This window comes from Chlorocebus sabaeus, chromosome 11 (assembly GCF_047675955.1).
Source record: "Chlorocebus sabaeus isolate Y175 chromosome 11, mChlSab1.0.hap1, whole genome shotgun sequence".
Taxonomy (NCBI): Eukaryota; Metazoa; Chordata; class Mammalia; order Primates; family Cercopithecidae; genus Chlorocebus; species Chlorocebus sabaeus.
This window is the reverse complement of record NC_132914.1, coordinates 88,292,246-88,364,334: the sequence shown is the minus strand read 5'-3', so window position 1 is coordinate 88,364,334 and position 72,089 is coordinate 88,292,246. Positions and strand designations below refer to the sequence as shown.

Sequence of the window (72,089 nt, the reverse complement as noted above, 5' to 3'; positions counted from 1 at the left end):
GATATATTCTCTCTTCTGCCTTCTTCCAACCTCTCCAGTTCTGAACTTTTATATTTTCTTATTCATTTTAGATTTCATAATACTGATCAATTACTTATATGTCAACATTCAATAACACTTCTTAAAGGAATAAAGGAAAGGCTATTATAAAAATGATAAATGGGAGAAAAGTTAGGAAAACTAAAAGCATTTCTCACTGAGTGGCTAGAATGGTACGTCATAAAAACAAGCATTCAGTAAGTGGTACCAGCTCAAGTGTTCACAAGATGACAAGAAATGTATCAAATAGTCACCAGTACCAAGTACTGTTTCTAGCCATAGAAGCTGTGAATGTTGGAGGAAACAGGTGATTTGGATGGTCTTTACTTGGATCTGATGTACTTCTGCACTAATTCCACTAAATGAAATTGAGTTGAAGCTGATCAGTCTTCTTTCAACAAACACTGATTGGAGCCTTTCCTTGCTCCAGAGACAGAGATGGGAAAGTAAAAATGATTGTTGTCACCATAGAATTCCACTTTGGGAAAATTAAATTAGACAATAAATACCAAATATTCAACAAGTAGTATGCAAAATAAAACGGGATACTACGGAGGAAAAAACAACAGGAAACATATTTGAGTGGGGAGCAGCTATGAAGGCCTCTCTGAGACATAAATGATCAGTGGTGGTATTTTGAAAGGTGGAAAAGCACATAGAAAACAAAGGGAATAACCTAGACAGGGAAACGGTAGTGAGAAATAATTTGGCTTATTGGACGAAGTGAAAGACTAGTGTGACTCCATACATGGAAAGTGAGGCAAGTGGCAGGGTAGCATGACGTTGGAAAGGCAGGAGGCCATGTGGCAAAATATTTTTTAGGCTACATAAAGGATTCATTATTTAATTCTAAGCACAAGCAAGAGTTATTGCTGTGTCATAATTGACCAACAATATCAATAGGGAACTTTTAAAAAATAACGGCAGTATAAAATGATGCACTGTAGACAGTTTAAAGAAGCTCAGACTAGACCTAATGCATTAAGGAGAAATAAAATTCTGTAGTCTTTACTTGGAAAAATTCCCTGGTCGTCACAAACAAAACATCTAAAATTTCTTTTGCAAAAGAAAAGCATTCTGATTTTTTTGATGTGTTTATTTGGTATCTAAGTTACTTGAGCCATGACATAGTCACTTTTTCAAATATTTAGATAACTATTAATAAACCCACTAAAATCCTACTTTTAATTCTTAGGTATATGTATTTATATTACCTAAGTATTCCTTTTGGTAACAACAATGTCAATAACATTTTTTAAAAAGCTAAAGCTTGAGAGAGGAAAAACTTAGTAGCAGCTTGTAAAAACTGTACTGAATTCTATCTCAAGCGCAAACGCCAGAGCAAAATCCACAGTTGAGGTGTAGAAAGAGTGAAAGCTGGATGATGTTTTGGAATCAGAATCAAGCTTAAAGCAAAAACCCTATTCACCTCCACCAGCTGTGAAAACCAAGATGAAAAACATATCATTTTGTAAACAAGTACATGAATTAGCCTATTTAATTTAGAACGAGTGATTTAACTATGTTAGACAACACAAAGAAACTTCAGCCCAAGAAAGACTAGATACTAATCATAACAGAGCCAACAAATGTCAGAGTTAGAAAACTTGAGAGAAAAGTGTTAAGACTGCTGACATTTATATGCATGTGTAGACCTCAAAAGTTGGAAGCCGGGGAATATGCTGTAGTAAGAACACCATTAATGCAGTGTGTGATACAGTTTCCTGCTCTGGTAAAAGCCTCTTTTGATTTCAAATGTTTTCCTTAACAAAAAAATATTTGCTAAAGGAGACAAAATTTATTGAGTCTATGTAAAATGTACATAGTGTGTGGTTACCCTTGCAGATGAATGTGGCAACCCATCTATAACTAGATGTAGTTAACAGTGGGACTGATAGTACACCTAAGAATAATCACTTCATGTTAAGATGTGGTCTATCTTTAATTCAGTATGATATTATATTAGTCTGTGCTTTCATGACACTATTTCATAAGGGCTTGTGCCCCAAGTACAGTGTCTGAGATATAGCAGGTACTTAACGATTAAGGCAAATTACTGAGTAAATGAATATATTAATCTTTGTTATTGATATAAAATACAAATAGAGAAGTGTTTCGGAAGAATTTTATAATTGTAGAAAAATAGAAATGGAAGTACAGAGATTCTCAAAATACCCTCCCCGTTCCTACATAGGCTTCCCTTTTTGTTAGTATTTTGCATTAGTTTGAGACATTGGTTACAACTAATGAACCAATATTAGTACATTACTATTAATGAAAGTCCATAGTTTATGTTAAAGTTCACTACTTTTGTTGTACACTTATATGAGCTTTGGCAAATGCATTATGTCATGCGTTCTCCACTGCAGTATCAAACACAACAGTTTCATGGTCCTAAAAATGCACAGTGCTTCGCTATTCATCCCTACCCACCCCTTCCCAACCACTGGCAACCAGTGATCTCTTTACTGTCTCTAGATTTTTGACTTTTTCAGAATGTCATATGTTTGAAATCATACCACATGTAGGCTTTTCAGATGACTTTCTTTCATTTAGCAATAGGCATTAAATTTTCCTTTGTCTTTTCATGATTTGATAGCTCAGTTATCTTAAATTTCTGAAAAATACTATATTGTATCGATATACTACTACGTGTTTATCCTTCATCCATTGAAGAATATGTTTATTGTTTCCAGTTTTGGACAATAATGAATAAAGCTGCTATAAACAAAGTATTGCTGATTCCTCTCCCCCATTCTTTATAGCATTGCCATTTATTTCATTCGTCTATATACAATAATCTCCCAATACATTGTGACTATTACTATTTTGAAAAACTATTATTAGATGAATTAAGAATAAGAGAAATAAGACATTTTATTTTCTCTCAATTTATTGCTTCTCCTCTGCTCTTCCATTTTTTATGTGATTCCACATTTCTGACTTATATCATTCTCCTTCCCTCAAAAGAACTTTTAGCATTTCTTGCAAGCAGACCTGATGGTGACAAATTTCCTCCATTTATGTTTGACTGAATGAGTCTTTATTTCTCCTTCATTTTTGAAAGCTAATCTCAATGAACACATAATTCTAGAATTTGGGTTTCTTTTTTCCAAAACTCAATATTTCACTTTACTGTCTTCTCGCTTGCGTGGTTTCTGATGAGAAATTCAGTGCAATTCTTACATCTATTCCTCTAAAGATAAGGCTCCCATCCATTGGCCTGGATTATTTCAGACTTTTCTCTTTGTCTTTGGTTTCCTGAAGTTTGCATACAATATTCACAGGTATATGTTTTTGGTATTTATTCTACTTAGTGTTCTGCGTTTCCTGAATATGTAGTTTGGTATCTGTTATTAATTTTGAAAAATACTGTATTATTATTTCAAATATTTCTTCTCTTCCTATCTTTCTTATATTTCTGGTATTTCCACTATGCATATTTTACATCTTTTGTAATTGTCTTACACTTCTTATTCTGTTCCTTTAAAAAAAAGTTTTCTGTTTATATCTCACTTTTGGAAGTTTCCATTGACATATCCTCAAGCTCACTGGTTCTTCCCTTGGCCATGTTCTATTTACAACAGAGCCCAACAAAAGCATTTTTTATTTATATTATACTGTCTTTGATTTCTAGAATTTCCTATTGATTCTGTCTTAGAATTTCCATCTTTATGCTTAAATTACTTATCTGTTTTTGCATTTTGTCTACATTTCATTAATTACTAGCAAATTAGTTGTAATTATTTTAAATTCTCTATCTGATAATTCCAAAATCTGTGTCACACCTGAGTCATTCTGATGCTTGCTTTGTCTCTTCAAACTTTTTATCTTGCCTTTTAAAATGCCATATAATTTTTTTGTTGAAAACTTGACATGATGTATTTTTTAACAGGCACTAAACAGGTATTTGATGTAAAGTTTTATGCTAATCTGGCAGCGTTGGGCTGTGTTGAATGTTTGCAGTAGCTACAGGTGCCAGCACCTTCTGTTTCCAGTAATTTCTTTGTTGGACTTTTTCTTCCTCTTGTCTTTGGGTTTTTCTAAAAACTCCTTATTAAATAGAATCTGTGTCTTGAACCTCTCTTAGTTGTGAGACATTGATTTTATACAGAAGCCCTGTTGATATAGTGGTAAGGTGCCGGGAGGGTAACCATTCTATAGTCTTATGATTAAATCAATGATTTCAGTAGACTTGAGTTCCTGGGCTATGACATTCAGAAGCAACCTTATCCCCCTTTTTTCCTTTCCTTATATGAGACAGGAAGTTTAGACGGGGCTAGAGTTGGCTGATTGCCCTTAGTTCACACCAGATAGGGCCCTGTTAGAGTAAGTTTCCATGAAGGGCAGGCCTTTTTTATGCTTTCTTTGGGCATATTTCAAAATATTTGCTAAAATCAGTAGTAGAAAGGCAGGATTCAGAAAATGCTAAAACAATAAAACTGACTAGAGAGAAAAATGATAGTGATGGGAAAAAAGCAAAGTAGTTTTTTGCCATAATTGTCTTGTGAATTTCAACACAATATAATTATTATCTCAGAAAATAGATCACAGTGAATTCAGCAGAAATAAAAATTCAAAGGTAAAGTAGAAGAGGTCTGTGTTGAAATTAAACATAACAAACTGAAAACTTAAAAAAAAGAGGATATTTTTCTCCAGAAAAGATTGGAAACATAAAGTCCCAGTCATCATTTTGTGATGTTACTAAGGTTCAAGGTCTACTAAACATCTTACTAGCCTCCAGAGAGAAACAGCAAGTGACCTAAACAGTGAAAAATAATTAGGCTGGCTTCAGACTTTTCCACTGTAACTGTTAGTGCCAGAAGAAAATGAAGCAATGTCTCAGTGTCCTAAGAAAAATGTTGCCCAACAGTATTCCATTAAACAATTTGTCCCTAGAATAAAATGTTCACAGATATTTTCAAACATGCAAGGACTCAAAGAACATAGTACATATAAGACTTTTTGGAAAAAATTGTCTGGAAATGAATATAGCTGAAAAGGAAAATTGTATCAAAATCGTGCATTTCAAAAATGAGGCAGAGACAAAAAAAATATATATTATTTGTATTAAATAATCCATTTAAATAAACCATTGTTTTATTTATCTAAGGTCAAACATCAGTGTGTATGTATCAAAGGTAAAAAATACAGTGCTGTATAACTGGACAGAGAGAATAGCCTGGATCCACAATTTTGTATTATAATTTCAGCTCTAAAACATTTTAGCTGTATAATCTTGGGCAGGTTAATAGTAGAATTATTTCACAGATTTTTGTGAAGATTAAATGTGCTATAATATATAAATAAAAGTGCAGGAGACATAACTCTTCAAAATATACTAGCTGAAGCAAGCAAACAGTGTGCTTTGAGATATAGGAAAATTTTTGTCAATCTCTGTAAAGTAAAAACATAACAAAAATTGTAGAGTAAAATGTAAATGTAAATATAAATAAGTGCATTTAACTTGGAAATATTTAAAAAATAATTTTACTCTTAATATTAATCTTTGAATGGATAATTTTTCAAATTATATTTCTTGTAATGAAACATCTATATAACTCTCATCTATTCCTTCAATTACAGTATTTTTCTAATATGAAATATAAGTAGAATTAAAGATTTTAAATCAGATATCTTACATTTAAGTAATATTATTTACATGTAGCTATATATACCACCTCTGTTTATGCAGAGGCAATACTTAAGGTGGTAAATAATACTTAAGATGGATTATTTTTCCTTTTACTCAAAATAATTATAGTTCTTGAAATTTCATTTTTACTTACAACTTTTATTTTAGGATTGAGAGGACGTACATATGTAGGTTTGTTACATGAGTAAGTTGTATGTTACTGGGGTTTGGTATGCAAATTTCATCCCCCAGCTAGTGAGCAGAGTACCCAATAGGTAGTTTTTCAATCCTCACCCCCCTCCCAAGCTCCACTGTCAAGTAGGCCCCACTGTCTGTTGTTTCCTTCTTTATGTTCATGTGTACTCATTGTTTAGCTCCCATTTATGAGTGATAACATGTGGTATTTGTTTTTCTATTCCTTCATTAATTATTTAGGATAATGGCCTCTAGCACTATCCGCATTCCTGTAAAGAACGTGATCTCATTCTTCTTTACGACTGCATACTATTCCATCATTTACATGTACCACATTTTCATTATCCATTATCCAGTCCACTGTTTATGGGTTTCTAGGTGGATTCCATGTTTCTGTCTCTGTGAATATTGTTGCAATGAACATATGAGAGTATGTCAATTTATATTTAATTTGGTGTTTACCCAGTAAAGGGATTGTTAGTCAACTGATAGTTCTAAGTTCTTTGGGAGTCTCCAAACTGCTTTTCACAGAGGCTGCACTACTTAGATTCCCACCAGCATTGTATAAGCGTTCTCTTTTCTCTACAGCCTTGCTAACATCTGTTATTTTCTGACTTTAATAATACCTATTCTGACTGATATAAGATGGTATCTCATTGTGGTTTTAACTGGAATTTCTCTAATGATTAGTGTTGTGGTGCATCTTATCATAAGCTTGTTGATCATGTGTATGTCTTTCAAAAGTGTCTATTGATGTACTTTGCCCATTTAATGGGGTTGTCTCTTTTTGCTGTTTAATTTGTTTAAATTCCGTATAGATTCAGATTAGTTTTGCCAGACGCATAGTTTCCAAATATTTTCTCCCATTCTGTAGGTTGTCTGTTTACTCTGTTGATAGTTTACTTTGTTGTGCAGAAGTTCTTCAGTTTAACTAGGTCCTACTTGTCAATTTTGCTTTTGTTGCAATTGCTTTTGGAGTTTTCATCATGAAATGTTGGCTAGGGTCTGTGTCAAGAATGGTATTTTCTAGGTTTTCTTCTAGAGTTTTTGTAGTTTCAGGTTTTACATTTAAGTCTTTAATCCATCTTGAGTTGATTTTTGTATATGATGAAAGAAAGGGGTTCAATATTCTGCATATGGTTTCAGTCTTCTGCATATGGTTAGCCAGTTATCTCAGCACCACTTATTAAATATGAAGTCCTTTCTTCATTATTTGTTTTTTTCAGTTTTTTGAAGATCAGATGGTTGTAGGTGTCCATCTTTATTTCTCTGTTCTCTAACCTGTTCCATTGGTCTATGTGTCTGTTTTTGTACCAGTTTCATGCTGTTTTGATTACTGTAGCCTTTTATTATAGTTTGAAGTTGGGTGGTGTGCTATGCCCAGCTTTGTTATTTTTGCTTAGAATTGCTTTATATATTCAGGCACTTTCTTGGTTCCATATGAATTTTAGAATAGTTTTTTTTTTCTAATTTTGTGAAAAAATATTGTTGGTAGTTTGTGGAAATATAATTAAATATGTAAATTCCTCTGGGCAATATAGCCATTTAACAATATTGATTCTTCCTATCCATGAGCATGGAGTGTTTTTCCATTTGTTAATGTTATCTCTGATTTCTTTCAGCAGCGTCTTGTAATTCTGATAGTAGATATATTCTATATCACACATAAAACAATTAGAAAAATTCAAATGATCAACCTAACATCACACCTAGAGGAACTAGAAAATCAAGAGAAAACTGACACCAAAACTAGCAGGAAAAAAAATAGAGCTGAACTGAATGAAATGGAGATGTGAAAACTCATACAAAATATCAACAAAACTCAAAGCTGGATATCTGAAATAATAAATATGATGGATAGACTGCTAGCTAGACTAATAAAAAAGGGAGAAGATTCAAACAACACAATCAGAAATGGCAGAGGGTACATTATCACTGACCAAATAGAAATACAAAAAAACAAAAAAACACTCAGAGACAATTATAATCACCACTATGTACACAAACTAGAAAATTCAGAATAGATGGATAAATTCCTGAAAACAAAAAACTTCCCAGGATGGAACCAAGAAGAAATTAAAACTGTGCACAGACCAACAACAACTTCTGAAATTGAAGCAGTAATAAAAAACAACAAAACAAAACAAACAAAAACAACAACAACAACAACAATCAGAAAAAGTCTTGGACAAGATGGATTCACTGCCAAATTCCACAAGATTTATAAAGAAGAGCTGGTATAAATCCTACTGAAACTATTCCAAAAAATCAAGGAGGAGGAACTCCTTCCTAACTCATTCTATGAGGTGAGCATCATTCTGATGCCAAAACTTGCAGAGACACAACAACAACAAAAGAAAACTTCAGGCCAATATTTGGTGACCAACATAGATGCAAAAATCCTCAACAACCTACTAGCAAACCGAATGTAGCAGCACACCAAAAGTGTAAACCATCACAATCAAGAAGGCCTTATCCATGGAACGCAAGGTTGGTTCAACATATGTAAGTCAATAAATGTGATTCATCATATAAAACTAAAAAACAAAAACCACATGATCATTCCAATAGATGAAGAAAAGGCTTTTAATAAAATTCAACGTCCTTTCATATTAAAAATGCTTGATAAACTAGGCATTAAAGGAACATATCTCAAAGTAATAAGAGCCATCTATGAAAAAACCCACAGCCAACATCATACTGAACAGGTAAAAGCTGGATACATTCCCCTTAAGAACTGGAACAACACAAGGATGCCTACTTTCCCTAGTCCATTCAACATAGTTCTGGAAGTCCTAACCAGAGCAATCAGACAGGAGAAAGAAATATAAGAAAAGGCATCCAAATAGAAAGAGAGGACATTAAATTCTCTTTTCAGGTGATATAGTTCTATACCTAGAAAACCACATAGTCTCTGCACTCTTCCCAAAGGCTCCTAGATCGGATAAAAAGCTTCAGTAAAGTTTCAGGATATAAAATCGATACATAAAAATCGGTGGCACTTCTATACACCAACAACATCCAAGCTGAGAGCCAAATCAAAAATGGAATCCTATTCAAAATAGCCATAAAAACATATCTAGTTATTATTCTTTTTATAATGATAAAAGATGTGATGTATACCAAAACAATAAGCTTTTTTTAAAAAAATGCAATATAAAAAAGGCAAGTAAAAGAGAAGAATCTGATGTCCAAGTTATAATGATAAAACAAGTATTCATAGTGGTTGACTATAACTATGATTTTAATTATTACTGATATAGTATGTGTATTGTGAAAAGTGATATGATATAGTGTACCACAAGCTATTCATGAAGCAGAGATTCAATAATATTACTATAACATATTATTTATCAATTGAACTATGAGTATCTTGCATTCAATTCATTTGGAATGCAGGTAAGACTGAGAAATGCAGCACAAGACGCTTTAGCTTAGCCAAAACAGGTGTCAGAAAGGCCATGTGCTTAGGTTCAAAGACTACTGCTACTCATGTTCCATTTGCTATTCTTTTACTAGTCCCTGCTGAGAACCACTCCACCCTTTCTTTAGTTCTCTGAAAACTAAGGGATGAAAGCATTTGTCCTAAGGTCTAAGTCAGTTCAAGCATTTACTTGAAAAATACTTGCTGAATGCCTGCTATGTATTATAGGCTGGGAATACAGCAGTAGATAAAATTGATAAACTGTGTTTTCATGGAGATAACATTCTGGTGGAGGATATAAATAAACTAATAATTTATGTAATAATGTCATATAGTTTTAAGTGTTATAATGAAGTTGGATCTATTTTAAATGAAGTGGTGAGGGAAGAAGCAACTGAAGAAGTAACATCTGACATTTGAGTAAAGCTTTGAATGACATTAGGATTCAGTAAATTAGGACTCTTAATTCCCCCAACGCCACCCCCCCTTTTTTTTCTTTTTTTTTTTTTTTTAGTGATGAGTGTGTAGTTTGATCAGAATCGAGGACAAAAAGAAAATATTTTGGAGGACTTTCTAGAATAAATAATTCCTCAATTCTGGGTTTCAACCTGAAAAAACTGTAAGATACAGAGCAGCTGTAGCCATATCTTCCATTTGGAAACCCATCTGAGAATGGTGCTTACCAAAGGAAGCTCTCTGGAAAAAGAGAAACTTGTACATTTCTGTTACTTGGGCAAATCAATTATCTTTTCCTAAGCCAGTTTGATTTTTGGTTTTCTTAACTTTTAGCCAGAAAGAGTCTTAAGTGCTACAGAAACTCCTTCAGATTCTCATCAAAAGTCCATGCCATGTATCTTTATAGGTGACGTAAGAAAGTCTTAGCAGCAAATAAAAGTAAAACCTCACTTCAAGAGGCCCATGGATAGCAGCTTGAAAAGTGTCACTGAACAGTTTGGTAGTTTGCCTAGAAAGAACAAAAAAAAAGTAATTAAAAAAAGCAGGAAAAGGAATTAATCTAACATGTTGGCCAAGAACCTGTTATCATTGTCATAAATACAAGCAACCTCCTATATATTAGAATAGCTCAAGCAAATCATAATGGTTATTCATTGATTATTTATTAATTCACAATTTCATTAATTGATTAATTCATTCAAAAATACCGAGCATAAACTTTGAGCCAAGGACTATTTTAGACACTGAGAATACGACTGTAAATCTGACCAGTAAAGTATGTTTATTCATAGAGTTTCTATTCACCTTGGACAGACATGTATAAGAATAGAAAAATGTAACAGAATATGGCAAGGGCTATGAAGAAACAAATGTGGAGGGCAAGTAGACTGTAATGGGAAGGAAGAGGGTCTACCCTGATGTGGAGGGGGTCAGGGAAAGCCTCTTTTGAGGGGATATTTATGCAGAAGTTTAAAAAGTGAGGCAGCCATTCTAAAGTGTGGAAACAAATATTAAATGCAGTATTTTGAGGATGCACTGATTTGGCTTCATTCCAGAATAGAAAGGTCATCCATACAACTGAAGTAGAGTGACTGAGGAACAGGTGCTTGACCTAAGCTTGGAAAAGTAGGGAGGATCTAGCTGACAGGGAGCTTTGCAGGCCATGGCTTAAGAGTTTTGATTTTACCCAAAGAGAAATGTGAAGCTATTCAAGTTTGCAAAGAAAAAAAAATGTGGGCAAACTATATGAACAGACACTTCTCAAAAGAAGACATCTATGTGGCCAATAAACCTGTGAAAAAAGCTCATCATCACTGGTCATTAGAGAAATGCAAATAGAAACCACAATGTGATACCATCTCACGCCAGTTAGAATTGCGGTCATTGAAAAGTCAGGAAACAACAGATGCTGGAGAGGATGTGAAGAAATAAGAATGCTTTCACACTGTTGGTGGGAGTGTAAATTAGTTCAACCACTGTGGAAGACAGTGTGGCAATTCCTCAAGGATCTAGAACCAGAAATACCATTCAACCCAGCAATCCCATTACTGGATATAAACCCAAAGAATTATAAATCATACTATTATAAAGACACATGAACATGTATGTTTATTGCAGCATTGTTTACAATAACAAAGACTTGGAACCCACCCAAATGCCCATCAATGATAGACTGGATAAAGAAAATGTGGTACATATACACCATGGAATATTACGCAGTCATAAAATGTTCATGTCCTTTGTAGAGACATGAATGAGGCTGGAAACCATCATTCTCAGCACACTAACACAGGAACAGAAGATCAAACATTGCATGTTCTCACTCATAAGTGGGAATTGAACAACAAGAACACATGGACACAGGGAAAGGAACATCATAAACCAGGGCCTGTCAGTGGGTCGGGGGCTAGGGGAGGGATAGCATTAGGAGGAATATCTAATGTAGATGGCAGGTTGAAGCATGCAGCAAACCACCATGGCACATGAATACCTATGTAACAAACCTGCACGTTCTGCACATGTAACCCAGAACTTAAAGTATAATGAAAAAAAATCAAATAATATAATTTAAAAATAAAATAAAGTAGATAAAACACACAGACAAAAATGTGGAGTTTTATGTATTTTTTTCATTATCTCGCTGGCTCGTGTTTGATGAGTGAATGATGGAAACAGAAAAAAAAAAAGAAGCAGGAAGCCTTGGTAATATGCTTTTCTGGTAGTAGAGGAGAGAGATGATTGTGAAATGAGACACTTCTGTAGTAGAATTAATTACTTTTGGTAGATTGGATGGAGGGGAAACATCAGGAAATATAAGAAATCAATAGCAATTTTACGGCTTTGGGCTGGAGCCAACTAGGGTAATGTGACACCACCTGATCACTGTGAAGAGGAGATGGTCAAAGCTTAGAGTGAGTCTAAAAGCTTTCATATCAGGTGTCTTGTGATCTTCTAATTAGACATCCAAGTGAAGATGTCAAGTTCTAAGTAGTCAACGGCATATATGAATCTTTGGCTCAGAATAAAACATGGAGACTGAGGATGTAAACCTGGACGATTTGCACATAAAATGTTAGTTCAGTGCTGTGGCTAAGAACTTGGGCTTTGCTGCCAGAGTGCTTCAGTTTTGATTTTGGCTCTGTTCCTTATTTGTTGAAGTCACTTAACCACCCTGGACCTTAGTTTCCTCTTCCATAAATGAGGATAATAAGCAATGTCAGGCTCATAGCATGTATTCAAAACTAGTTACTGTTAACATATTATTGTTTTTGTTGTAATTATAGCATGGAAAGAGATGAGGTCACCCACAGAGAAAAGATCACTAGAGAAAAGATGAATCATATGACTAAAACCTGAGGCACTCTGAAAGTTAGAGGCTGGGTTGAGAAAAAGAAGGCAAACAAAGAAATAGAGAAAGCATAGCTAATGTGGTCAGAGAAAAGCCACATTAAGGCCAAGGTAGGCTGCTGGGACACTAAGACAAAGCCAGAAAACTATTCATACAGAACCCAACTGCAGTGGAATGATGAGTGAATGGGAACAGAGCAAGCAGAAACAGTCAATGCATACTGTTTATTTGGGAATTTATTTTTCTGAAAAAGGGCACATAATAAAAAGGACTGTAGCAGATGAAAATGTAGACTTCAAGGGCCATTATTTTGTTTAAAAAAAAAAAAGAAAAAAAGAAAGAATAATTGCAGAAACCAAATTTGAAGGATTTATAGACTGAATTAAATCTGCGGATACATTTTTTGATTCTATAGTAATTTTAAATCATTTGATTTTGAATTCCTTTAGACTTAGCGTGTTCTCTCTAATTTTCTGTTGCATGTACCACTTTTGATTGACTTTAATTCAGTTCATCTGGTTTATATCGAATACCTGCCTGACCCTGTGCTCAGAGAATGTGTGCATCTACATAGAACGGATCAGCAGAAGCATGGGATACTTTACTTAGAAGGAGGAGACAACTGAATAAACACAAACCTTGAGAAGAGAAAATGGAATAGGAGACTAGGAATGGGAATGTATTTTGAACTTCTTGCACTGTTGTAACAGAGAAGTCAAAGAAGATATGTGGACGTGCAGGTGAATTTGATAGTGGAAAGTTAACTATTTCTCTGATGACCTATCTTTTCAGTGCAGAGAAATGGAATATAAGATCTTTGAGGACAGAAGTTATGTTATAAAATATTCATCCTAATGTTGGAAAGGGAATCAATGTCAGAAACACACTAGATCTGCCAACCAAGGTTGAAGCTTATCTGAAAGAACTTGAAGTGAAACCAATTATCATTGTGTGTGATCTTCACTAGTAATATACAGCTTCTCAGATGCAGAATGGGAGACACTTGGAAGTTGTGCTAAACCAAAGTTGAGGTTTTCCCAGGTGAGTATAATAGAAGGGAAAAGAGAAACAGCAAAAGTGTTTGAAAGGGAGTAATTATGATAATGGCCCACGGAATCCAAGGGTAAGGAGTAAGTGAAGATAGAAGTTTTAATACATGGTAAAAAAGTGATGAAATCTACGGAATGAAAGTCTTCTGAGGCAAAAAGACAAATGATGACAATACTCTACTGGTAGGTTATATAATGCCTGGTGATAACAAGCTGATGGGTTCAACAATGAGAGGCCGGGTAGGAATGTGGTAATTTCTATACGTGAGAAGACAAAGCAACCACCAGGCCCCCATGATAGATGGATCACACACGGAGGTTCATGGAATTGTGAATGATGATGAGCATGTGTGGAGGGAATGAATGAACCAGTCACAAAAGTCATCAACCATAAAAGAGCTCGACAAGGATGTTTAGCAGTTGATGACAGGGAGGATGCTGTGGGTAACTAAGCCACATGTTATGAGTTTCAGAATGAATAATGTTTTTGAAAAAGTAAAGAGATCATTTAGGAGAGAAAATGTGGAACAAAAAAAAAAAAACCTCTCCATTCTTGAATTATGCGAGGGAGGAAGAAGAGCCAACCAACCACCACTTTGAAAAGACTGCAGAGGAAAAGCTTTGTCAGGAGACAGCCAGATTCTTTTAAGGTAATGGAAATAAAGGACCATTTTCTGAAAGAAGCTGAGACAAAGATTGCAGAGAAGGCTTGAAAGATACTGGGAGGAGAAGATTGGATAAAATCAACTGGTACATATGGGTTTATGGTGATACGAAGGCCTGGGGCTTTGGATTTCTGCTGAGTAGGAGACCTCTGAGACAACATGAGGTTTATCTTAATAGTTCTTTTTTGGAAGATAAGGTAATCATTGCAGTGAATTTTTGTGGCTGTTGTTTTTGTTTTCCCTTATAATTGGTGAGGTGGAATATCTACACCCTCTCATAGCTCTTAATAATGTCACCTTTTGAAGCCAGGGGCAAGAGGAGGCAGCAGGAGGCTGTCCTCACAGCGTCTGCTCACCTTCGCTGTAGAACAAAGAGAAAGTAATCACTGGGAAAAGACTGTGTTTGGTTTAAAATTAATTCTGTTTAAGCAAGTAGGATGATGTTAATTAATTTTGCAAAGGGTTACAGTGAAAAGGTTTTGTAAAGTGCTTTGGGGCTTAAAGGGATAAAGCCTTTGCAAAGCCTCGGTTTCTAGATAACTCCAGGAGTCATAATAACTGATCACCCGAGGGTTTCTAATAACCAAGCTTGGGCACTATTAAGAAAATTGTCATGAGACCAGAAGATATTCACCAAGGATAAGAAAGGCTAGAGCTGGTAACTTATCCTTCCCCACTGCTCCGTGTTGATTAGGTCTTTGAGTAATTTTAACCAATTTGAGTGCTCACACTTCAAAATAGATTTTGAAATATTGGAGAGGGTCCCAATAAGATAAAGAGAAATGATTTAAGAAATTAATTATTATAAGGACATGTAAAAATTATTTGGAGCAAGAAAAGGTTCAAGAATGATCATTTCTGCTTTCAATGTTATACAAAGACAAATAGTTTGGCCTTTAATTTGTCATGAAAATCAGACTTCAACTGCACAGTGTTCTGAAGCCTAAGGAAGACACAATTCAAACACCAACAGTTATACAAAGGATAGCGTCGAAACAATATTTCTGGAAATAGTTTTGTAAGTTTAACCAGAGCCCTCCAGAAAACAAGGGGCTAGGCAGCTCCCACCTCTCTGTCACCTAACAAGGTGCACAGAGTACTAGATCAAATATTGAGGGAAAAGGAAGAAAGTTAGGTATTTTCATAGATACTCAGGAATCTGTTGTTTCTTCTAAAACATTCAGCAGAGCCTGAAGCTAGTGACAGGTAAATAGGCTATGAATCAGAAATCTGTGGAACTGAGCGCTAACACTGCCTTTTTGTGTATACGCATATCCCTCAGACAGGCTCAATCATGTCCAGGGACCCGACACAGAGAAAAGCCAATTTGATTTCCTCTTTCTTTGTGTCACACATGGTGCTGTATCATTTAACATCTGAGTCTCAGTAGTCCCATCTGTGAATATGAATATGCTTAAGAATGTGTTGAGGCGATTAACAATCATATATGAAATCACCTGACACCCCACATAGACCTTGCTGCTAAAGAGGACCAGCCTAGAAACTCAGATTCAGGCATCTTTCCAGCACTGCTTCTAAAAGTGGCCTTTATAAGATAGGGTGACACTTTACAGATGCCAGAAAGGAGTCCCTGTCTCCAAGATGGCCTCTTCATTTTTTGAGAGGTCTTAGTAGACTTCATACATTATCCATTATCACTGCTTCTGTTCCAAATAAAATTGTTTTTGAGAAAAACAATGCATACTAAGAACAAATCATTTGGAAACAGGGTTGGATGATGGGGATGACAAATGACAATGCCCTGAATAGATGGGCAAAGACATTTTGAGGGCAGGGAAGGTGGGAGCAGAGGCAGGAAGGGAAGTGAGAGAATCCTAAAGACAAACCTTCTTCTCTCCCATCACTTGGCCCAGGAGTAATCCCGCTTTCAAAATTCAATACATCTCTTCACTTGCAGACATGAAGGAAAAGATTCCGTAAGTGTAAGTGAGAACCAAATTCCTAGATTTATCTAAAGCACACCAGAATACAAGAAGCAATTTTCACCTTTCTCTGGGACTTATGCAATGTAAAATTGAGGTATGGAAATTTAAAGCATATTTTTTTCTCTTCATATTTGTATTAAAGTTCAATTTTACAAACACGGATGTTAACAAGAGCTTAAAATAAAGCTTCTATTCTAAGGAAAAAATGTGAAATTTGATTTATTTGTCTATGATAGATAAAATAACTTTTTTTTTTAAAAGAGTCCCTTTTCTCCCCAAAACACTCAGATCATATTTATGCATTACTTTTGGATGTAATTTTTTTAAGTTATGCAAAAGTTTCATTGTTCCCTGCTTTGCTATCAAAGCATTCCATGCAATCAAAATAATTGCGATATCTTTTTTTACTTACCCAATATTAAACAGGTAAGGTTTCTGCAACATTTACCAAATTTCACTTAACACTAATGAAAAGTGTAGAAAGCAATTCAAGACTTCAAGTTTTGGGAAAATTATTTCTTATTAGAGTCAAAATATCCATCTATAGTATCACTGTATACATGTACTTCATTTCTTAATTGGTAACTTTGTGATAGATGAGGTATGTTAAATCCAACTTTTTCCATTTAAAAATTTTAAGGTGTTACTTTGGCAATTATAACTCCATTAACATAATTGCAAGAACTTTATATAATATGTGATTTGGATCCCACTGCTTAGTTTGGGTGACTATAAAATAATTTGGGGTTTTTTAAAGACTGAGAAGTGTTTCTCAATGTTAAGTTTTGCAAACAGAAAGTTGAGTGTTATAAATTCCACCTCCCACAGACCAGAATTCACATCCATTGGTCAGGGGCAAATACCACTAGCTCTGCATCCTCAGTCACTTTGTGCCATTTCATCACGTCAGAGCCAAAGGTAAGTTTTTATACTTGCTTTCTTCTTGGATCAGACTTTTTTCCCTACTATAACAACCTTTAAAAAATAATTCAACTTGCCTTAATATCTTCTGGTGAACTTTGATTCAATGGATTTGGTTTATTTTTGTTATGGACTTTGTATTTGTATTATTCTTGGAAAATCCAAAATTTTGAATTAGCTTAAGAATTAATAACATACAGCAAATAGTTAATCTCAATAGTCATGACAGATGCCAATAAAATTATAGTCGTTTCCAATATATGTCTTAAGTACAATGTCCTGACACATACCACATTCTTTGCCAGTATAGACAGCCACTATTGATTGATATTAATTGAAATTTTATGCAAAGGGAGGAAATGGTGAAATTTCAGGAGATTAAAAGTATTGTAATGATGACATGACATTATGCATTTAGAATGTTTTTTGAGCTATATATTGAAAGTTTTAAACACATAAATTTTAAAATATTAAGAAATGGTATAAAGTGAACACAAAGTTTCAATTAAGAAACTACATTAAATGCTATTATAATTACTTGAAGAAAAGAATATAAATTTTTAAACTAAACGTAGATAGATGCTGTTTATATTTTTACGATTCACACAGACTGCCTTATAGCTGATAGCTCTAGGAGTGATGCAAAATGCAAGTAAATTCTGAGATGTAGCCATATGTAATCAAATATAGTATGAAGTGAGAAAAAAAAAGGCCAGCAAGTGTATAATTTCTTTGAACAATGGAAGTTGCCAGAAACATATAAGGAAAATATTTTTTTAAGTTGGTAGTGGCTTCTGTTAATGTTTCCAACTTGATTATGGGAGAATGGTTCCTGGAAGATTTGCAAACCCACTGCTTTATTAAGTAGGACTTTGTTGGTAATTGCCTAAAACAGTTCCAAATCTGCAATCCTGCAAAGATTTCTGCAAAGGAAACTGAAATAGAGGCTTAGTTTATCCAATGTGAACAAGAAATTTATTTGAAGAAAGCATAGGAGAGCTAAGAAGGAGCTCCTTGTACTGCTTCTTATTCTCAGAGGAATTTCATATCCTTCTGCCTAAACCTGGTTCATAAAGACTTTCTTTCAAGTAACTGAAGGTCATTTTGTCTGCCGGTGCATTCAAGTTTAAAAGTAGTATTTATCATGAATTCCCTTTTATATGTATGCATAGGTACTAACACCACAGGTACTGTTCTTAAAGTAAACCCAAGCAGTGTGTCCAAAATATAAAAGCTTCTAAAATTAGATATGGTTGATAAAGAATTTTACAATACTTTGCCTCCTCAATAAAGAATTACCAGTTAACATTTTGATAAGACTTACTTAAATGTTTAAAATTAAACATGAAGATTTTTTTTCTAAATCAAAATGTATTCAAATGAGTATATACAGAACTAAAAAAATAATTAAAATTATAGGATCTTGATTGAATCCTCAAAAAGCATAATAAAAGTTATAATGGAAAATAAGAATTGTGCTTATTAAGGAATTAAAAAAAAAAAAGATGGCTATAATCCCATAGGCATACAAGGGAATCATGCTAAGTAGTGCCTTTTAAACACGTATTCCTATTGGTTCTGAGTTCAAATCTTAGATAGCTATTAAGAATTAAATAAAATACTGAGGACTAAAGGAAAAATTTTTTTTCTATTCTATTTCATTAGGAACATTTTGGACAATATTGCATGGAATACTGATATACATATTAAATAATGTATGTATTTATATATCCAGAGGCTACAAAAAAGTAACAGAACAAACAAAACTTTGTTACTTTGTTCTGAAAAAGGCCTTAGGCTTCAATGTACAAGAAACAGTTATGAGTCCTATTTTCTTTAAATTATTTTTAAAACCCCAATGCCTAAGCCACACCATGGATCACTAAAATTGGAATTATTTGTGGATGTCCTAGTTGTATTACCAGTCAACTCTGTCTCAGTCTCTTCACCTATAAAATGGTATGACAGTTGCAGTCATCATCACCATCATCATCATTATCCTTATCATCCTCACCTTCATATCCCAGAGTCGATGAAGGATCTTAATGTTTAATAAATGGTAAAACCATTAGATGATCAAAAAGCTTTTGTGAATAAGCTCTGTTTTTCTCTATAAAATAACATTTTACTGTAATTAAAATATCCACTGTAAAATCAGAGACAGGTTTGTCTCCAATTTTGTCTCTGACTTAATTTTGAACATCTGGCGGCAATGGTCCTAGGAAATCAGATGATTTCATGTGTTATGCTTATAAATTATCCATGGAAGGAAAGCTCCCAACTTGAGTTCTTTGATAATGACACTAATTTATCATTTCTATTTAGTGCAAACTATTCATAAACTATCAATTAAATATTTATGCATTTTAATATTTTATAATTAGGAAAACTTGAATAATGAAGACATTAGCAATACTTGTTCTGGGACTTGTCATCTTTGATGCTGCTATGACTGCCCCAACTCTAGAGTCCATCAACTATGACTCAGAAACCTATGATGCCACCTTAGAAGACCTGGATAATTTGTACAACTATGAAAACATACCTGTTGATCAAGTTGAGGTAATCGATTCTCCTACTGTTAAACCTTTTAAATGCATGGGATGAGGAATGACTGGGGTCTGTTCTCTTCAAATAGATGTTTGGTTTTTTTAATAAGTAGAAAGATTTTTTGTTAATAATTTCATATTAACCTTTTCTCCAAAACATGTTCAATCTTTTGGGGGTTAATACCAGAACAATCTTTAGCTTTTTTTTTTTTGAAACAGAGTCTCACTCTGTCTCCTAGGCTGGAGTGCAGTGGTGCAATCTCGGCTCACTGCAACCTCCGCCTCCCGGGTTCAAGCAATTCTCCTGCCTCAGCCTCCCAAGTAGCTGGGACTACAGGCGTGTGCCACCACATGCAGCTAATTTTTGTATTTTTAGTAGAGACGGGGTTTCACCATATTGGCCAAGATGGTCTTGATCTCTTGACCTCATGATCCACCCCCCTCAGCTTCCTGAAGTGCTGGAATTACAGGCGTGAGCCACTTTGCCTGGCCAATCTTTTGCTTTTTTAAAGTTCATGTTATTTCCTTCAAATTTTATTGTCAAATTGAACATAAAAATGCATTTCTGTGAAGTTAGAACAGAGAAAATTAGAAAAAGTTAATAAGCAAGGAAGAGAGTTAAAATGGTATGCATGCAATGATGAGGAAAATTTGGGGTAAAGGAGAAAGATGTGAGATTGAAATAAACTAGAAGAAAAAAAAATACAGAGAAAGAACAATAGTTTGGAACTCCATTGTAGCTCAAGAGTGAATGTGCTTCCCTAAGTAACTGATTGTCTCTCCAGCAGTAATGTAGAAATTGGCAAGGTAGTAGCCCATTCCATAAATTTGATATGACATGTTCCTAATTAAATACAAGGCTTTTAATATAACTAAAAGATACAGGTTAATTTTTATGAATCAGAAAGCAAACTGACCTTGAAATGCTGGAGTGTAACTAATGTGCAACACTGACAAAGACTAATTAGCTATAAATAAACAAAAAGAGAAATTACTTCACCTTTAAAGGATCATACCATATTTTGGGCCGTCTTTAAAGTGTAAATCTTCTTAGAATAACTACTTTTGATAACCAAAGTTAGGAAATATTTAGATGAATTCATATATTTAACTTGTCTTGAACTCAGATATATCTTTACTAAGATACTAAAATTTTCAATATTGTTTATGTTGCCTTATGAATACAACAGTCAGATTTTCACAATGTGATAGTTTTTTTAAAAATCTACTCCCCTCTTCCCCTTCTCTCTCTTTCTCTCTCTTACTTTCACTCTCACACTCTTTTCACCCTTATTTCATCTTTCCCTCCCATTTTTCCTCTCTTTAATAAAGTTTAGGCTTAATAGCAGATCATTTTTCTTCTGCAAGTTTGATTGTGACTTTATTTTCTAAGTCTTTAATAATATTCACTGTTTGCTTTATTTCACTGTATGGATTCTGTTTGTTAACAGGATTTTCTGTTGAGAATTTATGGTTGTTAACACTGATCTTGCCCTATGTGACTTCTACAGCTCCAATGTGATGCATCAACGTAGAATATAAGATGAAAGTTTTTCAGTGGTTAACTCGTCTGCCTTGCTCCTTTTTTCATCTTGCATAAAAACACATTTGTTAAAAAAAAAGAACTTTTAGTGCATTTCTGAATTTATCTATCAAGTTAAACATTTTAGTTCAAACTTATTTGTCATTTCCCCCCAAACTATTACAGAGGATCAAAGAGACTTGATGATTGCCATAGTGAATCTTCTATTTTGAGTAGGTTTTGGGAATGGTTTCAAGGGTGCTGTTTATTCCTTTCACAAGACCAAATACACAGTAGAAAAAAAAAAAAAAAAGCTGTTTGGGCTCATGGCTTCTCTAGGCAAAAATGAAAAAAAATGACTATATCTGCAGAACTCTTTTAACCCATTCCTTACCATCAGGATCATTTTCACTGCCCGTAAAGCTCTAGGCATTCTCATGAGGTTCAGACATTTTTCAGGATATCAAGAAATTTAAGCTAACAAACATATCTATATAAAGATGATTTAATATACAATATCTCCTTATTACCTGTGTTTTCTGGAATAACAACTTCCTGTGAAATGCCAAATATAATGTGAAATACCAAATATAAAGCATTGCATCTTTATAAACTTCAGCCTTTAACACATACAAACAACTCTAACTTCACACAGTCCTTTCTGAGCAATTTTACTTGTAACTAAACTTAAACTCCTCAGTGACTGAGGGACCCAGAGAGCCACTAACAATCCCTTGTGGTTGATTGAAATATATTAGTTATCCCTTACTTAACATTCCTTGGTGATGAGCTAATCATCAGAAACACCAGTTTGTAGGTAGATGGTATAGATATAAATAGGCATATACATATGCTATAATAACTATAATGCACTTCAAACCTGTAAATAGTTTTTAAAAATATTTATAGGGTAGATCTGGCAACAAGAAATCAACCATCTCAGTCATCCATTACCTAAGAAACAAAGAAATACAAAAATGAAAATATATGATAAAGTAAATAAGATGACATGAGGAACAAAATTTAGAAGAACTTTAGCTCAGATATTAACAAATTAAAATGAATTGCTTTTCAAACAAGTGAAAAAACGGTGCATAAGTTCTTATGGGGTGATGTGAAGTAAAGATGATAGATCCAGTCATGTGACTAGATTAACTAATAGAGTTACTCATGACATGAATTTCTTCAAGCAGTCCTGGAAATCCAGATTTCAGTGACTCGTGGTAAGCTTATTTATCTCATTTTTGTATATTAAGGTGAGTTGTTCCAAATGTTCTTAATTTCCTATGAATCATTCTGACTAAATACTGCTAACATAACCCATATAGGGTACAGTTAAAGAAAAAAATCCATGGTAAATAAAACAATGGAAAATGGTAGGATGAAATTCTTCATATTTTTTTTTAATCTCCAATGGCAAGGGTAGGTTTCTGCCTGTTTTAGCCTGTAATTTATCTCATCTGTAGAACAGAAAACCTTTATCCTAAAATTATAAATGTATAGGATAACTGAACAATGCCTTTAACATATATGCCAGTTTCTTACAAATTATAAGACTTGGCATTTTGTACCAGTGTAATAGACCCTTGGTTTAGGCTTTGACAGATTAATTCTTAAGGTTTGTGATGTATATTGTAGGCAGAATTCTAAGATGTTCCCTAAAAGGCCCATTCCTAGTATGCCCATGCCCTCTACAATCCTTAATATCATGGGCATTTGGGGATATCACTTCTATAATTGGGCTATGTTACATGGCACAGTTGAATTTAAGAAAGGGAGATTATCTAAAAGGGCCTGACCTAAACTGATGAGCTCTTTAAATCAGCATCTTGATGTCAGAGTCAAAATTTGAAGCATGAGAGAGATTTAAAGCAAAGTGAACTGTCTCTTGATGACTTAAAAGACAGAAAGACCAATTTGGCAAGGAATGTAGAAGGCCTGTAAATGGTGAGAGAAACTGATGGCCAGTAAGCATATGTGGTCCTCAGGCCTATAGACACAAGCAACTCTGAGCTCTGCATGAGACCACAGGCCTAGTCATCACCTTGACTTTGACCTTGTGAGACCCTTCGAAGAGAAGCCAGTCAGGTCAGGCCTGAACTTCTGACCTACAGAAACTGTAGGCTAAAAAACTGGGTATGGGTTTACTAAGTTTACAACAATTTGTTGTGCAGCAGTAAAAAAATAAAATAAAACAAGATGGAACAACTTAAAAGTTTTTTATCTGAAAATCAAATTTGAATTATTCCACTGTAAGTGTTGCATTTGTGAGTCTGGTGATTTAGGTGGTCAATAAGTCAAACTGCCCCCAAACCCAGGGGAAGAATCTCAATTGAACTTTCTTGGTTTCTACTGATGGTGGTAGATTTGTTGGCTCCTGAGTTGTTGAGAAAGGGTCATTCAATTATTTGTGTTTGAAAATTGTATTCAGTAATATAATTCCAAACTGATGATTTGTGTGATTTCTTGTGATCTAGACTATCTATGATCCACTCTTTTCTATATCAGAAGCAAGTTTTAGACCCAACAATGCCATCAGAGTGCTATGTATTACCCAGTACGTAAATGTATTGGTGTGACATAAAATGGTTGCCACTTTTACTGCACTTTCATTTCACTCTAGTGTTGTGAATAGGAATTGGTTATAGGCTATATGATCAAAAGGTAGACTTTTTGCTTTCTGATAAACTACAGCTAACCTTAAGTGAGCATTTATTATGTGCTAGGTACTGTTGTAGTCATATTACATATATTACCTCATTTATTTCTCACAACAAAACTATAAATTACTATTGTTATTCCTATTGAATCGATGAGGATTTTCAGACAAAGAGCAGTTAGTTAAGTAACTTGACTAAGATTAAACAGTTAGTAATTATATATCATAATAGTGATGCTGTCTTCTCATATCACAGAATAATTTCCAAAAGGGTAATAAAAAACTATTATTCTGCCCCCATTTTCTGTCAAGCTCTACATTGTTCTTTTAACTTGATATTTATTTTAGTTGAACTGAATGCCAAGTACTCTGCAACTCCTAAAAGGAAAAGAAAAACCTTTTTCTATGGGTAATGTGAACTAGAGGTACCCTTTATAGATAACTGACTCTGTTATCTAATTCTTGTAAGAAAGAATGGCATGAGACTACTTCTAATTATAAATATGCATTCTTCAACATATATCTAAGTTCTGGACTATAATTTTATATTTATCCCATATTTACTAGTCTAGGAAAATGTTTTTCTATTTGCCTTAAAGTGTTCATCAGAAAACTGCATTGTTCAAAAGTTGATATTATTTGAGTGGTTTAAATTGAGATAGACTTTTTGATGAAGATGGTTCTTTGATGTCTCCATTTTCATGTTATAAAGTTATTGATATTTCATTTTGCTTAGGTTGGAGGGGGCTTCAACTTGTTTTCTAAGAACAACATGAGCCCTACCTATGAGTAAGGCATTTTTCCAGCAAAGTGCTTGGTAGCAATGTTAAGATTTATAGAGGCTCTATAGAAGGATGTCAGCATCCATTCCTCCAGTAAAATTTTCTTGGCTTCATCCAGATTAATAAACTCCTCCTCACCTGTACTACATTAATTAATGTAGCCTTATATAATTACTTTTACTTTTCCTGTACTATCCCTGTGTATTCAGTAAACACCAAGAAATGTTATATTACAAAGTGCTATAGAGCTGTTAATTGTATTTGCTGTACGACGACCTGGAGGGCATTTACAATGGCACTATGCAATGGGTTTTGTTGGGATGTGTAAGAAAAATTTCTCTCAGGTCTCAGTGTCAGAATGGGTTACAACTTCTAAAAACAGTTGCTTACTTTCGGGGTTCTATATTGGTAACTGAGTGTGCTTGTCATTATGGCTTGCCTGCTCAACAACCTGGGGCCCAATTTTTGTCTCAGTCTTCCCTGGTTTCATATAACTTTGCCTACCTTTATTTTCTTGTCACCTCAACAACGTATGTAGATTTTTTAAAAGTATTACCATATGTTGTTTTAAAACTGTCTCGTATCCTTTCTGGAATGATATGGTATATGCATTCATCAGTAAATAACAGTAGCAATGAATAAAGTAATATCAGTAAAAACTGGTCATAGAAAATTTCTTGCTTGAGAGATGCTTTCCTCGATGTTACCCTCCAATGATCTTAAAATTGAGGCAAATTCTCCTCCATGAACAGATAAAGTGGCTAGATTGTTTAAAATCATTCTTGTAAAGAAAGGTGCCATAAAGTATAGTAGTTACAGATGATGAATTCTTTAAAACTCTAGAAGATTTTTCAAAGGGATGAAATTATATTTAGCAAAGTTGTAGGAATGGTAGAGAACTCAATAAAGGCCGTTGTATTAATTAAAATTTGAGGAATGCTTTCTTTTTATTTGTCTTTATTATAGTATGGTGCAATGCAAACTAACCAAGCCTCAGCACCAAGCAATATACCCCTGTGATAAACCTGCACATATATACCCTGAACTTCATAAAAATAAAATTAAAAAAATAATAATAATAACTTTAGAATATATGTTGATGCTCTGTAACACCAGAAATTGCTTAAGGAGAATCAAGCTAATTCTGGACAACTTCCAGAAATCAAAGTACATTTTAGATAATGATATATAAAAAGTATCTTAACATTAGTTTTTCTAAATATAATAAATCGGTATAGGACTGCATTAATGTTAAAGGGTAATTAGTCTAGGAAGTTGTCTCTGTATTTAGTGAACACAAAGTACTTATATTAGCAATATTTATACTATTCTGGTAGCAAAAGATATGCAATACTTGTCTTTATATTTAAAAATATATCCTACTGTGGCCAATTTATACAGTATATTTGAAAGTTTCATACATATGAAACTTTATGTTGGAAGAAGAAACTTTAACACAATCAGCCTGAATTAAATATCTTTTTCCAGAGTATGTGAAAAATAAAAGCTAATTTCTCTCTTTACTGAAGATGATTTGCAGGAAGGAAGAAAAGAATTTTGCTGATGAGATTTTAATATGGTTGTCTCATTGACTTTCCATAAGACTATTTTATTTTATTTTATTTTATTTTTTAATTTATTTATTATTATTAAACTTCAAGTTGTAGGGTACATGTGCACAACGTGCAGGTTTGCTACATATGTATACTTGTGCCATGTTGGTGTGCTGCACCCATCAACTCGTCATTTACATCAGGTATAACTCCCAATGCAAACTATTTAATTCTCATCCTAAGCTATAGTATTTAAGAACCTTAAAAACTTAAGCAACAAAAAATATACAATCATGTAGACTCACTGGGAAAACAAATACTGATAGTCTTTGCCAGTGACTTCTTTATATTTGTATTATATATTATTTATGAGACCATAAACATAAGATAACTCAAATAACTAACCCTGGAAATAAGGTATTATTGTAATCATTTAATAAGGATAACTGCGGAACAGAATTTTGTCCAGAGTTTTCATCTAGTAAGTTTCTGAGTAAAATTTAATCCAGTCTTTTAATGCCAAAGGAGAGAGACTGTGGCCCTAAAAGCCCCCATTCTTTTTCTGCTTCTTCTGTTTAATCTTTACTTCTTTGAGCTGTGCCCAATATTGAGGTTTCTTTTCTCTGAAATTAAGTGATTTGATTATTAAGAATCAGAAAAACAACCATTTTCAAGTGATTACAATTAACACAATATTCAAACATCTCTGTTAAGCTGTCAAAGTGTTTAAAGGGGCAAGAAGTAATATGATCCTTCTGAACTGAAAGATGTTTTGTCAGGAATATGAGGATTGAGCAAGCTTTGCCAAATACATTTCTTCCTCATCTATTTTCAAGATAAAATAGAAAGTAAGATACAGCTTCATTGCCAGGTATTCATGGTTACGGTCTTTTAGATAATTAATGTAGATCATGGAAACAAATGTGAGCACCAGGCTCATGTTTAAAGCAGAATTCCACTGTGCTTAATGTGTCTACATGTCAGTATGTTAAACCCATAAAAATACATCTTTAGTAACTCAGGCCAAACAGTGCAGAGCCTTTTAAAGCTTTTAGAAGTCAATGGTTGCCATAGTGGTAATACAGAGGAGTTGCTTCAAGATTAATTTATTCAACCGTGTAGAACAAATTGAGAGATAGATAAATTCAAAATTTAATTTTGTTTAATGAAAACCTTAATTCTGTGCTTGAGTAAAAGTCCAAATATTCTGGATTTCAAATGCATTTTTTTTTAAAAAAAACAAAACAAGGAAGACCAGTCATTTAAATATTATCAGCTGAATATTATCTGCTCTAGGTCTGGGCTTTCTCATTAGGAATTGACTGGTGCAATGGGTATTCTAAATTAAGTGAATAAATAGGTACAAATATTTTCTTTCCAATTTGGCTCTGCTTGAGCACATAACCATTAACACACACACTATAAAGAATAATGGGAAAAACCATTGGCATTGGGCGTTGCTCATTTCTACACCCATTTCCTCACTGGGAGGCAGCCTTGTCATAATGCTGAATAACACAGGGCTTAAAGTCAGACTTCTAAATGTAAGTGCCAGGTCTGTCACACAAACTGTATAAGCTTGGGCAAGTCATACAACCTCTCTGGGCCTGAGTTTTCTATTTAGAAGATACCTTTTGAGGATTAAGTAAGATAAACATGTTAGCTGTTTAATATAGAGGCTGGTACGTAGCAAATGTTTAATAAATGCAACTAACTTTACCATTGGATCACTCACTCAATTAAAAGCCACTGAAGCTTATGTACTGATGATCACTGACGCATTAAAGGAAGGGATGGGATTTGGGCTATGATGAAGGCTAACTCCCATTGTGCTTGGGTTCACATTAGATCCACTTACCAATCTTTTGCTGAGAGTCAAGAATTGGGGAAGGCAACTTAGACCAAATCTCTTCCTATGCCTTGACAGTCTCAGGCTAGTAGTCTTACAGTTTCAGTACAATAGAGGAAGTTTAAAAAGATACATAGAAGATATATGTATACAAGATCTATAGCTATCTATTGGAATGTAAGTTTTTATGAGTTCACTCACAAAACACATATGCTGAGAAATTATGTTATTGAATCTGTCATTAGTTTTAAACCTGGCAGCGAATCTGAGATATAAAGTATTTACTTGTTTATCCATCACCTTTTCTTAACAGTATTTAAGTTTACTTACATGAATAAATGCTATAATGTACACACAAATTAACATACAAAGATGAAAATATAAATCTTAGTACAATAACTTTATCTCAAAATATTATATATGTATTATAAGTATATAATTTTCTATTATATTACCTGCTATATCATATCTTGTATTATATATATTACTGATCATGTGTTATGAGGAGACAAATACAAACTAACAAAGTGAGACAAAGAAAAAATAATAGTTGGGAACATACTACAAAGCCAGGAGTCGGGTAGATATATCAAAATTCACACCATTTTGTATTATAACTCATAGAGATACATAAAAATAGTAAAGTTTTCCCGGGCAGTAATGCTAAGTTTTAGGGGACCTCTATACTTGCTCTCATTATGTCCTATCTAAATTCAGGATCAGGTGAGAAGGAGAAATGGGATTCACACAAAAGTAAAGCTCAAAATGTTCTATTTTATATTGATAAAGATGAGGTGTACCCCCTGAATTTAATGCATGACTTCAGTGTGAAGCAAGTGAGAGCTTCCTAATACAAAACTCCACAAATAAACTATGCCATCAGTCACAGGCAATGCTGGCCAGCCACAAGCCTCAGTACAGAATCTACCCCTGTAAATCTTTTTTCATGGAGGGGCAAAATGAAATGTATGCAATTGATAGTCAGTTCTCCCCAAAAGGGAAGGGGAACCACCTGGGGCCAGTTCCTTCTCTCAATCATCAATTAACTTAGGAATGAGAAAAGGGATCGACAGAGGATCTAAGAAGACTTTTGATTGTTCCTGGAGAGAGTCATAAGATGGAAAACATCTTGGTTTAGCCTCATCCAGATGTTGGTCAGTTTATGTCCCTTGACTGTGGTCTGTAATCTGTGTACTCAAACACAATTTGGAGAAATGCCCCACCTAGAGTTAAATTATGACACCACATTTGACTAATATTAGACCTCTTCTTCTCTAAATGTGGTCCCTGAACTGGCAGCATCAGCATACCTGGGAGCTAGTCACGAATGCAAATACTCGGGTCCCACTCCAGACCTAGGGAATCAGAAGCTATATGGAAGGAGTTCAGTGAACAAGCCAGATCATTCTGATGAGCCTATGATTTAAGAAGAATTGAACTCGGAAAATTCTCCCTAATATTATGTTCCTTCTCTCAGAGTAACATTTGAGATCTTTCTGTTTTCTGGCACAGTCTGTAAATATGCAATGGTGGCAGAATCAGTCGTCCAGTCTTACCTGAAGTTTCTCTTTCTTTCTGAAAACTTGAAGGCTTTGAGTTCCCCTTTTTGTGCTAAGACCTGTCTTTCTGGCACCTGATGCTGCATGGCATAGGTGATCTGTCCTATGACAGACTCTCTAGTGAGCAAGTATTTTCAGCCAGAGGGTTCTCCAGCCTGGATGTTATATGCCCAGTGGCTTCACCCTGTCCTCCGGCTACAGATTTCAAGAAGTCTACCTCTCAGAGAGTTTTCTCCATTCCCCATGCTTTTGTCACCTGAAACAGGAATTTCTAATCCCCCAGCTGTGCAGTTCTTAACAAGCTATGAGGCCTGTCAGGAACCAGGCCACACAGCAGGAGGTGAGCAGCAGGCCAGCCAGCATTACCGCCTGAGCTCCACCTCCTGTCAGATCAGCAGTGGCATTAGATTCTCATAGGAATGCAAATACTATTGTGAACTGCGCATTCAGGGGATCTGAGTTGCCTGTTCTTATGAAAATCTAATGTCTGATGATCTGAGGTGGAACAGTTTCATCCTGAAACCATCCCCAGTGGATAAACTGTCTTCCACAAAACCAGTCCCTGGCACCAGAAAGGTTGGGGACAGCTGATCTGAAGAATCAACCTCAGCATGTTTTTGAACTGAAGTTGCTATTGATATTTTTGAAGTCTATGCCCCCCGGGAACCTAGTAAAAAACAATCCCTTTACCACATTCTCCACAAGACTTCGTTCAATAGTTCAGTGTTCTAGAACTTAATTAGTCTTTCTGTCTCCTACATCCTAGTCTGCATCATAAGTCACTTCTCTGGTGCAGTGATTCTCAACCTTGGTCACATATTTGAATCAGCTCTAGAGCTTTTAAAAATCCCGATGCCTAAGCCATACCTAGGACAACTGAAATTGGAATGATTTGTGGATGAGACCCAGGTTTGGTGTTTGACTTTCCTCATCTATACTTTCAGTATCACATGCAGTTGTTTCAAAAAAGTTAATAGACTTCTTAATTTTATCTCTTTACTTCTCTAGTACTGTGTTCTTTGGAAAAAGAGCCTTCTTTTTTAGTTAATTTTTATTTTCTTTCTGTTCCACACCTTCGTTTTCTGGCATAGTCCTCTACATTCTGTAAATCAGTAGCTTATGAATCTGCTAAAAGTAACACTGTCCAAAACATTTTGGAAATCCTCAAATTCCTAAGTTGGATATTTTTAATTGGATATGTTGTCCCATCAGACTAATTTCTAAGCCAGAATTGGGACTTCACTTGTTATTGTCCTCCCTAGCCCTCCATTAATACGCCTAAGCTTCACTGGATTTTCCCTAATTCCACATTTCTCATTCTCCCTCTTAGGGCAAATTCTAGTAAACCTTGTCTTGAATTTTCCAGGGACAGAGAAACTTACCCTTTGTTGGTTAATGTGTACACATATAGGCATGAAAATCCCCTTGCTAATATTCAATGTGGGCTTTAAAGAGCTAAATAACATGTATGTAAATGTATATTATATGCTCCATTCCTTGACATGTTTGAGAAGAACAAAGAAACGTATCTAAAAAATATTGAGACAGGATAAAATCTTTTTGTCAGTGTGTTCTCTCTAGAGTTATAATATCAAAACTCTGATTAAAGACATAAAATTGAAAGAAATTAAATCTAGGCCATTTAAGATAAAATAATTTATTCTACTATAACTACACTAATTCTGTAATGTATAAAAGGATAGAATGAACATTGAAGAGGATCAGTAAATTTTGGAAGTAGAGAGAAAAAAAGAAGATCCCAGAGGCTAATGTTGTCAAGGCCAATAAATCACTATTCGGCAGTCGTCTTTTGGCAGGGTGTTTTTTTTATCATGCTAATGACTGCAAAAACTTATGAGAGTTAACACATTTAAAGAGTTTGATCCCTTGGAAAAGAGTTCTTCTTTTGCCTTATGTTATTATGGAGCTGATTTATCCAGAGTCCTTTGTACTGGTTCTATGGTCATCAACAATCTTTTGACTATAATTAGCTTCCCAAGTGGGACTACCTACAGAGAATGTGGTGGCACTAAGAGGATGAAGGTTAGCCTTCAGGTTTAATGTGGTCTTTGAACTTGTTTAAGATAATTTTGCCCCAAGAGATAAAGTCAGGTTTCTAAGTTTGTAAAATTTGCAAGAATTTGCCAGTGATACTGGACAGTAATAAAAAATTAACATGTAATGATTATCCCTTTCAAAGGCAGTTGGTGGTTAACTGGTCTCTCTGGGATATCCTCTGTAAATACATTTTTTTTCTTACACGAAATGTCTATAGTTACCCTGTGATAATATATGCATCATTATTATCATCATTGTCATTATGTATAAATAGTAGTTTTATTCAAAAAAGTTCTACAAATTAAAAGGCATGGATTTATGCCTCAATAAAGGCTGTGTTAGAAGAAACAATTGCTTTGTGTTACACTGAGAAAGATTGAAACTGAATAAAAAATACTAAATTACTCCATCAGAAATAAAGAGCTAGAGTTTTGAAGGTTCCAAATATCTTGGTTTTCAGTCCAACTTCTTTGTTTTCAATTACTGTGACTGACTCGCTCCCCTCCTCCCATCCTCATGAGATTACTGATTTCAGCCTACATTAAATTGTCTAAATTGTCTTTCTGGCATCCTTACATAGGGAACTAGGGCAATAAGGGGGAAGGGAATATGAACGGACTTTGCTGTTAGATAATGTGTCTAAAGTGTTTGCCAAAGTTCCCTACCAATATTATTTGGAGACATTTAATTAGAACTAGATGACACATTTTAAAAACTTATTAAGTTTCTGGAGCCTAAGGAGACGATGGTGAATGGAGTCTTGAATAAACTGGGATGAAGCTGAAGTAGAAACTCTTTCTGGTGACTAAAAATGGAATATTGCCATTTTCTGACAATAAGAAAAGGAAATAAGAAGAGAAGTATGTGAGCAAAGAAAAAAATACTAAAGTCCCCAAAGAGACAAAGACTAGAGGGTATGATTAAATGAAACTTTAAAATCAGCTCTTGTTTCTTTGGCATGGAATTTTTCACTTAAACATTGCAATGTGTACGAATAAGCATTATCTTTTAGAGATATGAATCTGTGAAAACTATACATTGGGATAGATTTTTTAAAAAAGCATGTGCATGTTCTAAACTTGATATCCTAGCAAGTCAATACCAAATATAATGATTTTATGATATTTGGTGTAACAAAAAGGCCATTAACTATTTTGATATTTGACTTGCAAATATTCATTCATTACATAACTTTATTAATTTTGACTTCAGTTAGTAAAATACTGAGATTAAACAATAAATAAATGGAAATAATGGTGAATTTACACAAATTTGGTGATATTATATGTCAGTAAGTGATACAACAAATAAGATCTAAGAACAGTTGTTTATAAAAAAGAAATCAGAGGATAAAGAGACAAAAATATGCTTTTATTTCTTCTAATGTCAATGATATGTACTAGATAAATAAACCTATAATTAGTCATCCCTTAAAATTGACAAGTATGAAAACTTCTATTTAACATCGATATAGGAGGTTTGTAAACTACAATCAGTGTTTGTTATAATTTTTCTTACTTTTATGAGAAGTAAGTATTGTGTCAGACTGAAACTTTAACCTATGTCTACATGATGGGTGAGACAATTCCATGTATTCACCTGTTTCATTTTCCTTCTGGGCATTCAGATAAAATACATTGTTTACTTTTTCTGATTCTATATTGGCTCATGTGGCTAGTTCTCTTCCCTTAATCTGTCAATGGACAGACAATACCAGTGGACCTTGAAGTCTGAACCTGAAGATGGTGAAGTCCTAGCAAGAAAGAAATTTGGATCTCTGAGTAATTATGTAGAAGAATGTCATAAACTTGTTTACCTGCATTAGACAGTCATATCAGCAAGATAAAATATTTTATTGTGCTAAACCACTGGGATTTTGGACTAGTTTGTTACAGCTACTAATGTAACTTGCCATAATATAGACATTTTCAACTTTTGCTTTATTATCCATTTCCCAGTTGTATAAAGGGAGAAATTTTTAGCATTTTTATAGATGATTTAAGCAGAAATATACGTGGCTGAGTATACAATTTATGCTAGTTATTTTCATAATTGCAGAATATTTCATCTGGCCCATGATGAGGTCCAATTAAACCTTTCTTCTCCATGTCAGATATAATCTCTTTAGTGGACTGAATTGTTTGTTTTCAACAAATTCAATATTTCCCTCCTCCAAACAGTGCTGACCATAATAACAAACCATTCTTCTCTGAACCCAGTTTTTCTAGGCTGCCTCCTTAGCTTACTTTCTTTTCTTTAGCTATATCATCATCACTAATCAGCTAGAGTCGAGAATAAAGAAGCTGCTCCTAATAGCTTCAGAAGAATCATTTCCTCTTGTTGGACATTTTTAATATCACTTTTCTATGATGAGAAAAACTGAAAGTAACTTTAATTACTTGGCATGGGGACCTTAATGTGATTATCTCTGGCCTTAGGTGTATCTACACTAAAATATGCCTTGTTTTTCCTATTCTAATAGGAACAATGGTATCCTCATAAATATCAATGAATCAATAAGGATCTCAGTGTATACATGTTTTTACTTTCTTCAGGGATTTCCTGGACTCTCTTTATTTACCATTTGCACATACAGGCAAAGGAAAGATTAATAAAACATTATCCTTCCCTGACTAAATTGGGGTTTTGAGTCAAAATTGTAAGGAGTGTGATTGAGATAAAGAGGCTACAGAAAAAGAAAAGAGAAACCTAGGTGTGAAGACTGGTTAACCGATCACTTAAGAGTTAATATGTACTCAGGTAAGGCTATTATACTGTACACATCTAGGAAGCACCATTCACATAGAACACCACATAGATAGTGCTTCTCAGAGTTGTGCAACAGAGTGGTTCTACCACTACATGTATAAGTTTTCCATCTTTCCCTCAAATACAGAGCATATATAGCTAAAATTCTTGGCTCAGCAATAGATTCAAAGCTAGTTTCATCTAAAGAAGTTGAAGCACATCTTTAGTTTCCTTTCATAATATGTTAACACATACAATGAATGTCTGTAGGCAGGCATGGAGATATCTGAGCCATAACTAATTATTTTCATACTTGCTTTCGCTATGAGATAAATAAGAAAGACACATGAAATGTGGCTTAACAATCAAAGGCAGGTTTATTTTAGAGAAATAAACCTGAGGGGGGCTTCTGACCAATTTTGGTCAAGAGTATATATTGGTTTTAGGGTGACGGGGCCCATTGCAATCTTGGAATGTTTGTGTGTAGGGGAAAAGTTTATGATGGGGTTGGAATGTCTCTCGGTGGAGGGGAGGTTATCTTGGGGCTGACATCTTTCTGGCTGGAGGGGAGGTTATCTCAGGGCTAGCTTGTCTGTGGTCGGGGAGCGGTTTGGAATGTTTCTGGCTGGAGATGTTATTTGTGGTTTATGGTTATGCTGACCTTCACCATTAGGTTGATGCCCTTTGAATTTAGGCAGTTTTTGATCAAGGTAAATTTTAAAATGGCAGTGCTTGTCCAAGGTGGTGATAATCCTGCTCTGTCACTCTCATGCAACTTTAACCATGTTATAATATTTTCTTACTCTTTTACACAAAACAATCATTTAATGTATCAAAAATTGCCATGATTTACCTGTACTGATTCAACTGTATTTTTCAGAAGGCCTAATAATTGCTAGGCATACTGGAGTAGCAGCTGGGAGTATAATGGGGAAAAAGAAGAAATATGTAGAATTTATCCTTACGGGGAGAGAGAGATTAATCAAATACCCACAGATACAATATAAAAATCTGTATCAGCTAGTTTTTCTGTGTAGCAATCAATTCCAAATTTTGGTTACTTAAAACAACTATTTATTTAGCTTACAATTCTGTAGTTCATATATATGGGCTCCAATGTGCTGCTGGTTCGCACTGGGTTGACTCTGGTATATGCTAGGTTGGTACACTGCTGGCTGGACTAGCTTGGCCTCAGTTGAAGTGGCTTTCTTCTCCACCATGTGCTCTCTCATCTTCCAACAGGCTGGCCTAAGCTTGTTTATATGGTTATTAAACAGGGTTCATAGAGGACAAATGAAAGTTTGCAATGTTTCTGGACAACTATCCTCAAAATTAAAATGAAATCAGCATATTCTGTTGACTAAACCAAATTAGGGGGCCATTCTAAATTCAGAAATCAAAGATAAGGAATTAGGCTCTAAACTGTGATTACAGGAACTGGAAAGTCATATTGCAAAGGGGCATGGATCCAAGGAAGGGAGTAACTGCAACAATTTAAAGAATTGGACACAAATACAATAGTTGATGTGCCAACAAGAAGTACACAATGCTCTGGGAACAACCAAACATATTTGTCTAAGTCAAGTAGATCACAAAAAATTTTCCTGAGGAAGTGACCCTTGATCTGACTATGAAGAATACATAAACAGTTGATTAGAAAAGCTGGAGAGAGAAGGGATTTCCAGGCAGAAGACCTAGTGCACACAAATGTTCTACAGGAGAAGGAACATTGAGAGCATAAGAAATTAAAGGTGGCCAGTGTAGCTTAATCAGATAGCAGAAGAGCTCAACTGGTGAGATGGAAGATGGTAACACTTAGAAGGGTGAAACTGTCCTATAAGTCAAAAGATTTTGAATTTACTCTAATAATGATAACAACCACTTCTGGGTCACTTACTATATACCTGTCATTATTCTAAATGTTTTATATATATTAGATTTTAATCCTAAAATCATCTGTACTATTTATCCCAGGGTTTTACAAATTAAAAAAACTGAAGGACACGGTATTGGCAACAGTCCCCCAAATCTGACCATAAACTGGCCCCAAAACTGGCCATAAACAAAATCCCTGCAGCACTGTGACATGTTTGTGATGGCCATGATGCCTATGCTGAAGGTTGTGTGTTTACTGGAATGAGGGCAAGGAACACCTGGCCCACTGAGGGTGGAAAACCATTTAAAGGCATTCCTAAACCACAAACAATGGCATGAGCAATTTGTGCCTTAAGGACATGTTCCTGCTGCAGATAACTAACCAGAGCTCATCCCTTTGTTTTGGCCCATCCCTGTGTTTCCTGTAAGGAATACTTTCAATTAATCTATAATCTATAGAAATAATGCTTGTCACTGTCTTGCTGTCAATAAATATGTGGGTAAATCTCTGTTTGAGGCTGTCAGCTCTGAAGGTTGTGAGTCCCCTGATTTCCCATTCCACATTCCATATTTCTGTGTGTGTGTGTCTTTAATTTCTCTAGCACTGCTGGGTTAGGGTCTCTATGACTGAGCTGGTCTCAGCACAAGGAGGTAAAGTAACTTGTCCAAGTCTCACAATGAGGCTAGATTCAAACTCACCTAGTCCAAATCCTTCCTTTTAACCAATTTGTAATAGTGTTTCTGCAAGGCCATTATTCTTGTGGTTATCATGAACAAAGTTTAAAAAAAAATTGAAGAATTTTAAACAACTTTCATCTTGTTAAGAGTTCATTTTCCATTAATCATCAAAACATGCAAATCAAAACCACAATGAGATATCACCTCATACCTCTTAGTGTGTCCGGAGTTAGTTCCCTCCTGTGGGTTCTTGGTCTTGCTGACTTCAAAAATGAAGCCGCAGATCTTTGCAGTGAGTGTTACAGCTCTCAAAGGTGGCATGGGTCCAAAGAGTGAGCAACAGCAAGGTTTATTGTGAAGAGCGAAAGAACAAAGCTTCCACAGGTGGAAGGGGACCCGAGTGGGCTGCCGTTCCTGGTTGGGGGTGGCCAACTTTAATTCCTTTATTTGTCCCCACTCACGTCCTGCTGATTGGTCCATTTTACAGAGTGCTGATTGGACCGTTTTACTGAGTGCTGATTGGTCCACTTTACAGAGCACTGATTGGTCCATTTTACAAACCTCTAGCTAGCCACAGAGCACTGATTGGTGCATTTTTACAGAGAACCGATTGGTGCACTTTACAATCCTCTTATAACATAAAAAAGTTCTCCAAGTCCCCACTCAACCCAGGATGTCCAGCTGGCTTCACCTCTCAATCCCCACTCTAAACAGGATACCTCAACTGCTGTTGGAAATTGGGCAATGACCACTGTAGCTACTTCCTGCTGGAAAGGGGCAAAGAAGGGGCCCTGCAGTGGCAGTGTACTCAAGAGGGGAATTATCTAGACCAGCCAAAGGGTTGGTCCAGGGGTTCTCCGTAGAAATTGTTAGTTGAGCTCATTTGGGGTTCTATTTGTAAGACTATCTGTAGCATGATGGCATTGATCCTGGAGGAAACAAATTTGACAAAGATGTTAAAAACACAAGGCCTGGAGGCAAGTAATAGCAACATGGCTGTTACGGGACCTAGAAAGGGGAGAAGCAATGTTGCCCAACTCCAGAGGTTGGTATAAGAGTTTGAAAGGCATTGTCTGATTTCAGAAGTATTTTCCTGTAAACACTGGGTGACATCTCATACTATCCCTGACTGGTTAGTGTAAAAGCAACAGTCTTCTCAAGAAGGTACAAAGTCCTCGTTTCTCAGCAGTGAGGAGGTCTAGGCCTCAGCAGTTCTGGAGAGTCACTGCTGCCAAAGAGTCTATTTGGGATTGTAGAGTAAGGATAGATTTTGTTATTTCTTGCAAACTGTATGAGAAATCCATTGAGAGTGTGTGATAGCAGGATAATATGTTTCACTGCTAACTTCTAGTAAACTTTACTTCTGTTGAAAACCTTGTAAGTTTGGGATTTCAATTATTCTTTACTATTAATAAGACCTCATTCAGTCCATATTAACTGAGAATTGGTATAGATAGCTCCTTCCTGATTCTGTAAGTACGTTAAGGTTTGGCTGAGTGCAAACAGCTCACACGTTTGAGCAGACCAATTATTAGGCAATTTTCCTAACTCTGCTTCTGCAAGAGTTTCCTTATCACTTACTGAATACCCATTGTGTCTTTTCCCCTTAATTGCCTGGGAGGAACCATTTATTGTCCTATCCTGAAGGGAGTTCCTCCTAGATCTGGTCAGACTTTTGTATGGTAATTAATTAAGATTTAGATCCACTATTAGGAAACCTGCTGGGTTAAGGTTAAGGACTTTTGATAGGAAAACTACAGGTTGTCAGTGGCCTCAGTCCTTTCGGGCTATGCCGTTGTTTACACTGACAACAAGGTGATATTGGAGTGTTATAGGATTATGGAGAAGACCTATAATTATCAATTATAGATTTTAAATTTACCCTGACTTTTAAAGGAATAGGGTACACTGTTTTTTCTTTACTATTTCTCTCTTTCTCTTTCTTTCTCTTTGACTTTCTGTTTCTTTCTCTCTTTGACTCCTTGTCTCTGTCTCTTCCTCTCTCTCTTTCCTTCTCTTTGGCTTTTTGTCCCTGTCTCTTCCCCTCTCTCTTTGACTTTCTGTCTCTCTTTCTTCTCTACTGGTCTTTCCCTGCCTCTGCCAGCCACTTACGCTGCTGTTCTTCCCTATCCTTCCTCTTTTTGATGGCTTTGGCATCCTCTTTGGGTTTTTGCACTGTGTGAAATAACTCCATGATTTCCTTGTGGTATTTAATGTGGGTTCCCCCAGAGGTTAGGAACTCCCTTTGTTTCCATATTGCAGCATGGGCATGTAGGTTTAGATAAGCATACTTGCTATCTGTATACACATGTATTCTTTTTCCCTTTCCCAGTTCTAAGGCTTGGGTAAATGCCACTAGTTCTGCTAAGTGGGCGCTGGTCCCTGGGCAAAGAGGCTTACTTTCAACTGTTACATCACTAACTATGGCATAACCTGCCCTTTGTATCCCATTAATGAACAAATGAACTTTGAAGTCCACTAATGAACTTCCATTGGTATATAGGTTAAAGACAGGATTAGCTGAGGGGACTTCTAAGAGATCCTCTAGGGCAGTGTAAGTCTGGACTATAATTTGTTTGATAATGGCAGTCATGATGGATTGGTTCCCCATCCTCTAGGAGAAAAGTGGCAGGGTTGGGGGCTGCACACATGCATATCTGAAGCACTGGTCCCTCAAGGAGTAGCACCTCATATCTAAGCAGGCAGTTGTCTGATAGCCATAAACTTCCTTTGGCACCTAGTATGCCATTTGCATCATGAGTAGTACAGACACCGAGATCATTTCCTTGTATTATTTTGATAGCCTCTGATACTAAGGCGGCCACCACCACAAACACCCATAAACAGTGAGGCCAGCCTTTGGCTACTACATCAATTTCCTTACTTAGGTATGCCACTGGTAGTGGGGTTGTCCCATTAGTCTGAGTAAGGACTCTAAGAGCTATTCCTTATCTCTCTGTGAAGCATAAAGAGAAGTTTGGTCCTGTGGGAAGGCTTAAGGCTGGAGCTTGTACTAGAGCCTGCTTTAAGGTTTTGAAGGCTGTTTCTGCCTCTGGTTCCCATTCTACTAGATAAGTATTTGCCCTCTGGGTCTCCTTGATTAGAGTAGAGAGGGGCCTGGCTATCTCGCTGTGTCCAGGGATCCACAGTCGGCAAAAGTTGGTGATTCCAAGGAACCCTCACAACCGTGTTAATGTCTTAGGGCAAGGATAAACCAGTATAAGCTGTATTAATTCCTTGCTGAGGGTCCTGGTTCCTCTGGCTAAGTTTAGGCCAAGATATTTGCCTTGTTGTAGGCAGAGTAGGGCTTTCGATTTAGATGCCTTGTACCTTTGATTACCTAGACAGTTTAAGAGATCTAGAGTAGACTGCTGGCATGAGACTTCCAAACTGGTAGCCAAAAGTAAATCATCCACATGCTGAAGGACCAGAGTGCCTGGACTTGAGAAGTGGCCTAGATCTTGGGCCAGTGCCTGACCAAACAGGTGAGGGCTATCCCTAAACCCTTGGGGCAAGACCATCCATGTAAGTTGGGATGTGTGGTCTGTGGGATCCTCAAAGGCAAAGAGAAACTGGGAGTCAGATGGCAGGGGAATGCAGAAGAAGGCATCCTTGAGGTCCAGAACAGTGAACCATTATGCTTCCTCTGGTATTTAAGAGCAGAGTATAGGGGTTGGGTATAACTGGATATAGAGGAATTACCGGCTCATTGATGAGTCTAAGATCTTGCACTAGTCTACATTGACCATTTGGTTTTTGTACTCCTAGAATTGGGGTTTTGCAGGGACTGCTGCATTTTCTTACTAAGCCTTGAGCTTTTAAATGTCTAACAATATCCTGTAATCGTTTATGAGCTTCAGGCCTTAAGGGATATTGCCTTTGATAAGAAAAGTGGTGGGGTCTTTTAGCCTGATTTGGACTGGGCAGGCATTTTTTGGCCTTCTGAATCATCCTTCCAAAGACCAGACTTCAGGGTTGATTCTCTCCTCAAGTAGGGGACAACAAATGGGTAAGTTGTTCCCCATATTCATATAGATAATAGCTTCAGCTTTGGCTAATATATCCCTCCCTAATAAGGGTGTGGGACTTTCAGGCATAACAAGAAAGGCATGTGAAAAGAGCAAAGTCTCCCAATTACAACTGAGGAGGGTAGGAGAAATACCTGGTTACAGGCTGTCCCAGGATTCCTTAGATGGTAATGGACCTTGAGGACAGCTGTCCGGGACAGGAGATTAACACTGAGAAAGCCACACTAGTGTCCAGGAGGAAGTCATTTTCCTGGCATTCAATGGTTAAACTTGCCCGGGGCTTGGTGAGTGTGATGACATGAGCTGGCGCTTGCCCCAGGGACCCTCAGTCCTGTTGTTGGATCATCTGGTTAGGGTCTTCTGGCCCAGAGAACCTTTGTCCTCTGGGGCAATGCGTCTTCCAGTGATTGCCTCGGCATAATGGACATGGGCGAGGGGGCAGCTTGTTTCTCATTGGACAATGTTTTTTAAAGTGTCCTTGCAAATCACAGAGATAACAAGCCCTACCTGGTGATTGGCCTGCTCCATTTTCTGTCCTCTGAACCACCAAGGTTTATTTGTCTGAGGGCCATGACTAAGGCTGCAACCATTCTCTGATCTTGCTTTTCCTTTTCAGTCTGTTCCTCTTGGTCCCTATTATAGAACACCAAGGTTGCCAGGTTTAATAATGCCTCCAGATCTTGTTCAGGGCCCAAGGCTCACTTTTGGAGCTTTCTCCTGGTATCTGTGGCTGATTGGGTAATAAACTTATCTTTTAGGATCAATTGACCCTCGAGGGAGTCAGGTGACAGGGGAACATCTTTTCTTAAGGCCTCGCACAGTCGCTTGAGGAAGGTAGAAGCATTTTCTTACTTTCCTTGAGTTATGGTGAACATCATTGAATAATTCATGGGCTTTTTCCTAATTCTCCTTAGTCCTTCTATAACACAGGTCAGCAGATGTTTACGACTCCAGTCCCCATGATCTGAGTCGAGGTCCCAGTGGGTATCCACACTGGGGACGGCTTGTTGACCAGCAGGGAATTTGTCCCTTTCCAGGTATCTCCAAACTCTCAGGCTGCAGTCAAAGCCACATTCTTTTCAATAAAGGTCAGGGTTTGATCTAACAATAGCATGATATCTCTCCAAGTGAAGTTGAAGGTTTGCCCTAGACTCTGTAGGACATCTATATACCTATGAGGATCATCTGAAAACGTATCCAGGTCTACTTTGATCTGCTTTAAATCAGAGACGGAGAAGGGGACAGGTACCTGGGTTGGGCCAAATTCCCCTCCCCCTACAGCTTGAAGGGGACATAACTGATAGCCCGGGGTTTTTTTTGTGGTCTCTTGGAGATTTCTTTGCTTGTTTCCTTCTGGTCGTGGGAGATTAGAGAGGCTTATCATTAATAGGAAGAGGAGCTGTAGGAAGTCTAGAATATGGGGGTAAGCTGAGAGGTCCTCCTGTGAGATGTAAATTGCAAGCTTTGCATAGTTGCATATTCTCCTTCAATGAAAATAAAGATTGAATATAAGGTATTTCACTCCATTTGCCTTCCCTCTTACAGAAAAGGTCAAGCTGCAGGATAGTATTAAAATTTATACTTCCCTCAGGTGGCCATTTTTCCCCATTAGAGAGAGAATATTGGGGCCAGGCCATAGTGCAGAAAAAAATGAGCCGCCTCCTTTTCAGAGTTTGTGGGTCAAATTGGTCTCAATAGCTTAGGATGCATTTTAAGGGTGAGCCTGTTGATGCCTGAGTGTTTTCCATTTAAAAGACAAAACCACCCAGTTTTGCTTTGTTTGTCCACCCCCCCGCCCCCACCCTGGCTGCCCAGGAACCTACAACAGTCCCTGGACCCTGCTGATCAGAATAGTCATGCTCACCGACACAGCAGCAGAAACACTAGTTTTCCTCTTAGACCACAAAGAGGATCAAAGAAGGTCGGATTTAGTGGTCCTTACCAATGCATTCTCAAAAACCTGTTAGAGTCCTAAGCATTTTCCTGTTAGTATTGGGACCTTACCCCTGTCCTATAAAGATGTTATGCCCCAAAAATGAAGTGGAGGGCCATAACCTGAGGGAGGGAAGGGATCTTCAGGGTTGGAAGAGTGATGCCTTTTATCCTCACTTCTCATCATATGAATAGGAAGGATATCATTTCTGGGGCTCTCCATATCCTAGCTTCAGGAACAGCTTTTGTTAGGTCTGCTTGTCTGAAGAGGGATTCTAAAATTCCAGATAGTAATCCCTACAATGGGGCTTTGGGCAAAAATTATGTCTTTCTAATTAGTGAGACTGGGTGCCTAAAGAAAGGAACAGAGTCCCGAAATTTATACTAGAAATCGTTCTTATAGGAAAAACTAGAAAAGCACTAGAGACGGGGAGTGGTTTTTAGAAGCAGGACTAGCCTCAGAGAAGAGAGGTGGGAGGAAGTTTGTCTGACAGGCATTAGGACCCAGGAGCCAAGGGTCAGGATAGATAGGATAGATGGGTGAGTCTTGCTTGGGGGACATGACTTTCAGAGTTCCACTCATGGCTGCAGGGTCAACCAACGTTTTCATTTTATTTTTTAAATTATACTTTATGTTCTAGGGTACATGTGCCCAAAGTGCAGGTTTGTTACATATGTATACACGTGCCATGTTGGTGTGCTGCACCCATTAACTCATTTACATTAGGTATATCTCCTAATGCTATCCCACCCCTTCCCCCCACATCCCAACAGGCCCTGGTGTGTGATGTTCCCCTTCCTGTGTCCAAGTGTTCTCATTGTTCAGTTCCCACCTATAAGTGAGAACATGCGGTGTTTGGTTTTCTGTTCTTGCGATAGTTTGCTGAGAATGATGGTTTTCAGCTGCATCCATGTCCCTACAAAGGACACGAACTCATCTTTTATTATGGCTGCATAGTATTCCATGTTGTATATGTGACACATTTTCTTAATCCAGTCTGTCATTGATGAACATTTGGGTTGGTTCCAAGTGTTTGCTATTGTGAATAGTGCCACAATAAACATATGTGTGCATGTGTGTTTATAGCAGCATGATTTATAATCCTTTGGGTATATACCCAGTAATGGGATGGCTGGGTCAAATGGTATTTCTAGTTCTAGATCCTTGAGGAATCGCCGCACTGTCTTCCACAATGGTTGAACTAGTTTACAGTCCCATCAACAGTGTAAAAGTGTTCCTCTTTCTCCACGTCCTCTCCAGCACCTGTTGTTTCCTGACTTTTTAATGATCACCATTCTAACTGGTGTGAGATGGTATCTCATTGTGGTTTTGATTTGCATTTCTCTGATGACTAGTGATGATGAGCATTTTTTCATGTGTCTGTTGGCTGCATAAATGTCTTCTTTTGAGAAGTGTCTGTTCATATCCTTTGCCCACTTTTTGATGGGGTTGTTTGTTTTTTTCTTGTAAATTTGTTTGAGTTCTTTGTAGGTTCTGGATATTAGCCTTTTGTCAGATGAGTAGATTGCAAAAATTTTTTCCCATTCTGTAGGTTGCCTGTTCACTCTGATGGTAGTTTCTTTTGCTGTGCAGAAGCTCTTAAGTTTAATTAGATCCCATTTGTCTAGTTTGGCTTTTGTTGCCATTGCTTTTGGTGTTTTAGACATGAAGTCCTTGCCCATGTCTATGTCCTGAATGGTATTACTTCGGTTTTCTTCTAGGGTTTTTATGGTTTTAGGTCTAACATTTAAGTCTCTAATCCATCTTGAATTAATTTTTGTATAAGGTGTAAGGAAGGGATCCACTTTCAGCTTTCTACTTATGGCTAGCCAGTTTTCTTAGCAACATTTATTAAATAGGGAATCCTTTACCCATTTCTTGCTTTTGTCAGGTTTGTCAAAGATCAGATGGTTGTTGATGTGTGGTATTATTTATGAGGGCTCTGTTCTGTTTCACTGGTCTATATCTCTGTTTTGGTACCAATACCATGCTGTTGTGGTTACTGTAGCCTTGTAGTATAGTTTGAAGTCAGGTAGCATGATGCCTCCAGCTTTCTTCTTTTGGTTTAGGACCATCTTGGCAATGTGGGCTCTTTTTTGGTTTCATATAAACTTTAAAGTATTTTTTTTTTTCCAATTCTGTGAAGAAAGTCATTGGTAGCTTAATGGGGATGGCATTGAATCTATAAATTACCTTGGGCAGTATGACCATTTTCACGATATTGATTCTTCCTATCCATAAGCATGGAATGTTCTTCCATTTGTTTGTATCCTCTTTTATTTCATTGAGCAGTGGTTTGCAGTTCTCCTTGAAAAGGTCCTTCACATCCCTTGTAAGTTGGATTCCTAGGTATTTTATTCTATTTGAAGCAATTGTGAATGGGAGTTCATGCATGATTTGGCTCTCTGTTTGTCTGTTATTGGTGTATAAGAATGCTAGTGATTTTTGCACATTGATTTTGTATCCTGAGACTTTGCTGAAGTTTCTTACTAGCTTAAGGAGATTTTGGGCTGAGAAAATGGGGTTTTCTAAATAGTCAATCATGTCACCAGCAAACAGGGGCAATTTGACTTCCTCTTTTCCTAATTGAATACCCTTTATTTCTTTCTCTTGTCTGATTGCTCTGGCCAGAACTTCCAACACTATGTTGAATAGGAGTGGCGAGAGAGGGCATCCCTGTCTTGTGCCAGTTTTCAAGGGGAATGTTTCCAGTTTTTGCCCATTCAGTATGATATTGGCTGTGGGTTTGTCATAAATAGCTCTTATTATTTTGAGATATGTTCCATCAATACTGAATTTATTGAGAGTTTTTAGCATGAAGGACTGCTGAATTTTGTCAAAGCTTTTTCTGCATCTATTGAGATAATCATGTGGTTTTGGTCTTTGGTTCTGTTTATATGCTGGATTATGTTTGTTGATTTGTGTATGTTGAGCCAGCCTTGCATCCCAGGGATGAAGCCCACTTGATCACGGTGGATAAGATTTTTGATGTGCTGCTGGATTCGGTTTGCCAGTATTTTATTGAAGATTTTTGCATTGATGTTCATCAGGGATATTGGTCTAAAATTCTATTTTGTTGTTGTTGTTGTGTCTCTGCCAGACTTTGGTATCAGAATGATGTTTTTGTCAGGACCCCAGAGTTGAATGGCTTTCCTCTCTGTCAACCATCAGCTCAGTCTGGAAGTACAGGAAAAGCAGAAGTTGGTTCCAGGCAAACCAATGCTCCCAACTCTGAAGAGTTGAGGGTTGTTAGAGAGCCCTTTCACAGAAAGCCTGACACCCATGTCTTTAGTCTAGCAGTCATGCTAGTTGCTTTTAACTGGCTAACAGGTGCCCAGTGTTTAGCCCCCGAATTCTAAGGAAAAATAGGACACAATAGCAAGTGAAAGGGTCCAATGGTACTCACTGCTTGACGATATTAGAACTGTTAGCAGTTAGAACTGTAGATAACTTATCTCATGGTAACTTTTGCTTAGGGAGTATATTATGTGTACATGAAACAGTATATCTATTCCAGAGATGAAAAATGCATACCTAACATTGACTACATGGCTACTAAAAGATAAAATGTGTGGGTGAGTTTGTGGAGAAAAGGGAACTCTTGCATACTGTTGTTGGAAATGTAAATCAGTACAACCACTATGAAAAACAGTGTAAAGATTCCTTAAAAAATTACAAATAGAACTACCATAAGATCCAGCAAGCCCACTACTGGGTATATATTCAAAAGAAACGTATCAGTATGTTAAAGAGATATCTGTATTCCTATGTTTATTGCAGCACTATTCACAAAGACCAAGACAAGGAAAAACCTCAGTGTCCATCAATGTATGGATGGATAAATACAATGTGGTTTATATACACAACGGAATACTATTCAGACATGAAAAGAATGAACTCCTGTCACTTGAGATACCATGGATGAACTTGGAGAACACGATGTTAGGTGAAATAAGCAAGGCATAGAAAGATAGATACCATATGATCTCAGTGTATGTGAAATCTAAAATAGTTAATTCCCTAGGATAGAGTGGAATGGTGGTTACCAGTGGCTTAGGTAGTTAGGGAAAAGAGGGAAATGGGGAAATGTTGGTTGGAAGATACATAATTACAGTTAAAGAGGAGGGAAAAGAAAAGTCCAGAATGGGCAAATATGGAAAAAGATAGGCAAAAGTACAACCACAGAAAGTTGGTAAGTGATTGCCTGGGGCCAGGAGGTTGGAGGGGGGAAGAAGAGAGGATGAGAAGAGAGAAGTTGCAAATGGCTGTTAATAGTTGCAGAGTTTTTTTTCTGGGTGATGAAAATGCTATAAAATTGATTGGGTGATAGTTGCATAACTGTTACTAAAAAAACATTGGACTATATACTTTAAATGGATGAACTGTATAATATATGAATTGTATCTCCATAAAGTTGTTTTTAAAAGAGTCCATTCTTAGTACATCTATACTAGAGGACAACCTAACTTTATATAAGTAGTCTATTGCTGTATTCCAGCTAAGAGAGGATAGTAATTTAGATAATGGTGATGATGGCAGATAGGGAACAAAAGTAATGATACTGATAGATGTTTAGAAAACAGTATTGACAAATCAAGTGAACAGTTGATCATAACTTAAGTACAATGTTTGACATAGACATTTTAGATAATTATAAAGATTGGCAAACCTTCCATCATTTACAAATTCACACATTCACCTGGTGATTCTTTTATTCATTCATAAAGGTAGGAATCAAATCTGGTTTATTTGAATTCCTTAACAGCATTTTTTCCATAACATATATATTACATTATCGTTGATTTTGTTATTAGAAACTTAGCTGTAGATTAACTAAAATGTAAAAAATTAAAATACAAAAAATACAAAAAAAACCCCACAATGTTGAATGGCAGCAAATGGTTTATGATCCCCATAAACAGGTATAATTTACATGTTCAACAAGAAATCTGCACTAAAAGGACTCAGTGGATAATGAAGCAATCAGGAAGATGTATGATTGCTGTTTCTGAACACACCAGTTTTTCATATTTTTACCCTGAAATTAAGACAAAAAAGTAGGCTTAGTGGCAGCAATATAATTATATAGATCATTTAGATGTACTTTTTGCTAAGGGGCAAATGAATTTCATCAAAATTATTGTTAACCAAATCTTATTGTCACTTAAAATGGTTCTGAATGTTTTTATAGAGATAATCTTCTGTGGACAACAATGGTGATTATTAGAAAATGAAAGCTTTTAATCTTTTGTCATATTTTTAATAATAACACAAATATTTCTAGTAAAAGTCTCAGTTCAATCTGAAACAATAAATGTAATTGGATTATTTTCTATGGAGAGTCTTTATTTCTCCAGGGAGCAGAAACTTAGCCTGAGACACTCCAGGGTCACTTCAACCGCTTTTACCCTGCGATTGGGTTGAGGTGACACATTGCTTACATGGAGTCACGGCTGTGCAGGGTGCAGAGACTGGGACAGGCCTAAGGACTTCTCTTGGTAGTTATCTCTTCATACTGACATCTGCTGATATCTCACTCAGCCTAGGTCACTGTGAACTATCCATTTGTCATCTCTGGAATAGATGTACGGTTTTGTGGATGTAGAATGTACTCCCTAAGCAAAAGCTACCATAATATATGTTATCTACAGTTCTAAGACCAGGTACACAAGAAAATAAAAATAGATAACTTACTGCAAACTGTCAACTCAAAGATGTATCCTGCTAGTACTATGTTAAGAAGACACACAAGTGCAGTGCCTTTGACAGAAATCGAAGTCATATGTAGTAATGACCATTTGTATTATATTTTTAAACTTTAGGGAAATATAATGAACAGATTAAAAAGTTAAAACAGGGCCGGGAGCGGTGGCTCAACCCTGTAATCCCAGCACTTTGGGGGGCCGAGACGGGTGGATCACAAGGTCAGGAAATAGAGACCATCCTGGCTAACACGGTGAAACCCCGTCTCTACTAAAAAAATACAAAAAACTAGCCAGGCGAGGTGGCGGGCGCCTGTAGTCCCAGCTACTCGGGAGGCTGAGGCAGGAGAATGGCGTGAACCCGGGAGGCGGAGCTTGCAGTGAGCTGAGATCCGGCCACTGCACTCCAGCCTGGGCGACAGAGCCAGACTCCGTCTCAAAAAAAAAAAAACAAAAAAAAAACAAAAAAAAAACCTTAAAACAGGAAGAAGCAATTCAGAGTAAAACAAGAGGCCAAAGAAAAACGAATAGAGGAAAACACTGAAAGAATTTATGAACATTTGTAGAAGAGGCTCAATTATGTGTGCATTCAAGTGTTACCAATTGTAGCTTGCGAAAAAGGGCAGGGATTTTTTTCTGGTCATTTGTGTTTATGTTCAAATTTAGTTTTCTGCAACAGAAGCATACAAGTCTGCCACACGGAAGGCCCGGTGGTCTTGTTTCCCTGGACTCATTTTTTTTGTTTGTTTTTTTTTTGTTTTTGGTATGCATTGCCTCACAACTTCATATCACAGTATGAAGATTGTTGAAGAGGGGGAAAAGATGCCTAAATCACTTCTATTTAATAGTGAAAATAAATGTGTCTACAAAAGTCTCTCCAGGCACAGTACTTTGAGGTTCTGCAATTTTGCTGATGTGAAAAGGCATTCCTTTTTCTTGGTTTTCAAAGTTGTATTGCATTTATGTTTTATTAGCAAGGAAGCATGAACAAAACAATTTTTGATAAACGCAAAAAGCTGTTTTGCCTCATTATATTGGATGACAAGTGAGATCTTACAGCTTCACATCAAATCAGTGGAAAAACAATTATCTGTAAAAAGTATGTGCAAACATTTTTCTTACAAAGCTAAGATTCAAGGCAACGTGTCTGGAATTTGTTTCTCCCTTTAGGCTGCCTCCATTCCATGAAACATCTGTCTCAATTTCCGCTCTTCCTGGAGCCTCCTTTTGGTCTCTCTACAAATCCATTCCCTCTGAATCTGCCTCATTCTGACCTACAGATGGAAACCGTATGTCTTTCTGTTTAAGAAAATGTGCCCAATCTTCTCAGCTGGAGTTTTCTGGCCAAGCTTTATTGTATCTTCATGTATTGCTCCTAATGTATCAAAGACAGTATAATCTGTTTTTGTTTTGATTTCATGCTTTATATAATTTAAAGTAAGTATTAGCACATTCACTGATTCGTCTCAGAAAATCTCTAAACGTAGAGATATATTTTGGACAAGCAAAGTTTGAAAAAATTATACTTCAATAAGTACTTGCTGATTGCCTATTATGCTTACAGCCTAGAGGTACACAGATAAAAGAGATGACATACTTTACCATCCAGCAGGCTTGGGTATGCTGAAAACAAATGGAACCAATGTAATACAGCACAGAAAAAGCTGAAATAGAGAGACTAAGGAAGCACTGAAGGATGCACAATTCAGAAATATAAACTGATAAAATAAAGTTTAGTGTTTCTTCAAAAGAATAATTTTCATTTGTGATTTGCAATGCATTTAAATATATTAAAAGTGATATCAAATCATAAGTGTATCTTTAAAATCTTTTGGTTATTCAAACATCTAGAAAATATGTGGTCTGAAAATACACCTGTGTTATAGATGAAAGGAATAGTTTGCACATCATTTGTTATTAAGTAACACAGAAATAATTTATGTGTTTCCTTACTTCTTTAATGAAAGCAAATAAAGGGTGGAAAAAACCAAAAGGCCATATTGGTGTGGTGAAGGGAAAATCTGGGATTTCTGGGGATACCACAAGGACACTGGGCCACAAAGGGAGGGTCCTGGAAGTCGCCATCCCAATTGCCTGGGGCAAATTTTCAACCCAAGATTACAAGGCCATCAGAGAAGTAGATATTTACTAAGTACCACAAAGAAATATACATTCAGACAAAGGAAGAAATCTGAAAGGAAGGTTTCTCATAAATACAAACAGTATTCTTAAAAGCAATGACTCCATTACTTACAATGTACAAGTTAGATAAGAGCAAAACAGGTATAATCTAAAATACAATATATAAAAAATAATCTTTGAATAATTTTGTAATTTTATAACTGCCTCTTCATGTCAAAGCTCTCAAAAAAGTCCATTTTAAGATACCTAGATATCATTGGAATATTTGTTATTTTAATAATATTGAAAACACATGAGAAATGGCATACCATAATCAAATCATAGTTTTTATGTCACTATATATTTTATTTTAGTATAAAGGATACTTTTCAGTAAAATGCCATTAGAGAAAGTATAAGTCATTGGTAAGGAACAGAATATTTGAACCTCGGAAATCAAGGATTGGAAGGACAGGATAATATGTATCAATTTCTGCTCAGTTATTACCTTCAAGGGGAGTAGAATGAGGGCTGAATGGTGATGGGGACTTTTCAATTTTACTCTGTACACTTCTGAATTAATGTGAAGCTTTCACAACATTGATACACTCTTGTAATGCTACTTATTATTAGAAAACAATAAATGAGCTTTTTTAAAAAAACCTATGAAATGAACAAACATATAAAATGTTAAAGAACAAGAAGACCAAAAAAAAAAAAAAAAAAGGAAGAATTGGAAACAACTTCTAAGATTTGAGAAACAAAACTAATTAAAAACAACAACAGTTACTAGAACCACGTGTGTTCCTCCAAGCAAGCAGGATGGTCACATTGTTGAACTTTAGAACATGAGTGTCCTCTTGTGGCAAAGATGGGTACATTTTAAATTTGTGTCACTGCCACACAGAGTGACTGAGAAGTTTGCCTGAAGAAATTCTCTCTCTTTTTTTTTTTTTTTCAGATTGAAATAGCCACAGTGATGCCTTCAGGGAACCGAGAGCTCCTCACTCCACCCCCACAGCCTGAGGAGGCCCAGGAAGAGGAAGAGGAGGAAGAATCCACTCCCAGGCTGATTGATGGCTCTTCCCCGCAGGAACCTGAATTCACAGGGGTTCTGGGGCCACACACAAATGAAGGTCAGATACATCAAAGCAGAATTACAACTGAGTCCACATTAACTGCAAAGCTTCAACTCTATAGAGAAACCACATGACATGACCCAAGAAAAAAGTTTTGGAATAGGCCAGGTTTGAAGTAGATTTATACGTAGATTTTACATTCAAATATAAAGCATTTTAATAATTCAGCTTTGGTCTCGCTAAAATGATCAAATAACCAAAGATTTGGGATGAAAATATTGTACATCATTACTCGAAACCTGTGTAGTGGAATGTATTTGTAGAACAGAGAGTATTTGATAAGGAGGAAAAAATCTTTGCCTCTGAGATCAGGCCACAGCATTTCAAGGGGATAAGAGATGATGAGGATGAAGATGATGGTAATAGTAATAATATTTTGCACTAATTGAGCATATACTATCTGTGGCCCATATGCTCAGCAGTTCACATTATCTCATTGGATTATTAAAACCTCCCTGTGAGAGTGTTAATATTACTCTTTTCATTATCATGGAAACAACTATAATTCAAAGGGGATAGTAACTTGCCACATATCACAAAGCTGTTACATAGTGGGTTTGAAGCCAGCCTGTTCAGATTCTTGGCTGTTTATTTATTTAAAAACAGGCTTCTTCTCACTCACTCCTAAGAAGTAACAGAGAGAGGAAATTATTGCACAACATCAGACACTATGTTGTGTGGCCTGCAGATGAAACCAGGGCCTTTTAGTTAATGAGAAGGAATTCTTGGTGCTACATGTGATTCTATTATATGTCTATATTTCTTGCTTGAATGTTGTCACTATCAACCTTGGGGGTACTCAAGAAGACTCACACTGGAATACTTTTATATATACAGAGAATGGCATAGTTAGGGAGTGTAGAAAAAAAGTAAGGAGAGTTCCCACTACAAGAGTTGAGTGAGTATAGTGTCTCTGTATTCCAAGTTCTGTAGACACAAAACTTTAAGTAACCACTGTTTTCATGAATATTTCTGCCTAGCACAGGAAGATAGACATACAAACAAATTTAGAGGCAATACTGTATGTATTAATCCATGTTCACACTGCTGATAAAGACATATCCAAGATTGGGTAATTTACAGAGAAAAAAGGGTTTGATGGATTCCCCATTCCACGTGGCTGGGGAGGCCCCAAAATCATGGTGAAAGGCAAAAGGCATATCTTACATGGCAGCAGGAAAGACAGAAAGAGAGCCAAGTGAAAGGCGAAACACCTTATAAAACCATCAGATCTCGTGAGACTTACTACCACGAGAACAGTATGAAAGAAGCTGCCCCCATGATTCAGTTATCTCCCACCAGGTCCCTCCCACAACATGTGGGAATTATGGGAGCTACAATTCAAGATGAGATTTGGGTGGGGACACAGCCAAACTGTATCACTGTATTACAAGTCTTAGGAGAAAAGTCTGTCCAGAACACACTGGGAGACAAAAAGAGTGGGAGGAGCAATATTACCTAAGGCAAGACTAAAAGCAAAGTACAGGAATCAAAACTGAGAGTTTCTTGGAGAGACAGAGGAGGCAAAATGTATGTATTCAAATCCCAGCACTCTGACTTGTTGGGTTTTTATAGTCTTGAGCAAGGCATTCAATATTTTTGTGCCTTAGTTTTCTCATCTAAAAAAACACGGGATAATAAATAATAGAACTTACCTTATAGACATGCTGTCAGGATTAAATGAATACGTGTAGTTACTGGCCCATAGTAAACATAGTGTTAGTTACGATAATTCTAATATTGATAAAGGAGTTCATGCACTGTTTTCTCTCTTAACATTTTTAGTGTACAGTACACTATTATTAACTATGACTACTATGGTATAGCAGACCTCTAGTACTTATTCATCCTATATAACTGAAATTTTATACCCCTTGAACAACTTCCTGAGGCTCTGGTAATGACCATTTTACTCTTTGCTTCTTTGAGTTTTCAGCTGTTCTTCAATAAGTAATATGAAAAGTGGCCCTTTCATCCAATGCCTTCTATATGCCAGACACTTGAATTATTTTATCTACATTAACTTTTTGAAGAGTCATAACACTATGTACTGGACACTGATTATCCATTTTTAAAAATAAAAAAACTAAAACTCCAACATACTATAAAATGTGTCCAGTATCACAGAGGTGATATGTGGAATGCAACATAGACCAATAAATCTTGTCAGTGTCATTAATGAATATATTATATTATTTCTGTGTAGTTAAATTTCTGTGTAGTAGAACACTCTGCAAGTAGAAAAAGGAAGAGACATAATGAGAAGGAAATGTAAATATCCAGCATAAAGCACCCAAAATAGGAAAATTAAATATCCCTAGAACATTACTTATGTTTAAGTGATTTCAGATCCTTCAAAAGTTGACCAACCTGGTATTGATACCTGTACTCTGGATCTCTCAGCTGAGTCAGAAACAACAGAGAAGCAGAATGTCCAATCCTTTCAAAAGCTTGAGTCAAGTAATGCTTCACTAATGTCAATTTAGAAACATAAAAAAAACTAAGACTTTTAAAGAAAATTTTTGTCTCTAAAGTACTCTGAGGATAAATAATAAAGTTAAAAACTCAAATTTACATTTTAATTTCAAAGAAGAAGCACACATTCATCAAAATTAAATAGTTTAGAAATATTTAGAATAGTAAAAATAAAAATACCATATTTTTACTACTAAAACAAATTTCTAAAAATAACATTCTAAAACCATATAATGCAGCCTCGAGTTAGGTGTAGAAAAACTTAGAATTAAATTATAACTACTGTGAATATGTAAAAATTACCCTAAGCAATCATTGCTTAATTATCAAGGTGATGAATATATAGAAGAATCAAATGTCTTAACTCTTAAAATTTTTATGATGAGTATAAAATATTAATTTATAATGATCGGAGAAATTAGCACATATTAAATATTTTACAGCTCCCACTTAAACATTTTTTCCTGGCTTTCCATTCTTAAAATGGAAATGACTTTTGTATTTAATGATAGTAATAAGACCTTAATAGGTACATTATTAGTTCATGATTACAAACCACAAATGGATCTTTCAACTAGGGTGATCAAATCTCCTGGTGCGTCTGGGTGTGAGGAGTTCCCAAAGCAAGTGTCTTTGAATGTTATAAACAGGAAAGTATCAGGTAAACTAAGACAAATTGATCACTGAGCAATTTCAGGACATTTCTTCCACCACTTTTCTCTTCTAGTTTATGTCATAGAGATTTCACTTTCTCCATTCATTTCACATCTTACAACCCTTATTTACCTCATCCCTAGACTCCTCAAGCCTGTCAGATAACTTAACTTCCTACTTCACAAAGAAAATGCAATTTCTTAGTCAGCAGATCCTCGGTCTTCCTGTTTCCAGACAAATAATCTACCTACATCTATATCAATGTGCTCTTCTATCTCCCTCTCCTTCTAGCACAACAAAGACACTCTGTCCTTCCACACGTGGGATGAAAATCCTTCCATGTTCTTTGAGTTCTATTTCCTCTTGTCCTTTCATGATCCTTTTTATATTCAACTTCACCTCCTCTGGATCTTTTTCTCCAAATATCTTCCACATTAATCACCCCCTTCAGCATACAGGCCACAAGCATATTTTATTATAGTTATCACTATGTCTCATCCCTTGCTCTTCACAAACCTCTCTGCATTTTCTACATTTGTGGCAACTTTTCCCTTACTTCCAACTTCTCCCTTAATGGACTGTAATCTGGCTTTCAGCTCCCTCACTTTGCATATCTTGTAACTCTCTGATAACCACTGAAATAACTAATCCAAGAACATTTTTCGGTCCTTAACTTACCTGACATCTCAGGAGGCTTAGGTTGTTGATTATTTCCTTTCCCTTAAAACTCTTTTGTCTAAAACCATCTTTTGTCTACACTATGATTCACTTCCACTTTTTCCAGTTGCCCTGCTTCAGTCTTCCATTCCATCCTTAGGGGAAGAAATAAAAGCTGTAGCACAGCCTACAAGGCCCCTGCATGTTATGTCCCATACATTTCAATGCTATCTGAGTTTTCACCATATGGACTATCTTTCAGTCCCTCCAAAGCGAAGGCACATGCTGCTTCCTTTGCCTGGCATACTATTCCCTTCCTACCTGCACAGTCAGTTATTCCTCTTCTGCTGATCTCAGCTCAGCTTTCATTTCAGAGTTGCCTTCCATGACTTCCAGACTAGGTCAAATCCCCCTATGTTATGTTCAGATGATACTTCATGACATTTATCACATTCATAATTTTATTTGTGTGATTAACATTCATTCACATAGCAGATCATAAAACACAACTGTGTCTCTTTGTGCTCACCACTGTTTCACCAGCTAGCATGGTGCCATTTACATAGAAAGGATTCAATAATATGTATTGAGCAACTGAATATTAATAATTATTATCTTTTATTTTTCTTGAAGCAGGTGTTTTTTCAGTGAGATGTTTCACTATTAAACCAAAGACTTAATGAAAATATTACATGTGATATGTTAACTTTATGAAAAGCACAATAATGTTTAAATTTTGAATATAGAATTTCTAATAAATAGAAAAGTACTCAGTAATTTTAAATTATTTTTAAAATGTTACATTGAATATACTAATTGTTGAGACAATTTTTTTTTTTTTTTTTTTTTGAGATGGAGTCTCGCTCTGTCGCCCAGGCTGGAGTGCAGTGGCTGGATCTCAGCTCACTGCAAGCTCTGCCTCCCGGGTTCACGCCATTCTCCTGCCTCAGCCTCCTGAGTAGCTGGGACTACAGGCGCCCACCACCTCGCCTGGCTAGTTTTTTGTATTTTTTAGTAGAGACGGGGTTTCACCATGTTAGCCAGGATGGTCTCGATCTCCTGACCTCATGATCCACCCGTCTCGGCCTCCGAAAGTGCTGGGATCACAGGCTTGAGCCACCGCTCCCGGCCTGTTGAGACAATTTTAATTGGTATGTTTGACTTGAATATTCTATTTACAGAAAACATTATGAGAAAATATAAAATCTACTTGGTTAGTGGGAGAGTCTAATCTTGTTTATCAAACATTCCACATTATTTCTTAGAAATTAATTTGGTACTTACAAATAATTTCATTTTCTTTTATCTTTTAGACTTTCCAACCTGTCTTCTGTGTACTTGTATAAGTACCACCGTGTACTGTGATGACCATGAACTTGATGCTATTCCTCCGCTGCCCAAGAACACCGCTTATTTCTATTCTCGCTTTAACAGAATTAAAAAGATCAACAAAAATGACTTTGCAAGCCTAAGTATGGATGACAGCAGTAACAGTGGTTTTCACTGCTTTACAGAATTCTCTAAAATTTTTACATTGTCAAATGTTAGCTGAGAATGCAGCTTGAATGCCAAAGCCTGGTTCATGAATCAATAGTTTTTTGTTATTTAAAAATTTGACAATTTGCTTTAATAATTATAAGAAAAAACAACAAACAAGCAATAGTCATCTCAAAACCATATAGGTGATGTTTTCAAATGAGCAATTTAAACTAAATATGCATGATAAACAATTATATTTTACATGCTGGAATGTTTTCTCATGTTCTTCTGAGTAAAATGTCATGGTCATATTTATGAGGAGTTGGCTTTTTAAAAATAAACTTCCACTAAAGTATAGTTGCTTTATGATGGATGAATGCAAGCCTAAATTCCGGCTTTATAGTTGTTGCCAACTTAAAGAATTTTGGTATGTGTCATAAAATGTTTTAATCATTTGAAGATTTCTTTCTAATGCCTGTATCTTTGACTGTTAGAAAACACAACACTCTTTATCACTGAGGGAAACATTTTAAATGACAAAATCCAGACAAACTTTATGAAGATTATGGAGAGAAGACTAGTTATTTTAAATGTGGCATACCAATTTCTTTGCTAAAGTTATACTCCTAAGTACATAAATATGAATAGTATTTGGAGGAAATAATTTTTCTAAAAAGAAAGATAATCATTGCATTAACTGTGCATTGCTAAATTCATATTTATATTTGCAAAATAAAGGAAAATTACATGTATATTTTTGTGTGAGCGAAACAAGAATATTTAACTACTTCCTTTATTTGTTTCTTTTAGGTGATTTAAGAAGGATTGATCTGACATCAAATTTAATATCTGAGATTGATGAAGATGCATTCCGAAAACTGCCTCGACTTCGAGAGCTTGTCCTGCGTGACAACAAAATAAGGCAGCTCCCAGAATTGCCAGCTACTTTGACATTTATTGATATTAGCAACAATAGACTTGGAAGGAAAGGGATAAAGCAAGAAGCATTTAAAGTAAGTTTTCAGTTTGATGTGCAGACTTTTATCTTCTAATTTTATTTGCTGTCATTGACTAGCCTTTTTATTCGTATGGGGAAATTTATTTATTTATTTATGTATTTATTTATTTATTTACTTATTGAGATATGGTCTCACTCTGTCACTCAGGCTTGAGTGCAGTGGTGCGATCACGGCCCACTGCTGCTTCAACCTCCCTGGCCTCAGATGATCCTCTTACCTCAGCCTCCCCAGTAGCTGGGACTACAAGACACGTGTCATTATGCCTGGCTAAATTTTGTATATTTTTGTAGAAACATGGTTTTTCCATATTTCCCAGGCTGGTCTCAAACTCCTGGGCTCCAGTGATCCTCTCGCTTCAACCTCCCAAAGTACTGGGATTATAGGTGTGAGCCACTATGCTCAACTTCTATAAGCGGATTTAATTTAGTGAGACTTTTAACTTTCAGAATAAACTTATCAACTGCATCTATCATGCTTTTGAGAAATACTATGTTCTGGTACATTGTGAGGGTGATCAAGCACCAAGAACAGAAAGCAGGGCTAGAATAAGAAGTTGGTGGCTACCTGAAGCACAGTCTATAGTCTACAGGAACACCTGGAAGTGGTGCAAGCCAGAGAATCTGTATTGATCAGACCCTCCACTCAGAAAGACTATCTGGCTAAAAGGATAGCTACTTGGCAGGAAATGGGCAATGTCTTGAAGACAGCAGGCTACTAAATGACCTTATAAAGGAGGATGGATTCAGTTAACCTTAGAGATTTTGTTTTCTAAGTGAAGCAAGCAGGTTTGGGGCTAGAGGACTTGCTTGGAAAAACGGCATAGTGTCTGAGAACAGCAACGAACTGGCTTTCTTGCCCCCTCTTAGGGCATTCAAGCAGCCCCTCTCAGTGCACATTGAACACATAATTTTAAAACACTCTTTAGAGAGACACCACATTATTCTCAGGGATGGCACAGGGGATAGTGTGGCCTCATTACCACTGTGTAGTGGTGAATGCCCTGTCTCTCTACTAGGCCTCCTGTGATACCATCAATGGTAGCTATGGGAGTTAGGGCATCTCGCTATAGCCAGGCAAGGGTCATAGTTTAGTCTGCCCACTCTGCCTCTGTTGGCACAGGTGGTGATCAGTCACAGTTTATTCTAGGGCGTTTGGCTACAGTAGAACAGCTATTGTCTAAATGTTTTCTGTCTTGCTAGGCTGCCCCTTTCCTGGTACTTGGGCTACCAGGCCATTGCTGGGGAGGAACTATTTGTTTCCATGCCTATAAAATAAAGGAAATGCTTGCTATGTCTCATCAAAATCCTCAAAATCCCACTGCACAATGTCTTTCATAAGAGGAAGCAGCCTTGCTTAAATTGAGAAAGTTAGACTGAACAAAACATGGTTCTTCCTAGAGACTGAGAAACACTTTGTATTTTCATGAAGAAATATTTGCTTGCGGCCAATTTTTCCAAAACTCATTTGAATTGTCTAGTAACTCAGAAAACTAAGCTGCCTCAACTTTACAAAACAAGACCTGAACTGGAACACGTTATTTTACAAATATTTGCATGGAGAGGGAATGGGAAACACAACTGTGGCACCTCGAGTTTTTATTGAGTTCCCATATTTGGAATGTTTACAGGACATGTATGACCTCCATCATCTGTACCTCACTGATAACAACTTGGACCACATCCCTCTGCCACTGCCAGAAAATCTACGAGCCCTTCACCTCCAGGTAGGAGTCTACCAGTAGGGTGTGTCCAAGAGCTTCAGAGAAAGCAAAGCCAAGAAGGACATCAGGACACAAGAATTTGTCTGTAATGGCATGTTGACACACTGTGACAACTTTTCTTCTTTTTCTCTTTTCTCATTTATTCTCTCTCTTTATCTGAATATAAAGCTATCTTTATACATTCAACACTCTATCTATTCTAATTGAATTCTGATAACTTTACTCTTTTCCTTATTTTCCGAGGCAAAATACACCCTTTTGGTACACAAATCTCTTTAGGAAAAAAAACAAAAAACAAAACAAAACAAAAAAACACTGAAAGTTTCACCTGTTGAAGAAAATGTAAAGATTAGAAGTGGAAAAGTAAAGGGAGAAATAAAAATCTAAGTTGATGTTTAGTTGTCAGAGAAAAAAAATCAATTTTAGCCTGTGATTTTAGGTTTTATGTATTGAATTAAATTCAATCCTAAGGCATTCCTATGTGCTGAGAGATGGCAAGCTCCATCTCTCTGGATAAAGAAAGTGCAACATTTTTGTTTGTTTTGTTTTGTTTAAATAAAAAACATATTTGAAAGTTTTGGTGATTTTAAATCCCATTAAGCTACATGTTATCTTTGAAGTATTCAGTTTGATTAGTTTAATGAATGAATAATATTTGATTTTCACCTATGTGATTAAAAAATTTTTCAATCATAATGAATATTTTTGGTTGTTAAACAAATATAAATTATTTCTTATTTCAGTTGTAAATTTTAGCCTGTAGTTATAATCAACATTCTCTAACAAATTGATCTGTTCTGTGGAATAAATAGAGAAAACACCCATTTCATGCTCAAAGCAACAAGGAAACAAAGAAACAACGTCATAGTTTAGCATTATCTTTTATGGCAGAAATGTACAAAAAGTGATTTTGCTGTGTAAGAGCAGGATATGAATTCCTGTAGTTCCCCTTGTGGATTTTGTGAATATTTACCTTTGTGCCTTTTCTTTCTTCCTATTAATATAAACATTTTCATATTTTCAGTGTCTACATATATATAAATATATATCTCTATATATACATATATGTATATATACACATATATACATAGTATATACACATATATACATACTGTGTATATATACATATATGTATGTGTCTTGGATATCTGTCTCTTTTGTGGGTTTGTCTGATTTGTTTACTTGTCTATTGTATATGTATTTTCTAGCCATTTGGCTTGATTTCTGGATGGCTCTCTCTTTTTTTCTGGGGGTGAATTTCTATACATACAAAGATTTATTTCCTTGTTTATGACTGAAGGAAAGATTTCCAAGGGAGTACTTAAAGAGATTTTGGAACGTGTTTTCCAATTATGAATTAAATTTTATTACTATTATCTGGGATGATACTGATCCTACCAAGAAAAAAGTCTTTGATGTTATATTTAAACATAATTTGTATATATGACACGAGGGAATTTTTTAAAGTAACTGCTTTTACATTCCCATTCTAAGCTTTGAAAGTCAGTAAGTGCAACTTAAAAATATTTTCTCCGTCACTGTCACCTCACAACATCCAATATACATATATCTGTTTTTCGCTTACATTGTCTTCAATTTCTATATTTTTTAATATGTAAATAAATCCCCTTTTTTATTCATTTGAAAAAATATTTTCCAACATATAGTATAGCAATTAAAACTGAAGGCTCTGGCAAAAGCATATGCCCTGGGCTGAAATTCTAGACCCAAAACTCTCTGAAACTCCCTGAATTTCTGTTTTCTCATGTGGATTAAAAGGTGATCTACTATACAGGATGGCTGGGAGGATGAATAAAACAATGTTTATAAAGCATTTAATATAGCTACTGATATATGACAAATACTTAAATATAAGTCACAGTTATTAACAACACATATCTATCACATATCAAAGGGAATAGCAGAGATAATAGGCACAAAATATGCATTATTCCTCACTGACACTTTATAATGATAAGAGGGTTAATGTATCAGGGTCAATATATAGATGATTATAAACATGAGGCAAAAACTGTCAGAAATGAAAGGAGAAATAGGCAGTTCAATAGTAATGAAATATTCCAACTTCTTGTTTTTATTTTTAAATTTACTTTATTTTTTTATTTTTATTTTTTTTACAGAAAGCGTCTTGCTCTGTCACCCAGGCTAGAATGCAGTAGTATGATCATAGCTTACCACAGCCTCAAACACCTGGGCTCAAGCAATTGTCCTACCCCAGTCTCCTGAGTAGCTAGAACTTTAGGGTGTGAACCATCATGCTTGGCTACTTTTTAAATTTTTTATAGAGAACAGGTCTCACTATATTGCCCAGGCTGGTCTTGAACTCCTGGCCTCAAGTGATCCTCCTGAATCGGCCTCCCAAAGTGCTGGGATTACTGGCATGAGCCACTGCACCTGGCCCCGCTTGAATAATGGATAGAACAACTATCTATAAGATCACTAAGTAAATAGAAAACTTGGACAACACTGAAAACCAATTTGGTGTAACAGTCATCAACAGAACATTCCACCCAACGACTTCAAAATACACATTTTTCTCAAGTGCACAAGGAACATTTCCCAGGTAGACCACATACTAGGCCACAAATCAAGTATTAGTAAATTGAAAATAATTAAAATTATACAAAGTATGTTTTCTGATTCCAATGAAATTGCATTAGAAATCAACAAAAAATAAAATTTAAGAAATTCACAAATATGTGGATATGAAACGAAATTTTTCTTAATCACTAATGGGCCAAAATAGAGATCTCAAGAAAGTTAAAAAAAAAATCAGAGATAAATAAAAACAAAAATAAAACATATTGAAATGTATGGATGGAGCTAAAGCAGCACTTAATGGGAAATTTCAGCTGTAAACACATATATTCAAAAAGAAGATCTCAAATCTATAACCTAGCCTTTCACCTTAAGATAATAGAAAAAGTAGAGGAAACTAACCCAAAGTGAGCAGGATAGAAATAATAAAATTTAAAGCAGAATAAGTAAAATATATAATAGAAAAATAATAGAGAAACAAAACTAAAATTTGGTTTTCTAAAAGATCAACAAATTGACGTATTTTTAGCTGAAGTGCCCTAGGAAAAAAGTCACAAATTACTAAAATCAGGAATAAGAAAGGGGACATTACTACCAACCTTATAGGAATAAGAAGGATCATAAGGGATTACTATGAACAAATGTAAAGCAACAAATTGGATTAAACGAACAAATTTCTAGAAAAATTCAAGCTATTGAAATTGACTAAAGAATGGATAATATGAATAGAGCTGTAATAAGCAAATATATTAACTTAGCAATTTAATATCTTCCAAAAAAGACAACCCACTTCCACATGGATTTACTGGTAGACTTTATCAAACATTTAAAGAAGAATTAATAACAATCTTTCACAAACTATTTCAAATAACAACAAAAAAGAGAACATTTCCTTCCTAACCCATTCTGTGAAGCCAATGTTACCCAATAGCAATACTCGACAAACAGATCACCAGAAAAGGAAACTACAGGCCAATATCCTTTATAAATATTGATGCAAATAGCCTCAACAAAACACAACAAACTGAATTCAACAACATATAGAAAAGATTACACATCTCGACCAAGTGAGGTTGCAGAAATATAAGAATAGTTTAACATTTAAAAAGCAACCAATGTAATATATTAATAAAGGGTTAAAAAACATATGATTCTTTCAACAGATGTCAAAAAAGCATTTGACAAAATCCAACACCATTTTATTATAATATTACTAGACATATAAAACTAGGAATAGAAGGAACTTCTTCAATCCAATAAAGAACATCTATAAATAACTCAGGCTAACATCATCTTCAATGCAGAAAGACTGAACGCTTTCTTCCTAAGAACGGAAACAAGACTAAAATTGTTTGTCTCACCACTTATATTCAGTATTGAGCCTGGCAGTTACAGCTAGGACTATTAGGAAAAATAAATACATAAAACATAATAAATAAATAAATGGTTTCCAAATTGGAAATGAAGTCATTTTTCTATTTTCAGATGACATGATCTTGCATATGAAAAATCTTAAGGAATCCACTAAAAACTAGTTGAACTAATAAATGAGTTCAGCAATGTGGCAGGTTACAAAATCAATATACAAATATCAGTTGTATACAGGATATCTATACACTAGCAATGAACAATCTGAAAAAAAGTTAAGAAAACAATCCTGTTTATAATAGTCACAAAATTTTAAAAGTACCTAAAATAAATTTAACAAAGGCAGTATAAGCTTTGTATACTTAAAGCTACAATACATTGTTGAAATTAAGATCTAAATAAAGAAAAGATAATTCTATATTCATGCATCAGAAGACTTACAACTAAGGTGGAAATGGTCCCCAAATTAATCTATAAATCTTAGGTATAGAAAATCCAAAGGAATCCACTAAAGTATTTGAACAAATAAAAAAGTTCAGCAATGTTATAGGGTATAAAATCAATATAAAATATCAATTATGTTTCAATACACTAACAATGAACAGAAACACAGTGAGATACCAACTCATACTCACTTATTTAGCTAAAATAAAAGATATAATTAGAAGCGTTGCTTGAGATGCAGATAAAATCGTAACCCTCATCCATTATTGGTGGAAGTGTAAAATGGTGCACCTACTTTGGAAAACAGTCTGACAGTTCCTCAAAATATTAGAACGTGAAGTTACTATATGACTCAGCAATTCAATGTCTAAGTATATACCCAAGAGAACTGAAAGCATATATACATACAAAATTTGTACACAAATGTTAACAGAAGCATATTCATAAGAGGCATAATTTGCATTTGGAAATAATTCAAATTTCCATTAATTGATGAATAAACAAAAATGTGGTATATCAATACAATGAAATACTATTGGACAATAAAAAAGAATGAAGTACCAATACATCCTACAACATGTATGAACTTTGAAAACACAATACTAAGTGAAAGAACTCAGTACCTATATATTTATATATATATATATACACACACACACACACACACACACAATTCCACTTAGGTGAAATGTCCAGATATGAAAATCTATAGAAAAAGAAAACAGATTAGCAGTTGCTGGGGTGGGAGGAGGGGAATGTGTGGTTTTCTTTTGGGAGTGTTGAAAATGCTTTAAAATTAGACAGATGGTTGCAAAGTTCTGTTAATACACTACAAACACTGCACTGTACCATTTAAGTGGGTGAATTTTATGGTATGTGAGATACAGTAAATAAACCTAGGTTTAAAAATCCAGTCCAAGGTCCTGCTTACCTTCTGGATATTTGCTCCCTCCTTCCTTCCCCTCCCTTCAGCCACATTGACTTAAATGTTGAATGCTGAGGGAGGAGCATTCCATGCTAATTCCTCAGGACTCTAAACCTGATATTATCTTTGCCTAGAATGTTCTTCCCTTGTTTTTTTTTTTTTTTTTTTTTTCATACCTTTTTCTTCTTGTCAATCCATTCTCAGTTCAATTGTTACCTCTAAAGATAACTTTTCAGTCATCCTATTTTCTTCACAATACTCATCATTTTTGGAAATAACTTGTTTTTCTTTTAGTAGTTTTCTCACCTCAAATTGTATTTCTCTTACTGAAGTATAAACTCCTTAAAGATAGGAGCATGTCTATTTCCTAATTTATCCCCATTGCTTAGAAAGTGCCTGGCATATACATTAAGTAATTTTGATTGAGGAAAAGAACAAAATAATAAAAACAAGGGTGAAGCACAATGGACTACGCTATCAATCAATAAGGATGTGTTGTATCTTGTCATAATTTATTTTCATCTTTTTTAGAATAACAACATTCTGGAGATGCACGAAGATACGTTCTGCAACGTTAAAAATTTGACTTATATTCGTAAGGCACTAGAGGACATTCGATTGGATGGAAACCCTATTAATCTCAGCAAAACTCCTCAAGCATACATGTGTCTGCCTCGTCTGCCTGTTGGGAGCCTTGTCTAATTTCAGATAATGGTTGGCATTAAGATGCCTGCTATAAATAAACCATTCTTACTGCTCTCTTCCAAAACAAAACTCAGCATGATACTTTGAGATTGTGTTCTGAGAGATGATATGAGTACATAAAATACAATTTAAAATGCTATAATATAATGAAAATGTAGTAATTTAAGAAAACACCAGAGGAGTTAGGAATAAACCTATAAGATTTACAAAAAGAGCAAAATTAAGTGATAGAAAATATTTCACACATGTTCTTATAGATTGTGTATCACTTGCAAGTTTTAGGAGTTCATATCCTATATAATTTCAAATTAAGTACATAATAAAGTAAAATTTTGAAATGAACACTTTAGGTATTTTTGCCAACATGTAGATGTTTTTAATTAAACTTTTCTCTTCCTTTTTTTTTCCACTAAGTCATGTTTATTCCCCGAATCCACTAAAGAGCATGAAGAATAAAAGTATTAGAAAATTATAATGGCCTTGTGAAATAATCATTATAATCACACCATGCAAATAATCATATTCAACAATAATACACATAACCTCCAGTTGTTGAAATATAACCTTTCATCATCTTAAAAGAGCTGACAACTCATTTTAGATCTTTGATAAACTGGTTAGTTATGTAGTGTATTTCTGTGCCTATAAGAAAAATAAAATATAGAAAATGGAAAATATAGAAGATGATATGATAATCATACTAGGGAAGAAGTTAAGTAATACTTTCTAAGGAGAGTTCATCTTTCTAAAATGTATAATCATAATACAGGAACATACATGGTTCAAAACTGAAAGACAATGAAAGAGTATCCAATGAAAGGTAAGTTTCCTTCCAGCTGCAACACCTCCAGGTCTACTCCCCAGAAATAATGTTTTCTTGCATAATTTTATAAAGATTTCCACAAGAAACAAAAACTTTCATATAAGTAACTTTTTCTGTTTTACACAAATACATATGTGCACATGCTACATGTGCATTTCACCAGAATGTGTGTATTATACATCAAATACATATTTTTAAGTACAGAAAATAAACACTATTCTGAACTTTGCTTGTTTAATTTAAAATTATTGCTGGATGATCATTCCATATCAGCACATATAGCTGTACTGATTCTGAAAACCACATATCAGTCCATCACATGGATGCACATTTTTTTCATTTACACCAAACTGCAAAGAATACCCTTGCTTGAACATGAATAAGTTTGTATACATGTGAGAGTACATGTATTGATAAAATCATGAAAGTAGAATTCTGGGTCAAAGATTATTATTTTAAATTTTAATAAATATTACTAAATTGCCCTTCAAAGACAATGTAACCACTTACACTTTCACCAACAGTGTGGGAAAGTACATAATTCTCTAGAACTTCACTAAGATGGTTTAGTATCAAATCTTTTCATCACTTCATAGTCTATTTCTGAATTAACATATTAAAAAATGAGACAATTAATTGGCAATATACTTCCTCCAGCATTGAAAAACACTAAATATAGTTTCCAACTGTATCTTTCAATCAAATATATTTCTGTCTAAATTATTTGAATTTTTCCCCATTGCTCTACACCATTCCTTGTATGTTGCTAAATATAGATACTACAGTTAAATCAAAAATTTTCAAAATGTAATGACTAGAGAGCATTGCTCTAATATCTTCCACTTTAGGTGCATTAACATTGCTCTAGTTCAGTTGAAAAGTATAAATACCTCCATGTCTTTAATAACAAAAAGGATCCGTTAATTTGCTTGAGATCTATGGAGAAAAAATAATCATTAATCAAATTTGTATACCCCAAAAGTTGAAAACTTTCAAATAGAATGACCATCTAACCATCAAATGCCACAAACCAGTGACAATTAAAAACTTTATTTAGAAGCTTTTCTTTTGGCTTTTTAGATACACTTTGTAATAACTATATGACCACGCACCAGACTAAAAGTAGAATTGTATACTAAAGTTGTACATATATATTAGATTTCTACTGTGGCCTGACAAAAATTTCCATAAAATTAGCAGCTCAAACAACACCTATTTATTCTGTCATATTTGTTCTAAATTAGAAGTTCCACAAGACTCACCTAGGTTTTCTACTTAAGATTTCAAAAGACCAAAATCCAGTTGTTCTTCCCCAGGTTCTTGCATGAAAGACATAAAAAGTCCACTTCTGGGCTTATCTGGTTTTTTGGAGGAATTTTTTTTCCTTGCAGTTGTAGGTCCCCAATACCTAGCTGTCAGCCAGAGGCTCCCCACATCTTCTGGATGACGCCCACACTCCTCATTACAAGGCCTCCTCCATTTTCAAAACATGTCAAATGTCTTTGAAATGGCATGTTAAATCCTTCTTCTACTTTCAATCTCTCTGATTTCCTCTTCTTTTACTATCCAGAGAAAATTCTCCTCTTTTAAAGTACTCTTTTGGTAGGGGCAAGCCCACTCAGGTAGCCTCCATATGAACCTAAAAAAGGCCAACTGGTTTGGGGCTTTAATTATATCTGCATTTTTTTTTTTTTTTTTTTTTTTTTTGAGACGGACTCTCGCTCTGTTGACAGGCTGGAGTGCAGTGGCGTGGTTTCGGCTCACTGCAACCTCTGCCTCCCGGGTTCAAGCAATTCTCCTGCCTCAGCCTCTCCAGTAGCTGGGACTACAAGTGTGTCCCACCACATCCAGCTATTTTTTTTTTCTTGTATTTTTAGTAGAGATGGGGTTTCAGTATGTTTGCCAGGATAGTCTAGATCTCCTGAAGTGATCTGCATGCCTCCGCCTCCCAAAGTGTTGGGATTAAAGGTGTGACCCACCACACCCTGCCCTGTAATTGTTTTTTAACAATACCTAGAAGAATGTTTGAATAACCAGAAGGCAGGAATTTCAGAGACCTATCTTTAAAATTCTACCTAATACAATCTGCAAATCCTAGTAGTATAAGCAAGTGGTGATTCACCACAGATAATGACCTTCTTTCTCTACTCTTAAATCCTCCTAGAAACACATAAAAAAATAGTGATGATAGCAGTGGGAATAATAAGGAAATATTAGTAATATTTAATGAAAGCTTTTTATTATTGTATCTCTGGGATGGAATAGTTACCCTTTGATGATGTCTCTGTGTGGACAAAGAAATACACAATGTCACTGACTTTTCAATTTCTGCTATGCCAGTGAGGTAGCCAAGTGGATGATTTGGTTTTGATTTATTTGTTATAGTTTAACAAAAAGAATGGCAATGATTCTTTGAAAAATTCAGTTATTTTAAACATGTAGACATATTTTTAGACAAAACTACCTTCTAATGTTACTTTTGCTTGCATTTGTGGGAAATATAAATGAAAGTAATAAGGGAGAAAGAAAAATCATTTGCTATATCTTATTGTATATGCATTTTAATGAGGTTAAATGATTAACATTGTCAGTAGACAAACTTGTAGCTCCCAGAATGTCCATACAGCCACAGGACAACTTTGCTCAACTCTTATTAGAAAAGAAATAAGAGTTACACAACATCACTGCTGTAAAATAGAAGAAGCCATATAAAAGTACACCTTAGAGGATAGTGTCAGAACATCCTTTTTAGGCCTGGTGTTTAACTTTGAAGCATATTAAATGTAGTTTTAAAGTTAATTCATGTATACACATGTTGTTATAATAGCAACCAACTAGAGGATACAAACTATATGCAGGCATCTACTAAGGTGTTCAGCATGTATTAATTCACAATATTCTAGGAGCTGGAGATAATCAGTATTCCAAGTCACAAATCAGAGAAGAGAGATTAACTTGGCCTGGATCAACAGCCGACTCCTAAATCCTGTGCTATTTGACTCCATTGTTGCACCTCAAGTATCACAGACATGCCTTTGTCCAGTTTTATAAAATAAAGAAAATGGTGTACAGGCTGGACAAAGATGCAAAGATCAGCACCGGCTTTTTGTATACAACAGTGACTTCCCACTGGTCTAGTGCCTTATTTCAAGCACCATGGAGGGACCATTTCCTGAGGCCAGAGTAGTCCTCCAAATACTTCAGCCTCTGGAAAATCAGCAAAAAGACGGACTGAGATACTTAGTGCCATCAGGGTAAGAGGAGACTCCCAGCAGACAGTACTGACTTATTCATTAGGTACATTAGGCACAGTGCCCACAGCTTGCAAGAGTCTTTGGAACATATGAAAATATTTAGTTTCTTTTAAAATAAAGAGAACATGGTAATAATAATGTATGTGCAATAATCAGTGAAACCTGGATTATATTCTTTTCTGTAGCAATAAGCCATAAAACTAATTTTTTATGAAGAAAGGGGTCCATGGAAGTCTTAATGAGGTCCTGCCTACAAGAACATTATTGATGATAACAGATTTCCCCCACAAATGGCATAGAATAACTTTCTGTCCTCACAGCTTACTCAGCATACAATTATTACAGAATCTGGGGGAAGAAGAGTCTTTAGCAAGAAATAAAATGAAATAAATAAAATAAAATACTGGGATAAAAAGGGCAATATTATACAAATGTTATGGTGCTAGCCAACATTCTCACAGGCATTATGACTGCCTCCCAGCAAGGTTGCTTTGCAGATATAGTTTTACATGAACCCTAAGACAAAGTGCTTACTATAACTCTTAAAATGTGATGATAATATTTTAGTGATGCTGCTAAATGTATCATATTTAAGTGGCCATTTCAAATACCTCACATTCTTATTTGAAAACTCTAAATTTAAAACTGACTTCTGATTAAAACATAACATATTTTTTAGCATCAAATTGCTTTCTTTTCCTATTCAGTTGTTATACATGTTTATTTTTCTCTAAACATTACAGGTTAATTTGCCAAGAAAAAAATGAACACTGCATCCTACTGCCCCAGAATACATTATACTTTAAAACTACTTATAAGCAAACATGACCAGCCTAACAATTCCCATCTAAGTATTTCTGAGTGTTCAGGTTTTTCAGATGTGATAACTACAATATGCTGTGTTAATCCTCTGCAAATCTTGAATTGTTATAGGATCAATAATAACTTCAAAAGGTGGTAGCAAATAACACCTACACATAGTACTATGATTTGTAAAACTGGCATTTCTTATTTCTCTGAATCTGTAGAAACATTGTCTTTGTCATCATAAAGTTAACTCCCTCTTCAAAATTTGCTTAAAATGACTCAAGGATTTATAAATGGAAGAAAACTACAATGGTGTTCCCTGATGCACAACACACCTCAAAAATCTGCAAACTAACCCCCAAATTTCCCAAATTGTTAAGAGAAAGCAATATGTCCCTTTGAATCTCTTTATCCCACCTTTGAAAAGCTAGAAAGGCTTAATACTTTGTACTCAGACTTTGTGACCACAAGATGGCGTTGACCCTTTGGTTTTAAAATCCTGTTGTGTGGATATCTGCAATAGGAAAAGGCAAGCCTGACAGAACATATATTTTTAAGCATCAAATTGTTTTTTCTTCTATTCAATGGCTATATATGTTTATTTTTCTCTAAATATTACAGGTTATTTGCCAAGAAAAAAATGAACACTGCATACTACTGCCCCAGAATACATTATACTTTAAAACTACTTTAAGCAAACATGCATTCTATTTATTTTTGTATCACATAGCACTGTATTAGTGACACAGATGGATCTAAAAAATATTTGTTGAATTTAATTTATCTGACTGGATTGGGCATATCCAACTTCTCTCTGAAGAATTTTATTTACAAGTTTAATTGGCAGAGGTTTGCTTTTTCAAAGTCAATTGAAAAATGCTAAAGTATAATAAATAAAAGCACCCAATTCTATGCACAAGAATAAAAGGTAATTAATATTGCAACCTGGAATTGTTTAAAAATGGAATTTATGATACAACACAAAAATGAGGTGTTTACTTCTCAGTTTGTTTTGTATAGGAATTGTTGCTGACTATATTTTGAATGAGCTACTAGTGCCATCAAGTGTTAGAACTCTTCAAGTCACACAAATGCACAAAAACCAACACCAAAATTGCAATATGTTTTCAACTTAAAAACGTAATGCTCTGCACAACATAAAACATAGCAGAGCCTATGCCCCAACTCCTCCACACTGCGTGTCCACGGGGACCTGGGCCTTGCTTCTAACCCACAGACAATGGCAGAGGTGATAAAAAGCCAAGGAT

At 35.5% G+C, this 72,089-nt stretch overlaps 1 protein-coding gene across 1 annotated transcript; it reads left to right on the top strand.

The window, feature by feature from the left end:
- Positions 1 to 17,149: 17,149 nt before the first annotated feature.
- Positions 17,150 to 66,409, top strand: EPYC (epiphycan). The gene is made up of 7 exons (XM_008004227.3): positions 17,150 to 17,175; positions 19,563 to 19,740; positions 51,755 to 51,929; positions 57,032 to 57,190; positions 58,008 to 58,210; positions 59,844 to 59,939; positions 65,764 to 66,409. The coding sequence occupies exons 2-7, from the start codon at positions 19,576 to 19,578 to the stop codon at positions 65,932 to 65,934; spliced, it is 969 nt and encodes a 322-aa protein (XP_008002418.2). The 5' UTR covers positions 17,150 to 17,175; positions 19,563 to 19,575; the 3' UTR covers positions 65,935 to 66,409.
- The last annotated feature ends 5,680 nt before the right edge of the window (positions 66,410 to 72,089 follow it).

Excerpts from the sequence above, each read along its gene's own strand:
- EPYC (XM_008004227.3), top strand. The coding sequence starts at position 19,576 with ATGAAGACATTAGCAATACTTGTTCTGGGACTTGTCATCTTTGATGCT. Across the intron at positions 19,741-51,754 it reads TACCTGTTGATCAAGTTGAG|ATTGAAATAGCCACAGTGAT; the intron begins GTAATCGATTCT and ends TTTTTTTTTCAG. Across the intron at positions 51,930-57,031 it reads GGGGCCACACACAAATGAAG|ACTTTCCAACCTGTCTTCTG; the intron begins GTCAGATACATC and ends TTTATCTTTTAG.